Source organism: Lonchura striata, chromosome 17 (genome assembly GCF_050655825.1).
Source record: "Lonchura striata isolate lonStrDom1 chromosome 17, ASM5065582v1, whole genome shotgun sequence".
NCBI lineage: Eukaryota > Metazoa > Chordata > Aves > Passeriformes > Estrildidae > Lonchura > Lonchura striata.
Genome location: NC_140719.1, coordinates 11,179,052 through 11,235,694, shown reverse-complemented (window position 1 = coordinate 11,235,694; position 56,643 = coordinate 11,179,052). Strand labels below are relative to the sequence as shown.

Sequence of the window (56,643 nt, the reverse complement as noted above, 5' to 3'; positions counted from 1 at the left end):
CTCGGATTACTGCCAGGGCCATATTTTACTCTGCTGATGTCAGGTTGTGGCATCTCATCCCCCTGGGGCTGTCTGGGGAGGGCAGAGGGTCCCTGCAGAGCCCGGGCTGCTGCGGAGGCTGTGTGTGCTGGGAGGGTGGTGCTGGTGCTTGCTCTGAGAACAGGAGCAGGAGGGCAAAAAGCAGCAAGAGGGGGCTCAGGGGAGTGCTGCCACTCTGGGTGTGAAATCTGGACCGTGGCAAAGGGTCCTCAGCTGGAATAAATCAGCACAGCCCTGCAAAAACAATGCAGCCACGCCGAGTTGGGGTCACTGGGCTTCCCAAGGGGGGTTCTGGCACTCAGAAAAGGAGTGAAGCATCTGAATCCTGTTCCTTTCCCTTCCTGGCCTTCCACACCCAGAGCCTGCCCAGCCAGGGGTCTGCTGGAGGACTGGAACAGCAGCAGGAGGGTGGATAAAGGCACCTGGAACCTTCCATGTACACCAGTGTTTACCTGGGCTGAGCTGGGAGAGCTGGGAGAGCTGGGGGTGACACCTCTGACCCCAAGGGATTTGCTTTTTGGCCACCACTCACCTCAAAAGGCTCCTCAGGGCACAGCACAGGGGTTGGAGGGTGCTGAGGGACCCCTGGCCACAAAAACCAGCCTCACATCTGAGTTAAAAATGTCCTTCCATCACTTCCAAAGCAGCAAAGGACACTGCTGGTTGCCAGCCTGCCTTGATCTCCCCAGCTCTGTCCCTGGGGCAAAAATAGAGGGGAAAACTCCTTAAATTCATGATAAACCACTGGCTTAAATTACACCAGTCCCTGGATTTTCCCCATGAGCAGAACCAAAGGAGGGTGACACTTGCCAGGGTGGGCAGCCCAGCTCAGGGTTCCTTGGATGCTGGTCTCACCCAGCAGGGTTTGGGAAGGATTCACACCCAGAAATGATGTCTGGTGTCCATCCAGGGAGCTGCTTTGAAAGGGAGCCTCTAGCAGGGATGAGGTGTTGCTCAGATGAGTTAACTCAGGAAACTGCCCCCATCAAGGGGCAAGAGCAGCCTGGGAGGCAGATATTGGGATGCTGGTTCCATCCTTCCACATCACAGGGAATAAATCAAGGCAGTGATATGTGCTCCAAACACAGCAGAGCTCAGGGCGAAGCATTGATCAGCTCCCTGGTGTGTAGCCTTAAAAAATAAATTAATTAGAGTTCTGTTAGCAGGGCTTTGCAGAGGGCCCCACGTGTGCTGGCACTAACGAGGGCTATGGGGCTGCAGGCTGACCTCTCCCACCCCTCTCCAAAGGGATTTCATTCCCCAGGATTACATTTCAGTATTTTAAAGCTAGCAGGATGCCCACATTTCAGTTTAATCCAAAGCACCAGGCTCTTGGTGGACAGGGCTGGCACCAAGGAGGAGCTTGTGGACAAATGGGTGAAATTGGGGTGAGGAAGGGTTGCTGATTTTCCCCAAAATAGTAGAGGGGAACAGCAACCCACCCTCCATCAACCACATGTCCAGCCCTCCCTTCCAGATGATCTCTTCCCATGGTGTTTTAACTTTGACAATACAGAACATTTTATAAAAGAAAGCAAAAGTCTTTCGGGAAGTTGAGTCCAGTGTCATTTTCTCCATCATTTGCATTGCAAGGGATCTGATCTTCCTCTTCCCCACCCCGGTGTGAGCCAGGCATTGCTCCAGGGAAAACCATGGGCCTACTCCTGCTGTCATTTCCACAAACATAAATCAGGAATTTACTCAGTTGAAATAAGTGGAGCTGCACCAGTGTAAAAACCAGTGTGAGCTCAGAGTTACAGTGCTATAAAAGCAGTGTGAGGCTAGAATCAGCCTCGGTATTTATGGAGATGGTTTGAGGAAAGCCTGGGGAAATTAGTAAAATCAGGAACAAACAGAGAGAGGGAAAAAAAAAAAAAAAAAAAAAAGCATGTGATTTCCTGATGATTTGGCAAATCAAATCCTCAAGGCCAGCACTCATATTCCTTCCTCTGCTGTGGTGCCTGTTCTGGTGAGCACTTCTGCCAGAAGAGCCTTTCTGTATTATTCCTCTCCTGGCTGACGCAGCTGCGAGATGCTCGCTATGGAAATGCCGTATAAAAATAAATTGAATCGAATTAGGGAAACAACTCAAGTAATTTCTTCTCTGTCCTCACATTAATCCATTTAGGTTGATTCTCCGGGTGCTCCAAAGGGGATTTGCATTACTATCCTGTCAGCAGCCACAGTCCCTTCCTCTCTGCTCAAACAAGCCTCGGCACCTCCTAATTCGATGTCTTTTTATTATTCTCCCCCTCTGCCTGCCCCTGCATGGAGACTTCAAGGAGATTTTTTCCAGGGTGATTGGCTTCCCTGGCAGGTTGGATTAAGGCACAATTTGCTCTCAATTGCGAGGTTTTAATGAGATTCATTTTTTGAGCAGGGCGGGGCGGGGGGGGGGGGGGGGGAACACATGAATTAAGAGAAGGGAAAACAAAAAGCATCTTGTAAATGAAATCATGATGTGTGAGGCCTGAGATCTAATGAGAAGCGTATCAGTGGCAATCAGAGCTGCTAATGGAGCCTGTGCATCGATATCTGCTCCGAGGCAGCCACGGCAGAGGCTGGGCCCACATCCCCATCCAGCAGCACGGATTTCTGCTGCCCTAAAAATTGTGTTTCCGAGAGGATGAATTGCAGAAAGTCCCAGGGCCCGGGCTGTAAGTAGGTCAGGCGAGATGTTCATCGCCAGGGTCTCATATGGCCTCGCAGATCCGTGCCCTGAGGCCAGGATGCAGAGATGCAGAGCAAGCAGTAAACAGCACAGGGCAGGGGGAAAAGGGCTCCATCCCCCTGCCAGGCTGGGCACAGGGACCTGGCCACGGCTCTGGGGACAGCCCAGGGCTCCTCCTCGTGCTGTCCCACACGCTGGTGTGGCACCTGCTTCACTGCTCCACCCCTGCTTCCTTCCCGCTGAGTCTGTCAAGGTGGGCTTGGGGATTCCCATAAGTGAAAAAAGGAGCTGCCTCTGCAAAATATTCCCTGTGTTATCCCAGGAAAATCACTGCCAGCGGGTGTAGGAAATTCAGCCCTTGGTGCTGGTGAGGAGCCCTGCTCGTCTGAGCTCAGGGACAGCACAGCCACCTCTCACATCAGCTGCAGGGAGAGGCTGGGGGAAATGCTGATTTTTTTGTCCTCAGTTAGTAAAAAATCCCAGGATTTGCCATGAAATCCTCAGAATCACCCTCAAACATGGATGGTCCCCAAGGTAGGAGGTCTTGAACTTGGCTCTCTCCCACTGCCCCAAGCCCTGACCTCTGCACTGCACAGTCCCCCATTTCCTCCTCCTCCAGAGCCCAGGAGGGTTTCTCTGCTCTGGTGTTCCAGCCCTTTGGAATTTCCCTGCAAAAATGAAAGTCCACCAGAAAAATTCCCTCTTGGCTGTGTCACACACCCAGAGGGGCAGACACGGGGGGCTGTGCTTGCCCAGGATGCTGCGGGTGGATCTGGGGCTCCAACCCCTGCTCCCTTCTCCTCTCATCCTGCCCGGACATCCCAAATCCTGTGACACCTCCCAGAGTGCTTTGGAAAAGCAATGCCTGGGTCATTCCCCTCTGCAGCTCTCCTGCCTCCTCTCCCAGCACTGTAATTTCCAGGATGCATCCCAGAATCCTGACTGTCAGCTGCTGACACTGCATATTTCAGGGAGAGAGAGGCAGCACAGGGATTTTCAGTGTAAATCATGGGACAATCCAACACAAATATTTCGAAAGAGATGGTGGGAGGGGGGATGAAGAGCAGCTTTGTGTGTGGGGGAGTTGATTCTGCTTCCATTTGCACGAGGGGAAGTTGGACATCACTTCCCAGCCTGGAGTGAACTTGGCTGATTCTCCCAGTTTTACTCAGATTTTGTGGCAGCGTCACCGAGAGCTGGGTCTGACCCCTGAGGTCTTGCTTAGAAAGCAAGGTTGGAATTCCAAGTCTTTTCCTGAAATTTCTTGAAATTTCTGGGTTTCCTCCCCCAGCACTGACCTCAGGTCCCAGGGCTTTGTACCCCTGGCACAACTCTGCTCTACAAACACAAGAAATCCCAGCTCAGCCTCAGAGTTTTTGGCACAGCCTGACACTGAAATGCCCTGGCCGTGGATGGGCAAGGCAGGTAACCATTCCCATGGCTCTTTGGGAACATCTGGGTTTGTGGCAGCTCCAAGCAGTTTTTGATCCTGCTATTGGGTTCATCACTGAACCACAGTTTGTGGTCCACCTTGTTGTAGGAAATATTATCATCCTAAAGAAATTCCAAAAATACATCCCAGAGGTGAATAGGCAGAACAGGAATCCTCCACTTCCAGAGCCCAATCCAGCATCAGCCAGAGGAAATGTGCCCAAGGACAGGGGTGATTGGCCTCTCCTCACTTCCTCTGCTGAAGTTTTTTCAGCATTGATGGGGAACATGGAAGGCAAGGACCAGGACAGTTTTATTTCCCATGTCTGCTTTTTCTCAAGGATCAATGATTCCAGGGTTTTCTGCCAGATGAACCCTGGTTGAGTGAGTGTATCTTGGCTCACTCAAGGCTGAGGACTGGCTCTCGCTCAGCATCTCAGCAGGCACTGAGTTTGAAGCTGGGTTACATGTGGCCTTTGTATCCCTCTGGAGTGGGCTGGGCTTAAAAACTTCATTTTGGCCTTCTGAGTGTGTGACCATTCCCTAATTCAGCCTAAACACCTTCCCTGTGTGGAAAGCAAGGCTCAGCAGGGTGCCAGCCCCAGGGACACCTGTCCCCTGGGTGCCATCCCTGCTCTGGGCAGGGATCCATCCCCTGGCACTGCCAGGTGTGCTGCCTTTGGTGCCAGGCAAGCTCAGCCCTGCTGCTCCAGGCTGCTCCCAAATAATCCCTGCTTCTGCAGCCACAACTCAGTTTTACCCAGAGTTTTGGTGGTGGTCAGGTTTCTCCATCGGGTGCTGCAGCATCAGCAGGGACATGGCAAAAACCATCAAAGGAGGAGAAAAATGGGGAGAAAGGTGTCCAAGCCTGTGTGGACAAAGCTGTCATGTCCCTGTCCCTGTTCCTGTCCTGCTGTCTCCACCAGCAGCCCTTCCAGACCCTCCCCAGGTAATTAACAGAGCTCAGATCACCTCATTACACCAGTGGGTACCCACCCCATTATCACCATGGCTCCACAACATTCAAACCTCATTAGTTTTCAGTCCTGACAGGGTTTTTAATAACCTGATGAGGGTGCAGCTGGACTTTGACGTGTCCAAGGGAGGGTAATCAGAGATTCTGGGTCTGCCAGGGAAGCAGAATGCAAAATAAAACATTGTCAGAAATAATATTAAGAGTGTTTGTGACTGCACAATGCGGGAGCTCAGTGTTGGGGTTGTTGCTTCATTCCAGAGTGCTCCACTGCTAAATCTTTTCTGATATTAAAGCTGGCTCGATAGGGTCCTGCTCCCTGGTTGAAACATCAATATTACTAATAAATAGAAATAACAAGTGAGGTAAAGGGCTAGACCAGCCTGACCTGCTTTATGAATTAATGTAGTGAAAACTGGCCCTTTTCCTCCAGCCTTTATAGACTGCAGGCACATGTATGGACATTGTACACATTTATTGGACATCAGAGCTTTGGAATACAGCTGGAGCCATGCTGTAACCTCATTGCTGTGCCAGGGAAAAAGAGGGAAAGGCCCATTGCACAGCCCCCTTTGGCTTTCAGCACTGCTGAGAATGAAATCACCTCTCCCAGCCAGGATGTTTTGTCCAGGGTGGATCCCCTCCCGCGCCAGAGCTGAGGGGTTTCGGTGGGATCCAGGGATTCTGGGTTCCAGGGATTTTAGCTGGACTCTGCTGGTCTTGTGGCAAGGCCATGTTTGGTTTGGAGCTGGGGCATTTGGGGGATAGCTGCCAACAGGAGCTGGGAAACCTGACCCCTCCACCCTGTGAGTGTGGCTATATATATCCATATATCCTGCTATATGTCCATATATCCCTGGCTATATATATCCATATATCCATATATCCATATATCCTGGCTATATAACCATATATCCCTGGCTATATATATCCATATATCCCTGACTATATATCTATATATCCATATATCCCTGGCTATATATATCCATATATCCATATATCCGTATATCCCTATATCCCTGGCTATAGATCCATATATCTCTGGCCATATATATTCATATATCCCTGGCTACATATATATATCCATATATCCATAAATCCCTGGCTATATATATATCAATATATCCATATATCCTTGACTATATATCCATATATCCACATATCCCTGGCTATATATCCATATATCCCTTGCTATATGTATCCATATATCCCTGGCTATATATATCCATATATCCCTGGCTATACATATATCCATATATCCTTGGCTATATATCCATATATCCCTGGTTATATATATCCATATATCCGTGGCTATATATCCATATATCCCTGGCTACATATCCATGGCTATATATATATATATATATATATATATATATATATATATATATCTCCATATATCCATATCTCCATATATCCATATATCCACATATCCCTGCTCTGCTGCCCTGCAGCTCTGCCCCGTGTCTCCTGCCTGCTGGGGGATGATTTCTGGGAGGTGTGAGCAGACGTGGCCGAGCTGTGGCTGTGAGCTGATCCCGGTGCTGTTCTCTCCCAGCTCCTGTTCCCGGGAATGCCAGCAGGGCTTTACACCACGGGGCAGCAATCTGGGGCCAGCCCTGGCTCCCAGGCACAGCCACCGTGTGCTGTCCATAATTTATAAGCTATTCAAAATTTATCGCCGAGAACAAACTCCGGCTGCGGAAGGGTTTTAAAGCCTTGTTAAGTATTAAAGTGGAAATATCCGTGCTGGTGAGGATGGCCACGAGGATGAGGAGCATCCTCCCTTCCTCCCAGGATTAACTTTGTCACAGTGAGCTCATGGGCACTCTAATTCCCCTTCCCCATTCCCTGTGACTCTGATCAGATAACCCTGGACCCTCCTTCCTGCCCCGACGGGGTTGGTGGAGAGCCAGGGAAGCCCACCCTGTCCAAAGTCTGTATAGACCCCCAACATTACCTGTTCGTGCTCTTTGCCCCGCTCTCCACATGGACATCACAGAACAAAGAGAGCAGAACCAACATATATTGGGGTAAGAGCCTCTTCTGGAAATCTTTGCCATCTCCTGATATTCCTCCTCCCATAGCCTAGGACCTCTGGGCTAGCCTGATATTCAGGGGGCTGTGCGAGGTGGGGAACGTCACAACTTGTCCCGTGCAGACCTGGCAGGGCTCAGATCATCTCTCTACCCCCTTATTTTTCCTTTTTTTCCCCTTTGTGCTGCCTTTCTGCAGCCGCAGCAGCCCCCGGGTCAGGGGTAGGTCGGGGCTGGCCGTGCTCCCCCCCAGTGCCCCCAGCCCCTTCCCTGGGGGAGCCTTGGCTTTGCTGCGGGGGGCCCAGGCCACGCTGCCAGAGCCATACAAGCACTTGTCACCCCGGCGGTGACGAATCGGCCTCGGCTGACAAGAATGGATGGAGCTGTTCCTCCAGGCTGATGAGGGGCAAGATCAGGGCTGGGGATGCTCTGGGGGGGGATGCAGGAGAGGTGCTGGAGGTGGGAGGTGAGGTGGGACTCAGGTGGCTGAGCTGGGGCAGCTCCACGCTGGGGATGGGGTTTGGGGTCTGGGCTGGGGCAAATTTAATAAGTCCTAGGGCGGCCTCCTCGCAGAGCTCGGCTTAATGGGATGCCAGAGACGACAGGGTAGCCTCGATCTGCTCATTCCCTGGGCCTGGGGAACCATCCATCTTCTTCTAACCCTATTTTAAAAAAATATAAAAGGAAAGAAAAGGAGGGGGTGGGGGAGAAAGAAAAATGATAAATCTGTTCAGGGCTTTTGTTTGCCTGCGATTCCTGTAAAGGACAAAAAAATGAAATAAAAGCCAGGCCCATTTTTTCCCTGCTTGGTGTTGCCATGGGATAGAAAACCCCCTGTTCTCAAGAGTGCAGTGCCTCTGGGGAGGGGAAAACCCCTCGTTAACATTATGAGTTGCATCTGTTCCCTGGGTCCGGGTCACTTCCAGCTCTGCAGCTCTCCCTTGCTGCCTCCCCCACCCCCTCACATTCCCATTGCTAATTTATTTGGCCATCCGAAACCAAAGGGGAGATCCTGGCTCCCAGCTTGGGCTCTGAAACAATGACCAGCATGCTGAGAGAACATCCCAGACCTGGGAGCATCCTGGCTCTGGGAGCATCCCAGCTCGGGGAGCTCTCAGCCAGGTGCAGGAGACAGAGTAGAGAGCAAGGTCTTGGAGTGCAGTGCCTCCTCACCCCTCTGGAAAACAGAAATAATAATCCTGGCTCACCACTGCAACAGGCAGGAGAGGGAATTCCCCCTCAGACAACGCTGTGGGCAGGAAGGGTTTGGGGCAGCACGGCAGGATATTGATCCTCCACTCTTCCTTCTGCTGGAACCTGCCAGGCCTGAGCCCTTGAGGAGCAGAATGAGCAAACCTCCCTCCTCTGCTCCTGCTTGGCTCTCCAGCTCTCCCCCTGCTCAGGGAATGCATGTGATCAGGACCCAGCGCTATTTACCACATCTAGGAGGGTGAGGAGGCGTAAAAAGAGATCTTTGATGTAACACACTGCCATAAAAACGTGTCTGTACAGTGGAGCAGAGGCTCTCCGGGAGTTTGCAGGATGAAGGAATCGGCTGGGTATTTCCAATGGCATGTGACAGGGAAGGGACCAGCCACTGCCCATACTGGAGCTCCCGGGTGAAGCTCAGGAGCTGGAGCAGGGCTGGGAGCCATAAAGCAAAGAGCTTCTCAGTGAGAGACAAAACAGACCCAGCACAGGCAGAGGAGGATTCTCTTACCCAGCCTATCTGCTCGGATCCCATTTCCAGGCTATTTATAACCCAGGTGGCAGCAGAAGGCTGGTGGCTGGGAGCACTGAGCCCCCAGCACCCCGTGGTTGCCTGCACCACGTTGCCAATGTGCCTGGTTCTCTGGAGATCTGGCTCCAAGAGCAGAGGGATCAGCAGCCACCTGGGTCTGCTCTGCAGCAGGGAGCACCCACGGGGAGTTTGGGTGGGTGCAGGCAGCAGGATGGGGCTGCAGAGAGGGAGGAGTGGTGATTTCAGCTGGTGTGAAACAGAGCTTTGCTGCCTGATGTGCCACTGGGGTCCAAAACACGGCTGTGCAGGGGGATCCAGGAGGGAGCAGGTCCTGAATGGGATGAGCAGCAGGGCTCTGCTAAAATATGCCATGAGGAGCTATGCCAAGCCTTGCTGTGCCAACTGCACCATGCCATGCCATGCCACCTGGGCTGGGGACACGCTCATGGAGCCCGGGCTGGCATCACGGCTTGGCAGAGGCTCACAACCAGGCAGAGTCATCCTCCCAGCACTGCTGGCCAAAGCCTGGCAGCACTGCCTGGAAGGAAACGTGGCAGCTGTGCCTGGAAGCCAAGGAGAAGCACAGAATCTGTCTGCACACTCCCAGGATCCCTGGGCAACTCGCAGGTATGGGTGTGCTGGATTGTGTGTAAAAGGCTTCACAGCCCTTATTATAAACACTATAAATAGGTTTGTGGTTCTTCTTTGAGCTTAAGAACAAAAGGCTGTTTCATTATCATTAAACTTGCAGTTTGAGTTGCTCTGTGACTGAGTGTCTGGCCTTTTATTGCAAGCCAGGGCTTTCAAAAGCTCCTTAAATGTTAATGTCACCTTTAAAACAACAGTGGCGAGGCCTTTGATCAGCAGCGCCGGTCACTTGGTGCAGCTGAAGTAAGAAGCAGCCACCGACTGATCTTGGGGTTTTAATATTTCCCTCTTCTTCCCCCAGAGGATGCCTGGCACCAGGAGAGCAGCCAGGCTCTGATCAGACCTGGGCTTTTGGCCATCTCAGAGACCTCCTGCTCAAAGGAGATGTCCAGCACTGCGTTCCCATGGCTCGGTGCAATGGGGCAGAGCAGGGAATGAATGGCCAGGTTGATCCTGCAAGAGTGACCCAGCCACGCTGCTCCTGCCTGGCTTTGGGGACAGGAGAGAGGTCCTTCCCCACTGCTTTGCCACGGACCTACGGGTGTGCCCAGGTTTTGGGGCCACCAGCTGCACCCCAGTGTCTTTGCCATGGTGCATCCCCGCAATTTGGAGGCTGGAAGGGAACAGGGTCATCTCCAAGCCTTTCTCTTCTCATGGCTCTAGCTCTGCCCTTCACCAAAACCTCCCAGCAAGGCCATATTCCCCAGTTTCTGTCCGTGCCCAGCCCCTGTGCATCCCACACATGCCCAAGCACACGGTCAGCAGCACAGGGACAGGGTGACACCCGCCCTCCCTGAGCTGGCAGCTGCCAAACGCCCCAGGAAAGCACATTTCAGGTCCAATTAATGCCATCCACGGCTGTGCTGGTGCTGGTCTGGGTACAAGGATATGTTTGCAGAGATAAGTGTGAGTGTAACCTGATGACACAAGTTGCCTGCTTCCAAATGTCAGGCAAAGTTCACCCAACCCATGTGAAACGAGTTAAAATTTAACAGAAATCTGCAAAGTGTTGCATTGTAATTGAATCCATGATGTGGACGGGAAGCATGTTCAGACACATCCCAAATTTGCCTGAACCATAATATTCTTCTGGAGGAAAAAAAAAAAAAAAAGAAGGAAAAAAAAAGGTCGATTTTAAGGAGGCGGCTGCTGCTAAATATGCACGCGCCCCCTCCTTCCCCTGCTGCAAGGAGAAAGTTCTGTCTGAAAACTTCTGAGTCATCCTGCATCGGTTTTGATGTGTCAAAATTGGTTTAAAAATTCACAGCTGAAGCAGCAGCAGCAGGGAGAGCTGAGCCCGGGCACAGGCAGATGAATGCAAAGTGCTGCAGAGCTGAACCGCATCGGCTCCGCATCCACAGCCCGGGCATCAAGGAGGAAAAAGCCTTTTTGCCTTCTTGACACTGGGATGTGGCTTTGTGTTGTTTTTCTCTTTGCTGGCTGCTAATTCTCCCTTTGTCCTGGCATGGCAGGGTGCAAACCCCTTCAAGCTTTAGAAATGGAAAGTTGTTTTGTTGGTTTTGTGCTCCCTTTCTATAGCCAGCTCAGCCCCCAAGGCCTCCCTGCCGTGGTCCTTGGGCAGCGGTGGCCAGATGTGGCCAGCACAGCCCATCACAGCCCCACGTGGGTACAGAGCCACCCCAGTGCCCTTTTTCCTCCTCTTTCCACCTTCTCCTGGCCAAATCCTGCCCAGGTCCTTCATCCCAAGCCTCAGCTGCCAAAAGAGCCGTGTCACAGTAAGGAGGAGGCAGCAGGAGAAATGAGCTCTGTGCTCTGGCTCACTCTGAGGGTTTTGTCTCTATCTTTTCCATTTAGGGAATTTATTACACTAAGTGATGGATGGAATGGATTAAAAAAAGAAGAGGATGGCCATGGCAGTTTGGAGTAATTGAAGACAGCCCCGTGCCTGGGCCAGCTCTGCACACAGCATCCCCATGGATGGATCTGGGGCTTGGCTCTGCTTGATCCCCTGCTCCTTGCCAGCAGATTAAACCTGTGATCCTAAAGGTGCTGCTGGCTGCTGCAGAGCCAGGCTCTCCCCTGGACACAGCAGGAGTGGAGGAAAACTGCGAGGGATGACTGAGACCCTTGTGTGCTTTTACTCTGCAAGGGCTTTTTCATAGGGGAGCTAAAAACAAATTTAGCACTTAATGCTCTGAAGAGTAAACACTTAAATACCCTATCATCTGCCCAAGTGCTTTGTTTATTATTCAGAGGAGCCAAACTGAAGCAGTTTTCCATGGAGATGTAGTACCTCCTTCAGATTAGGCAGCTTAATTAGCTCCTGGCGCACTGCTGATGAGGGAAAGTCAAACAGCCACTTCCAGGAGCCAAGGCTGCAGCTCCACCAGGCACAGGGCAGGATTTTGACAGGAGAGTGCCAAATCTGGACATCCCAAGCCCTGGTTCAAGGCTGATCAGCACAGGTGACAGGGCCAAACCCAGTACTGGTGCTGGATGTGGAGAGGAGCCACCACCTGCTCCCAGCCATGCCAGTCTGGCCCAGCTTCCATCTCCAAACCCCATCTCTGGTGGGGATTGACAACTTTAAGCAAGCTATTTTCCCTTTTTTTTTTTTTTTTTGAAAGAAAGTTGGATGAATGTTGTTATAGGATATGAAAAGTATAATACGAGCCACTGTGATGGCGAGGTAAAAGAAGAAGGAAGTTTATTATTTTGACTTTAATTTTTATATTTTTTTAAAGGTGATAGTGGATTGGAGAGTGAATGGGCCACCTCTCCAAAGATATTGGACAAATTATTAGTATATTAATTTCTTTCACCTTCATGAAGGAATGTAAAATAATATTTTGTTTATAGAAAATGTGTAAAAAAGTTTTCTAACAAAATGTAAACTTAGAAGGCTTTAGAAAATTTTAAGAATTTGGGTAACAGATGAAAATGCCAGTTTAGGTACTAAACACTGGCAAAGGCAACTCCTGAATAGTAGCTGCCATGGCTGGTACTCCTTGAAGCATAAAATCCCCAATCTCCCATTTACAAGCTATTAAAGCTGTTACATCCCATAATGGAGTTCCTCAGGTGAAGAAGACAAACAAGGGAAAATGCTGAAACACCACCGCAAGGCCTGACACAATAACAGACACGGCACAAGAAGGATGTGACACGGGGAGACAAACAGGAGCGAAATTTATGTCACTGGAGATTACAAGGGCATCGTATATCAGCCATGGGCTCTGAACAGGGCTGGCCCAACCTTTCAGGGAAAAATCTCACAGCAACAGCCCCAGCCAAGAGAAGAAGCAGAGTTGTGGCTCTCTGTGCTTGGCGAGAGCCGGGGAGTTTGGTGGGGAGGAGAGGGAGAGACCAAAAAATGACACAGTGGCCTGATGTGGCAGCTGAAGGTGCTGCTCCAGTTATTAGTGATACAAGGCTGGAAGATGTGTGCAGAGAGAAGATACCTGTGCCGTGGTGTGAGGGGTTTGTCCTGGGCCCAGTGGCATCACTTTGGGCATCACTTTGGGCATTAGATACTTTGAGTGTCTAATTCTGCTGTTTGAGCTGGTGGGGCTGCTCTGATCCCCTCCTGAGCCCTGCCCATCACACCTCCCAGAGCAGCTCTTTGATAAAGCTGTGGGGAAGAGGAAACCAAAAGCTGAGAAGAGCCCAAACTCCAACATCCCACAGTGTGGAGGGGAAGTATGTCCTTGCTGATGGCAGAGATCAGGAGCAACCTTCTATCATGGGGAAGCCCCGTTGTGAGTGGCTTTATTAACATCACTGAACCAGTCTGCAGGGGAAGGTTTTACCCACGGCTTATGGGATTTGGCCATTCCTATATCAACTTTCTCAAGTCCATCCAAAAACCCGTAAATAGCCATGAAAACTCAGGAACAGGAGGAGGGTGTTGCCCTTGGGTTGGATTTGGTGTAATATGAGTACTTTGCACTTTGTTTAGCACTCAGATGAATTATTTGGCTCCTCGTCCTTCAGCTCAGAACCTTCTTTTCTTGCTTTAAGTGACTATTTGCAAACCTGTGGTGTCTGCCCTGTCAGAGCGCAGTCCCCACTCTGCACCTTGCACTCTGCACTCTTGGAATTGTCAGAAATTATTAGGCTGGATTTGGGCACTGCTGTTTCACAGAGCATCTCAGGTTGGAAGGGATCCATAAGGACCATCAAGTCCAACTCCAGGACTAATCTACATGACCAAGGGAATCATCTGGCTGCTCACTGAACTGTGCTGTGAGCACTTCCCTGTTCCAGTGGCACATCACATGCTGGGAAAGGGAGAAATCCAAAGCCATTTTTCCCATGGTCACGAAATTAATCTATGACCACAGCGTGACCTGAATATTGGGAATATCTGTGTCATTTCCAGCTGGTTTTGGTGTTGGAAATGCCTTTAGCAACCTGCCCCAGTGCCAGGGTGCAGAGCAGAGATGCCTCCTGCTGCCCTGTGCCTGCCAGGGAGGACGAGTCCAAGGTAGAGAAGAATCCACCCATGGGTGATGCTGCAGAAAGAGAGGGTCCTACAAGACCTGGCTGCTCAGCTGTGAGTCTCCTGCAACTCCCAGCCCTCATTATTTCACTCCAAGTCAGTGCAGCAGCAGTCAGACTTCAGAGTAAAACCTGTCCTACTTTCCAGTGACTGAACGCAGCCCGTGCCTCCGACTCCTGCTGCCGCGAACACACGCTTCCAGCGGCGTGGGCCTCCCAGCTCTGGATGGTTCCCTTCCATCCTTGGCTGAAATTGGGGTTGATCTGTCTGGCCCCAGCACAATAAATTGCCCAAAATGGGGGAAGATTGCTCCAGTGCCGGGCGAACTCATCGCAGACATTGGCTCAGCGCGAGCGTGTCTGTCGCGGGCTCCGCGGGGATCAGCCTCCACCTGGCAGATAAAAAATGCCTTTTCTTCTCCAGCCTCACAGAGCAGCGGCTCTGCCTGGAGCCCGGAGGCAGCAGCAGAGCCTCCTTCCCTTCTCTTCCTCCTTCCTTCCCCCTCGCAGGCGGAGATATTGAGTTCATTCATCTGGGGGGGAGGCTGAGCCGGCGGCCTGACAATGCATTATGGTGATGTAGGTCTTCATTTCGTGCTGTCAGGGCACAACAACTGGATCCATAACCCACAACAGGGCGCTTCCCCCAGCTCCTCCACTCTGGGGATGTCCCCTGGCCGTGTCCCAGCCCCGAGGCTCCTGGAAGGAGGGCAGTGCCCGGTGCTCCGGGTGTGGGATGGGGAAAGGGGGAGCCAGGAGGAGATGGATGGCCCCGAGTGCCACGGACACAATGAGGTAATTCCACCCAGCAGAGCCTCATCAATCCCCCGGCTCGGCGCGGCGTCCCCACGGCCAGGGATTGCCAGGGCCATAGCCCAGGTGTGTGGCTGTCAGGGAGATAAAAGAGGCTTAATTAAGACCCAATAAGCTAAGTGATTTGTTATCTCGGCACAATATATTACTCCAGCCTATCGATCCCGGGGAAGCACGAGTGTCTGAGAGCCACAAACCAGGTTGGATCCTTCCCTGGTGAATATCTGTGATGGAATTCCCACTGGAGCACCAGTTCCTGCTGCTGGCTGCTGGCAGAGGTCGGGAACCAGCCCGTGAGATCTCCCCACCGCTGGACATAGCCACAAAAACATCAGGATTTGCTTCACCAAGGGAAGAACACAGTGAAATCTGGGAAAAGGCAGTTTCCATAAACCAGCATGAGCTCAGCTGTGGAATGGGAAGCCCCAAGGCCTGTCCCTGTCCCAGGCAGAGCTGGATGTCCCCAAGCAGGGAGCCAGGTCCTGGACACACACGCCATGACCTTGGTGCTCCAGCCCAGCCAGCGCCACACATCCCCGGAGCTGCTGAAACATTCCCTTCCCAGCTAAGATCAAACCACTTATTTTTCAAAATGAAGGAGGGGTGAAGGGGAGAGGGAGGGGAACCCAATTCCTTTAACATTCGAAATGTTAAACTGTTCATGGAGTTCTTTGATCTTTTGAGGTTTTGCTGCAAAGGGAACACCCTTTCCCCATTGGTTTACTGAGTCACGCTTATTACTTCAATGCAGAAATATCCTTTATGTCAAGTGTATAAATATCCAGCTCTAAGCTTCAGAAGCCTTTTCCTTTTTTTTTTTTTTTTCTGTCTGCCTTTTCTTAATTTTTTTTTTTCAGAGGAGCGTGTTTCACGCTCTCCCGGAGCCGTCTGCATTCCCCCTCACAGCCACCGTGGCTTCCCAGCAGGAAAACTGGGTGCTCTGCATGGCTGCCTTGCAGGGAGCACCCCTCTCTGCACCCTCCCCACATTTCTTGTGGGGAATTCGACAAAACAACAGGAGGGAGGAAGAGAGCAGAACACCCAGCCTGGACCTGCAGCTGTGTGAAGATCCCGGGATGCCCCCTTTGCGAGGAGGCGCATCTCCCGTGGGATGCGCACAAAAAGCGCGGGCTGGGGAGCGGCTCACGGCTCTCCCACGTTTCCTCCCGCATCTCTGGCATCTCCAGGCCGAGGCCCAGGTTCAAAGTGGCCGCAGGTGTGGAGGAAAAGCCCCGGACTGGCAGAGCCCGGCTGGCAGAGCCCGGCTGGCACGCGATGCCGGCGGCACCCACGCGCCCGCCCGGGCCTCCCGCAGCCCCGGCTGGAGCCGGGCCGGGCCGGGCTGCTCCGTGCTGCCTGCCCCATGACTTGGCCCCGAGCTACGTCTGCCACTGGGCTTGTTTGAACAGTATTGATGGCAGGCAAGCTGGAGCTTGAGCAGCGGGAGCCCCGGCAGTGTTCGCTTCCATGGGGAAGGAGGTGTGATCCCCCCGCGCCCCGTCTCGGCTGCGGGATGCAGGGTGCAGCACCTCCCTGCTTTGGTTCAGCTTCCGAGCAGGATTTCGCCTCCAGGACAGGCCATCTGAGTGCCACGGGTGTGCCAGGTAATGCAAGGCATGTTTTAAACCATGGCGCAGCTCGACAGCTCTGGATTTCCTTCTTCTTCAAGGAAAGACCCCACAGCGTTGATTCAACTCAGACCTTAGCCAGGCAAATGGAGGCATTCCTGACAGCCTCCCCAGAGTGGGACAGCATTCCCACTCCAGCCAGCCTTGGCTGAGAGGAGTCAAGGCTTTTCAGAGCCACATTCCCTGTCCAATTCTTGCTGCAAGCTGAGATGGATGCCCTGACCTAGCTCGAGTCACCACCTCTGAGGACCACGGAGCAGAATCCTGACCAGCTGTGTGTCCTGTGTCCCCAAACCAGGAGCTACATCAGGAATGACAACCTGGCGAGCTGGGGCAACAACCAGGGCCCTCACCTGCCAGAGGGATCAGGGCTGGTGCTGTGTCAGAGCCCGCTCAGGGATGTGTGTCTGCCCTCGTGTCACCTGGGCTCCCAGATGTTTTTGCTGGAAGTGGCACATCCAGGAATGCTGGGTGGACCCAGATCCATCCCTGGCCATCCCAGGAGCTCAGTGTGGCAGCTGCTCTGACCCCTGCAAGCCCAGCTGTGCCCAGGCTGATCAGGCTCCAGGCTGGCACCTATCCCTGTGCCCCCTCTTCATCCCAGCGTGGAAGTGGGTCCGTGCTTTCCTTTGTCTTCCCTTTTTCCCCCCCTTCTTGGAGGTCACACCCCCCCATTACATAACCAGGAGCCAGCTCTGGGCAGAGCAAGGAAACTTGACATTCACATAACCTGCCAGGCTCTCTCCAACAGGGATTATTAAGTCATTAGAGTCTGTTAGCAAATTTTCCCAAATACTTTTTGCTTCTTCCCAGGGGCACCTTGATGGTTAATGATCCCAAACTATGAGCTGGGCTTAAATTCACCCACTCTGGTCAAACAACCTCCAGGGTGTGGTAGAGCTGCAGAGGGAGGGGTGAGGAGGGATCCTTAAGAAAATTCCCTCAGAAGGATGCTCCTGTTGAACGGCAGAAGGAGGGAAGGGTTGGCAGAGGGGAAGGGGAGAGGTGCCCACCCCAGGCAGGGTGAGGAGGTGATGCCCATCCTCCCTGGCTAACACACACCCACTTTTCTCCTCGGCTGAGCTGGCAGCCCAGGGCAATATTTCTAACAGGCAACTGTATTGCCTAACTGGAGACAGAATAAAAAATAATCATAAAAAACCAGTCAGGCAGGCCAGTTGAGTAGAGAGGAGATAGGTTGCACCCAAGTGCAGCTGGCTTGTCCTCACGTTCTCAGGCTGAGCAGTGTGCACATCACCACATGGGGAGCTGAGGCTGGTGACAGGGGACATCCCCTGGCCCCAAACCCCCACCCAGGAGCAGCATCTGTTCAAAATCCACCCTTTTATCAGGGTACCCCTCATATTTCTGTGCTTGTTGAGAAGTAAATTCTGGAGGAAGGGTTATAACTTCGACCCAAGGCGTAGGTAAAGGGGAAACCCCACACAGCCTTCTCTTATTTTAGACCCATGGCTTTTAAAAATAATATTATACACTTAAAAGGATTTCTGATACATTTGGCATTTAGAAAAGCCTTTCATAATTTTTATGAATATCAGTAAAACTAGCAATAATAATTAACTGATGGCTACCAAAGTGTGCCTCCAGGTAACTCTGAATCATTTCCACTCAGATAAGCAGTGCAGCTCTCTGACCCCCATGACCCCACAGCTTCAAAAACCCTTGGAAAGACCAGAGGAGGCCATGATTTCCATCCCAAAACATTTTTTGGTTAATATCTGTGAGGAAGCCACCTGGGTATATCCAATATGAGGTTCAGCATTGGCACGGGGCTGCAGAAATCTCTGATTTTCCAGGCAAGTGCAAGCACCTGGAGCCCCCTGAGCATCCATCCCACAGCTCCCAAGGCAGGGGATGGAGCCTTGCAATGGATCCCCTGTCAAGGACCAGAGATCCCGAGCAGGCAACCAGCGAGTCAAGAATTCACCTTCTCTGCAAAGTTGCTTGTGGAAGGAGATTTGTCACGTGAGCCTGTTTGCTCCAGAAATAAATCTCCCTTTAAGGCAGGTAAATCTCAGGCAGAATCTGTAAGATACCCTAATGTGGCATTAAGCTGAAGTTAAGGTTATATTCCTCCAGGGATGCCAGATGGGATTTGCTTTCCTTGAAGACAGGACACATATTTTAACTTTAATGGGTTGATGGAGCCCCTTTTATCTTGTAAATATGAATGAGGAAGGGGGAAGCTGTTAAATAAATGGAGGGGTTTTACCTGAACCTTTTTCCCTGTCATTGGCTTGGACTGTGCTAAAGACCTTTGTTTTCTCAGCGGAAAACTCGCTCAATCATTCAGAAAGGGAACTAAATGCCTTTTGAGAACATAACCTTTATTTTCCAGATAAATGGTTCACTCAGAGCAATTTGCATGTGGGAAGCTGGTATATGGCAGAGAGGAAAAAAAAAAATTATATTTAAAACCCAATAGCAATGTAGGTCATGATACAAACATCTCCTGCTGAGATGACTTCTCTGGGGTTGGAGAGTTAGGGAGCTCAAGGCAATGTAAAAGGATGGGGAGGGTTTGCAGCAGCTCTGCTCGGGGCTGAGTGGGGAGATGAAGGAGTGAACTGATCCACAGTGTCCAGATAAAAGGGGCTGGGCCCTGGGAAGATGCAGTCAACCAGATGGAAACGGTTCCCACCACCCCACGCCGGCTCTGCAGCCTTGTCCCCACGGCTGGCTTTGCAAACCCATCCCAGCCCCTCTCTCCTTCCAGAACTGATCCCATCAGACGTGTCCCATTCCCTGGAGCTGCCCAAGCACAATTCCCACAGCAAAGCCAACCAAGGGAGCCGCTGCTGCCACACCAACAGGGAGGCACTAACCACCATTCAAACCTGCTGGCTCATCTTCCTCCAGCAGCAAGTTCCCCCTAAAGTTCTCCGAATCAGCACACCCTAAAACTTCTCATCCCCTTGTCCTAGGTGCTATGAACAGACCCACTGATCCAAGTCACCTAATCCAGCCCAGAAACAGCTCCCAGCCTTGCAGACCTCGGGCTGGGAGCTACAACCCTGCCCTCCAAAGCCTCCAAAGGACCCTGCGAGGTGCTGACCCCGCTGCAGGCTGTGCTGGAGGAGGCAGAGCCTGGGAAAGGCGCCGGGAGCAGCTGCAGCAGAGCCCGGTGCCAAGCCCAGCTGCTCGTTAATTAGGGTAACATGTTGTCTCTTGTACACACCTCCAAAGACGCTGCATTAGCTTGATAAGTATTTAACACTTGGCACAGGGGGAAATTTCCACTTAGCATCCAGCAGCGCTGGGCAGCGGGGAGGGAAAGGTGGCACAGCCCTGGGCATCCAGCCGTGCCCTGCTGGGACAACATCAGGCAGCAGCTGAGGGGGTTCGTGGGCTCTGCCATCACACTGGGAGCTTGCAGCCCTGGGACAAAGCCCTGCCTCTGTTCTGGGGTTAATCCAGCCCTCTCCTGGGGGTTGTGGCTGCTCGTGCCTTTCTTTGAGAGGCTTTTGGAGCGTGCTGGCCGTGACGGGCACACATTGTGCCGGGGTGCAGGTACCGTGCAGACACGCTGCCAGGGCCAGCGTGCTGCTGCCTGCCAGACATCTTCATCCCCACAGCTGCCTTCCTGGAAAAAGGGCCAGGCTCATCTCCTGGAACAGAGGGATTTCCCCAGAGCTGAGGGAAACTGAGCTAGGACCGAGAAAAATGGTCCTTGCTGCAAAACTCACCTTTTGCAAGCCAAATTCTCTTCAGATTAGGCAGGGATGAGGGTGATCAGACTCTCTCCAGCTCTGGGCTCTCATCCCAGCCACACATAAAGCAGGGTGGGGAAGCTGGTCCCAGTCCATCGGGCACTGCCCAAGCCTTGCACAGGGCCAGGCAGCAGCCCAGCCTCCTCTTCCCACTACCAGGTGACATTAGCATTTTCCATATGTTTCAGTGCAGATAAATCTTTTGTCTGAATCGAAATCAGTAATTATGAGTCAGTGTTAGCACACAGCGGGTGAGTCAGGCACAGAGGCATTTTTGCCTCGTACCCTCAAGGTCTAAGACACATCGCTCTCCTGAGCCTCCCGTGTGTGGTCTTTGCTCAGGGCTTTCACAAACTTCATGGGCAATCCACCAGCAACCCCCAGCCAGAGCTGCCACCTCCTCCTCAAATCCTCAGGGTGGGGAAGCACCCTCAGCACCTGGGAAATGCTCAGGTGCTCCCTGCTCACTCCATGCCCTGCTCACTGTTCTCCAGCTCTGGGGGATGTGGTTGTTAGAGGGGATGTTTTATTGATGGGTGTGGCTGGTTGGAGGTTTGTCTCCCCACTCATCTCCTCACACCCCCGTGGAGTTCAGCCCCATCTTCCCCTCCTCTGTGGCACTTCATCCTCCCACACAGCAGGCCTGGCCTATGGAAAAATGATCCAACCCCGAGAGGTGTCACGGGCTGTGGGTTGGTTTGGTCACCCAGGTGCACGGAAGGAGCTCCAAACCCTGGAGAGCCCATCCCAGCTGCTGAGCCAAGCTTTGAAGATGTGTGGGCAGAGCAGTACACGGCCTAAATCCTCAATCTCTGCAAGGGCCACACTGTTATTGTCACCAGGGTGAGGCTCACTCGTGGCTCTTCTGCTCCCTCAGAGTGGAATTTTTTAGGGGCTTTGTCCTAAAAAGACAGGAAGCTCATGGCTCCAAAAGTTATTAGGAGATAGAACAAAGTCCAAGATATCCCCACATCCAGCACGATCATCTAAATTTAATTTATTTTAGAGGTGCCACAACAGACTAAGCACACCCTGACGAGCACCACGAGCCAGCACCACAGGCAGGGGAGGGAGAACATCCCCACGCTCCTTGTTTGAGCCACAGCAGAGATAAAAATCCCACTGGCATGACCCAGGAAGGAGCTGCCAGCCCAGCTCTGCGCAGAGGAGATTAGCCCAGCGAGCCTGTGTTTGCTTTCTTTGCCTTAAAGCACGCAAACCCCAACAAAACAGACTTTGTTTACTGCCCGTCCTAAACCGCTTAGGCAGGGGGAGATGAGCTGAAAGCTCAGGCTCTGCAGAGCTCCAGCCAGATGTGCTTCCCAATGGCTGAGTTGGGCACCTCTGAAACCCGAGGTTTATTAATGAAGGCGCCTGCTGAACCATAACGAGCTGCTGTAATTACCTCGGCCGGACAGCACCGCCACGAGCGCCCGGCCGAGTGACCACAGCATCTTGGGGAGGTGAGGAAATAGGTGAAGGTCATTGCCCACGCTGACAGGCTCTGGTGGATGGCTGGGGAGAGATAACAAACCACCAGGGTCACCCCGATAAGGGATGGAAAAAGCTCCAGAGGTGAGGAATTGGGGTGGTGTTCCCCTCCCAGTGACAAGCTCCTCATCAGAGCCCTCCAGAGCTGAGGGTGCTCCCCTGAGGGACCAACCACTGAGTTGTGTCTCTGTGGGGTGAGCATTGGGCAGGAGAATCCTTCCCAGATGGTCCTTTCCCAGTTCAAACCAGTGCAAGGAGCAGAACCAAGGGGTGCTCTCCTTATGGCAATTCCATAGGTCGATCCCAACCCCGCTGGACTCCTGTGGATGAGCTCTTGGATGCTCAGGAAATGATGCTGGGCTGGGCTTAGGTAGGAACAGCTTAAATGCAGTCGGCACAGAGCCCCCAGCAGAGGGAATGGAAAAGCCACCCTGGCTGAGGACCAGAGAAGCACCTACACCAAACCACCACGTTGATGGAGACCAGGAAGATCGAGGAAGACAAATCCCAGCATCCAGGAGGGGGTGACAAAGCAGGGGGACCAGGTGACCCTCCCCAGCGGGGGCACAGAGCTGTCCTCCTGCCCTGCTCCCCGAAGCACAGCCCTGCTGATGGCAGTCAGCAAACACTCGCTGGGAGCTTTTCACACTGGCTTAGCCTCTTGAGGTTTCACACCAGTGAAGAGCTGTGACCTCAGGAGGGGAGGGTATCAGTAATATTTCCCAAATATCAGCAAATTGTGTGAGAGAAAGAGATATGCTAAGGGGGCAGGCTGCTCAAACCATTACCATCCTTCTTAGTACCACTTAGCTGAACCGTTAAAAAGATCCAGGGCTCCCAAAGACAATTAAGCTCAAGGGAAGCCATAAATCTCAATAAACATCAAGCCAAGTTTTCTTCACTGCTTGAAACAACAGATATAATTTCATTGGTTACTGAGCTCATGCTCCCAAAGGGATTTCAGATAAAAAGCCACTTATTCAAAACACCAAACCCAGGCTTCTCCTGTCTCTCAGGCTACCGAGGGGTCAGATTTCCCAGCATGGGAACATGTGCCCCGCGGTCTGCAGAGGTGGAGCCTGGCTGCAGCGAACCTTTGCAGATTTATGGTGTCTGTGGCACGGCGCTGTGACCTGCCACCAAGGTCAGGCACCTGCCTGGGGAGCTGGCTGATCCCAGCGGGAGGCAGGAGGGATCCTGGATGCTGGACACAGCCCTCCATCCTCTGCTGAGCTCGGCAGGACACGGAGCTGGTGGAGCTGGACACTCCACCAGGACGCCAGGGACCGAGGTCACGCACGGCCAAGGTTGTTGGGAGCATTTTCTGTATCTCCAAGCTGGCTTCCACCCCTGCCTCCTTATCTCTGAGGTGCTTGAGGAGCCCAGAGGGGCAGCACAGAGCACGGCAGCTCTCCCAGCTGCCCCAGGAGCCTCCTGGCACTTTGCCCTTGTGCCACTCACAACAAGCCTCTCTCACCCATGTGCTTTCCACTGCGGAGATCAGAGTGAGAGCCGTGCCAAGGCAGCACATGCCAGCCTCAAGTCCTCACTCCAGGGTTTTTTCCTGGCAGGTTCTGTGCTGAGCAGGGCTGGGGCCGCAGTTTTGACAGCTCTCTGCAAGGTCATTCCATCCGCCAAGCGCCGCTTCCTCGTGCTTTGATTTAAGTTCTGGCATGCCTCTTGCATTGATTTCTCTCAGATGTATTTTATGGGGAATAAGCACTCAAACCAGGAGGCCAAGACCTCCTGCATTGTGCAGGGCATGGTAATGGATGAGCTCCTTCTCACACTCCCTCCCTCCCCTTGTCCCCAATTCTCTCACCTTTTATTTAATCCACTTGCAAACGCAGTGGGGTGAAGGATGACAAAGTCACAAACACATGAGATGTCCCTGCTTTGGAGGCTTCCCTGGGAGAGCCAAGCAGGGAATGGCTTTGGGTTGAGAGCAGAAAAACTTCTCCCAGCTTTTATCAGGAGTTCCAGCTGCAAAAGCATTTCCCTGGTTGAGACTGTCTGTGGGATCTCCTTGACCACTGGGTAGTGGTCAAGAGCCTCAGGAAGCCTAAAGAATTCAGCCTTGCCATTATTTAGCACCTAAAAGATGCAGGTGGTAGAACCAACTCAAACCTCAACTTTTCACCCCAAGAGAAACCATCTTTACCACCAGAAACGCCCTGATGGGATGGCAGGGAGCGTGTCTTCATCTGTTCTGCTGTCTGTGCAGAATATCCAGGGCCAAACACATCCAAACATTCTAGGGAAAGTTTTTCTGCCAGCTGAAAAATCTCCTGACCTCAGCAGAGGTGGAGACACGCAGGGTCCTGGGGGACAGCCTGAGCGCTCCAGGTTTCCAGCCCAGTGGTTTATCAGCATCCAAGATGTGCACTTTGGGTTTGCTGCATCCAGCACTGCTGGAGGTGACCTTGGCAGTGTTGGTGTCCTGGTTAAACCCCAGCCCTAGGTGTGAGACCTAAAAATCACCACCAGAAGCAGCAGGACGTTTCAAGGAACAAACCCTCAGCAGACCCAAGGGATGGGTTTCTCTCTAATTAGTAAACAAACTACCTGAGGTCCCTATTGCCAGCATCAGTTTTCCCAAACTCCTGAATCCAGGCTGCTGAAATGACAACATTGCTGTAAAAATGAGGACTCCAAAACTGCCATTCAATAGATTTTCCTCTGATGACATAAGCCCAAGGAGTCAGGATTTGGAAGGCAGCCCTCCTTCTGTCCACGGGAGGAATAAAAACATGGTTATTGTTTTTCTCAGTGAACTGCAAAGCCTGTTTTTAGGTGAAACCTGAGCTTCCCATCTCATCACGTGCTTCCAGGAGCTCGAGCTTTAGGAAAACCAAATACTTTCAAACTCTGGATAAGACCATTAGAGTTGCTTAATTTCCTTTACGTCCATCTGTTTCAGTTCAGCTCAGTTGCTTCTGTCCCAGACAAGACATTTGGCTCTCCTAAATAAATCTTATAGCCCATTTGGATTAAAGACTTTGTGATGCAGCCTCTGAATATAATCCCTCTGATTTGCATCTCAAAGAAATCGAGTTAAAACCGAGTAAGAACCACACACGGGAGTGCTCGGGATCGCTGGAGTATGCGAAGCACTCACGAGGTCCCGCATGGATAATGGTGCTTTTGTTTGGAATTTCTCAGGAGCTCCTGCTCTCCCTTTGGCTGCGGTCGCACCAGGCACACTCCGGGGCTTTCAAGGCAGACAGGGTGCAAACAGAATTGCCTGGATTTGCTGTTGTCCGAGCCTCGAAGTCTTACACCCCGAGAAGAAGCCGAGAAGGCTGAGGGGGAAGTGTGAGACGCACTTGGAGCCTCCGGGGCGGATGAAGGAACAAATCGCGCTCCATCAGCTCCGGAATTATTCCGTTTTTTAGCTCCAATAGGTGCTTTTCACACCGAGGGAGAGCTGAGAGCCTTTTCCCCGTGCTGGAGCATTGCTTCTAGGCTGCTCAGCCGCGGTGTTATCTCATTTTTGAGCGGCAGCAGCAGCGCTGGGTCACGGGATGCCGGGGTGCTGTCCGTGCTATTCGTGGCACTGACGCAGCCGCCTTCCTGCCCAGGCAAATGCTTTTTCCCTTTCCGTGTCCCAGGGTACCTGTCTGTGACACATGCCTTGCGAAACGGCTGCAGCGAGCTCCGAGATCGCCCCGATAAGAGGCTCCGCTCGAGGCGCGCTGCCGGCGGAATTTTGGCAGCATCCCAAGCGCTCCCTCGCTGCTTGTCCCACTGATTCCTCTCAGGAGCGTTTGGAGGCTCGAGGTGTTTGTGCTGCTTCCCTCTTTTTAACCTTCAGAGCGGTGAAATCCTTGTAGGGGGGGAAATAAAAAGGAAAACTTACATAACCCTAAAAAAAAAAAAAGTAAAGCCTTGCTGCACCACCAGTGATGCCCATGGCAGAGCTGTGCTCTAAATGGATTCAAGGGAGCAATTCAAAACCCTGTCACAGGCTCCTTCAGTGGCATAATTATAAGAGGAACGGACATGGTTGCATTGACAAATTCTAAACCTCCTCCCAAAGATCCCAAGATTATCGGCTCCTCATATGGTGGGGAACTGAGTCACGGAGCAGGGAGGTGGTTTGGGTATCAGCCCTGCAGGGTGAGTGCAGAGGATCAGATCCACAGCGGGACACAGGCAGGAATCCCTTCACTAGGGCAAAGCAGACACCCACGCTGCTAATAATGATAATAATTAATTACAAGGACAGAGCAGAACTGCCCCAGCCTGAACCTTTACCCAGAAAAACCTCATTTTCTCTGGGTGAGGAGAGCCTGGGTTGTTTACCACCGAGGAACAGGAGGGGGAGCCGAGCTGGACGCAGCTCAGACCATCACCCCCTCCCCTCTGCCACAGCCCCAGAGCCATCACAGGGCCATTAAAAGCCAAATTCATTTCCACAGCTGAAACCAACTGCCCGTAATACAGAATCTGCTGCAGCTGTGGTTCAGTGTGGCACCTGAGAGCTGGGAGGTTAATGACACAGGGCTGTCAGCAGCCTTAATTATATTCTCATTTTTCCAGCCCCTGATTAGCTTTAGAGCTCATCTGGTGCCAGAAATTTGGTGCCTAAGCTTTGACAAAAGTGTTTCATTATTACTTAATAAACGGGCAGAGAGGGAGGGCACGTCTTTAAGCTCTGGCTTGTAAAAGCTTCCTCTTTTTTCAGCCTTTCTTTTTTTAATTTAACCTCCCAAAGGCTCCCTTACCTCACCCTTTTGGGCTGACCCCATTCTCAGTGCCCAGCCAAGAACCCTCCACATTTCTGGGACCCCCAAACCTGTCTCAAATTCCCCCATAAATGTGCTCCGTTCAGCTGGGAGCCTGCTGCTTTCTGGCTGCTGATGGCAAATTAATAAGAATCATTTATTACTCTTCTATCACCCCTAAAATGAGCCAGGTGTTTGCAGGGGAAAATAATAAAATAAAAGGAGATTTTAAAACAATAATAATAAAAGCACAAGCTTCGAATCAAAAGGTCCAAACAGCTTAAAATCTAAAGCAGAGCTTAGGTTCTTCTTGAGATTCAATTTCCTCCAGCTCTCAGTGAAGCTAATTAGCTTGAATATTAATAGAAGTAGTGAGAAGGAGCCTGGTATCTTTTAGCTCCTTCTCTAAAAATACAGTGAGCTCCACCACACACCTCACTGGGTGAGGCCCCCCAGGAGATCCCTGTCCTTGCTCAGACCCCCAAAGGTACCCAATTCCCAGTGAATTCCCCAAAAATTTTGTCACCCCTCAACCTTTGTCTTTTTTATCCTTTTGCAGGAAATTCCTGCAGTGGAAATTTGAGCAAATAATCACAAAATACTCCAGTCACCACCAACAATCTCAGTCCTGAGCACAAGGCCTTGTGCTCAGGACTGAGATTGTTGGTGGTGACTGGAGGAGGTTTTTTAAAGCCCAGGGTGGCTCTTCAGCACCATGAGCTGGATGTTCCCTCCCACCTGGCCTGGCACTCAATCCCCTAAATCCCCCCAGTGTTTGTGGACATCGCTAACAACATTTTCCCTGTTTCTGTGAGGATGAGAGGGGCCTGCCCAGAGGAGCACCCATGTGGGGTACGGTTCATGGTGCTGGTCTCTCTCTGGGCCTGGCCACGTTGATGGCAGTTCCCTGAGATGAAGGACGCTCTCAATGACTTTATCCTTGACCTCTGATCAGTCAGAAAGCACGGAAGTTTCCAACCATTTAATGTTTAACTTCTGCCGTAGCTTCTGGAGACTGGTAAAATTTTGGCTTTGCGAAGGCAACTGGGGCTGGAAGGAGCTGACTGCAAATCATTAGCAGGACTGTTCTCACCCTGGCTCTTAATTACCAGGCACAGTGACATGAGACATTCACTGCAAAAAGCTGCAACCACATGAAATTTGCCTTGTTTGAGGTTTGGTTCCAGTGGAACAGTGAGTGATAGAAAATAGGTTGATTTTAACAGAGCCACTTCCATTCTCCAGTGGTGACAGCACTGGAGTTTGGCTCAGATTTCCCAAAGCTGGAGATGGGCAGGAGCAACAACAGCATTTAGTGAATGGCCTCAGTTCAGCACAAAGCAGGTGTGGGGTGTTTTTGGCACTGTGTCTGATGTTCCTGTTGCTTGAGTGATTAAAGCAAGCCCCACCAAAAAGGGACCATGGGGAGGTTGGTGACTTCGGCATGTCCAGCTTGTAAATTATTCCCATGTCCCGGAATACCTGAAACTATTGGAAAGAATCCACCTCCTTCCCTTTCCCCCCTCCATGTGAAAAAAAAAAAATAATCGTTTGGGAGGGAAAATCAGCTGGAACAGGAATGGTTTTCCATCAGTGAGGAGAGCTGAGGTGGTGTCCGTGATGGCTGAGGTGGACATTCCCTCTGAATGGAGAAGGACTTTGGCCCAGCAAGGCACCAGTAACACCAGTAACACCAGTAACACCAGCCCTGCAACCTGTCCCCACACCATTTCCAGGGCTAGCAAACGAAGGGCAAACACCAAACGTTCATTGTATGGAACCCACCCAGGCTAATAACAGTATTAATTACAGCAAACAGCCCCTTCTTCCCACTGTAAATCTCTATTAGCAATAAACTGGAAGGGTCATAAAAGGGAGTTTACAATGAACCCACCAGGCAATATGTGCCTGAATCCTTGGCTTTGTTGCAGCTGGCAATAAAGCCATCTTTTATTAGAGCACATTCCCTGCCCTGGAGATAACGTAGAGGGCCCAGGACTCCTGGAAGAAATGATGCAAAGCTGTTTTGTTGCACTTTGATTTGCTGCAGAGCCGTGTGGAGGTGGGAAAAGCTGAGGGAGCCGGGTAACAGGCTCTGCTTCCCTCGCTCCCAGCCTGACACTGAATCACCAGAGCGGGAACAGCCTCGGTAATTCTACATCGTAAATGTTCCCCTGCCCTAAGGGGGGGAAATTTGAGGAAAAAGGAGGAAAAAAAAAAAACCAAACCAAAAATAAACAAAAAAACACCAAAAAACCAAAGAAAAAAAACCCCAAAACCCCACAAAAACAACAACAAAAAATTTAAAAAAACCCACAAAAAACCAAAACAATAACAACAAAATATAAACAAAACCAAGCAAACAAACAAACAAAAAAAAAAGGGCAAAATAAGTTGGAGGTAAATTAAGAAACACAAGGAAATCTCTGGTGTGAGAAAGGAGTAGAATATGGTTGTGGTGGTGTCATGGGCAGAGGTTAATGTTTCAGTTTCTGGTTTTGTTCATAAAAGTCAGGAGCAGATAGTGCTGAATATCTCAGAAATAGGCACAGATCCATCCAGGGGAATGAGGGCCAGGCCTGGAAGAGATTTGTTGGCTTCAAAGTCCTGGGCAGGATGGTTGCAAAAGAGGAAAAATATTGAAAAAAAAATTTAAAAACCCCAAAAAAGCAAAAGTTGATATCTGCAACTTGTGGGACATGAGGGAAGCACCCAGACCAGCGCACAGGTGCCAGAAAAGATCTCCCTCTTTTTGCTTGCCTCCCCAGCAACCACAAAACTGGACTTTGATGCTCCTTGCAGGTCCCTTCCAACTCAGGCTGTTCTGTGATTTGGGAAAGTTGCTTTGCTGCAGGACAAACACCACCACGGGCAGGATCACCAGCAGCATCGCTGGACAGCCCAGGCTGCCCCTCTTCCCCCTCCTGTCCCAGCACAGGCTCCCTTCAAGCCCTAAAAACGAGGACCTGGATCCTCTGGGCTCGCAAGACCCTTTAAGAGGCAGCAGCTCTCATTAATTGAAGCTCAGTGGAAGGTGCTGCAGACACAGGTGTGAAATCACCAGTTTTATTCAGCTCGCTGCTCAGGTAGGATTGTTCTGAAGTGCAGAGCAGCCCTGTTCTCTTATATATCTTACAGACTTAAAAGTAACAATTCTGTCACCTCTGGAGCCATTTCTCTGCTGTTTGCAGCCTTGTTGGAGCTTCAGTGTTTAGCTGGAGGGCTTCATCTCCTTCAGACAGCCACCTGCCAATTATCCATCCCCTCCATAAATAAAATAAACAGCTGGTGGCTTTTGCTGTATCCATAAAAAGTCATTCTCCCTCTGTGTTTGCAGTAAAGCTGGTGGCACCGTGCTAGGAGAAGGCAAACAGATTTTTCCAGGGAGTTTAATGCCTGGCTCCAGCACTGTGGTTTGGACTTTCTTTCAAGCTGAAATTCAACCACAGCCCTTCACACTGCTGCCTTTATGCTGCTCTGAGGTGTGCTTCCATTCCTGTAAACACTCACAGTTTTGGGGTTGCTCTTGGAGAAGTTACTGCCCAGAGAAGCTCTGGCTGCCCCTGGCAGTGTCCCAGGCCAGGCTGGACAGGGCTTGGAGCAACTTGGGACAGTGGGAGGGGTGGAATGGGATGAGCTTTAAGGTCTCTTCCAACCCAAACTATTCTGGGATTTTATGTCTGCTGTCCTGGACAATGGTGAGACCCCACTGTGGTTGTCAGATGAACAGGACGAGTGTTCTCCTCTGTGTGGCCTTTTTAAAATTATCTTCTCCTTCTTCCACCCTCTCCAGACCTGGCATCGTCAGGGAAAACTCTCATCCCACTTCTCCTGCACTCTTCCCTTCCCAGGTTAGAGCTTTTCCCAGCTGGGTTTGCAGGCCAGACACAATCTCAAAGTCAAGGGGAGAAAAAACCACGCTGGAAGCGCTGGAGCCCTGGGCCTGGCTTTTTAAAGATGAATATTCCGCAGAGAAATTACTCATTGTTTTTTGTGGCTCTTTTACAGAGACAGAGAAAGAAAAGAAACTGATGTAATAGGAGATATTAGCCAAGCCATGTGACTAAGGCACCTCACTCCCCATCCACCACATCCAGCCTGCTTGGAACTGCTCTGCCAGCCCCAGCCTGGGCTCTGCTCCTGCTGCCTGATGGGGCACGGACGGGGCTGGACCCCAATCTTTGGGTGGATCTGCAAGAGCCACCCCAAAATCAGCCTCTGAACCCATCCCACAGGGGCAGCAGAGGAAGCTGGGGAGCACCACCAGCCTGCAGCCAGGCTTGGAAGGGACCTTGGCTCTCTGCTGGGCCCTTTGCCACCAGCCTGTCCTTTCCTGTGCTACCGGGCAGCAGCAAGGCCACAGCTCCTGAATCATCCCCAGCTCCAGCTCCCATCCGTCCCTGTGCCAGGCACATTCTTCTCTCTCAGGATTTTTCATAGAAGAACACAGAGACAAGAAAGAGAAAACAATTACAATTTCTGCTCCTTGTTTTCCCCATGTAGAATGTGTTTGGAGAATTGTTTCCCTGGGGTGAGTTCTTGGTTGGATTCTGGTGAGGATTGTTTGAGCCTGATGGCAAATCCAACCCACCTGGGGCTGGACTCCCAGAGATGGTCACGAGTTGTGTTAGAGATAAAGTTAAAGAAAGTATTATGTAGTTTTAGTCTCTTCCTTTCTATATAGTATATTAATGTATTATAGCATAGTTATAATAAAGAAATCATTCAACCTTCTGAATTAAGTCAAACATCATCATTTCTTCCCATTAAGTTCACCTACATTTACAACAGCACAGCAGACATTGCCTTCTCCAAGGAGAAATTAGGGTCGAGCATAGTTTGAACACCATGAGCAGCCACATGGTCCTTATATATGAAAAGAGCTCCTGCTCTTCAGGCACAGCAATTCAAATAAATCAAAATCTGCTTGCTTTTCCTATGTAGAATGTGTTTAGAAAATTGTTTACCTGAAGTGAGTGCTTGATTAAATTCTGGTGAGGATTGTTTGAGCCTGATGGCCAATCCAACCCACCTGGGGCTGGACTCTCAGAAAGGGTCACGAGTTAATAGTAAATTAGATACAGTAGTTACAAAAGTAGGTATGTAGTTTTAATATCTCCTTTAAATAGTATATTAATGTATTATAGCATGGTTATAATAAAGAAATCATTCAGCCTTCTGAACTAGAGTCAGACATCATCATTTCTTCCCACTGAGTTCACCTACATTTACAATACATCCCCATGATGCACATGTCATGGCAAGGGACATTTTGTATATCTATATATATGTATATATATGTCTATTTTTTATATATATGTATAAATATATGTATTTTTACTGCAGGCAGTAGCCCTGTTGCTGAGGACAGAGGAATGATTACCTGCTGCTTTCACAGTATAATAAAGAGCGTGTGTTGTACCCTGCATAAATTTAGCTCCTGAGCTGATAAGCGAGGAGATTTTTCCCCTTTTCTGCCCCAGACTGTGCAGATGAGTGCTCACATTTATCCAGCAGAGGAGTGGGAAGGGATGGCTGGGTGAGAAGGGGGAGCAAGGCACACATGTGCACGCACAGGGACACATGGCCCCGTGCAGACTGAGACAGAAAAACGCTGCAGCTCTAAATCTACCCAGCAATCCCGCACTAATCTGCTCAGTCGCAGCCCCAAATAGAACTCGGGGACAATAAATAAACGAACAGGAGTTAAGTAAGTTCAGCTTCTTAACCTTTGCACGGATCAATCCCCTTGTTATTTCATTTTTCCCTTGTTTCTCTCTGTCCCCGTGTCTTGTTCCCTGCTTCTCCTGGCTCCAGGGACAGCAGGGCACAGCAGCCGGATGAGCAGGTAGCTAGAAGCAGAGGAGGAAAACCCAGATCTGTGAGAAAAATAAATCACCAACCACTTCCTTTCTGAAACCTGGGGTTGTTGCTTCCTGCTCTGCATCCCAGATCTCAGCAGGTTCCATCTGTAGGAGGATTGACACCCTCATGGTGCAGGAGTTTAAAAATCCCGGGTTAAAAAGCTCTGGCTGTGGCTCCTCCTTGTAAATCCCACTCTGACAGTCAGGAGTGAGATGGTCCATGGGTTTGAGATCTGTAAAATACCTGGTCCAGCGTGTGCTGGAAGACAGTTTTCAGTGTCTTTCATCATGACTCATGTGCTGCTGTGCCACACACTCATGGGGAAAGTATGATGCTGGTACCCAGCAGATGCCATGCTGGAAGGGGACAGTCCCAGCTGCACTGCTCAGCACAGCCTCCTGCTTTATTACCCATCCCAGCAGGAATAAGTCTTTCCTCCCAGCTGGACTTGCTGTTCCCTCAAAAATAATGAACCTCCAGCCTTGCTGCTGCTGCCATCTGCACAGGCCACCATTTTTTAGGTCTTTTGTGAGGTGGTCAGTACAGCCACCATCCTGCTTTGCCAAAATCCCAGGAGGGTTTTTTACTCTGAGCTGGGGAAAAGAAGATGTTTTCCAGACTCCCTCCCTCAGAGGATGAGTCGGAGGAAATCAGCAATGATGCACCAGTGAAAAAAAAAAAATCAAATTGTTCGAGCAAGTTCAAAGCTGAGCCAGTCTGGAGACATCTGCACACCACATGCCAGGAGCAGTGAAACACCAATAAATCCTTGCAGGATGGCACTGAGGGGAGGAAGCTTGAGCTGCTCAACCCAACAGGGGAAGCTCCCAGTGATTCTGTTCTGAGATACCTGAAGGGACTCACTGGAAAAGAGAGAGAGTTGAGGGAACTGAGAGAAGAATAAATATTTTTGGGGAAAATGTTGAGCTACCCACGTTCATAGAATCCCAGACTGGTTTGGGTTGGAAGAGACCTGAAAATGTCATTCCAACCCCCTGCCAGGAGCAGGGACACTTCCCACTATCCCAGGTTGTTCCAAGCCCTATCCAACCTGGCCTTGGACATTTCCAGGCATCCAGGGGCAGCCACAGCTGTTCTGGACAACCACAAGGCCTCCCCACATTTACCTTCATTTTGGATGTGGTTATTGCTCCAGTTTCCAGAACGAGGTGACCACTGAGGTCTATTTTCTGATTCAAACTCAAAATCATTAGGCCAAACCTAAAGAAAAACCTTTCTAAAATTGGAATGCAACCACGAACTGAAACAGCAGAGAAAAATGGAGGTGAGAGTCCAATTTTATTTCTGGAGAAAAGGCTGGTTTTTAAATAAAACCAAAAGAGCCTTGCCAGGTGAAAATTGTCCATCCCCTTCACCAGAGATCAATAACTCCACAGGATCAGGTGCTCAGGCCAGCTGACCTGTGGCTGTTTGCAAAAGGCTTTCACTCTGCCCATGGAGCTCAGAGCAGAAAACTTTACAGTGTTCAAAGAAAAATGAGTAAACAACCCCAAATCAAAGCTCCAGGAGCTTCTAGCCCAAATGGCCTCAAGATCATGCAGGGTGGAGGAGGAGGTGCCAGCCCAAGTGGGAAAATCCCACTGTACCTGAGCAACACGGGAGCTCTGCCATCACCTCCAACAGAGGCAGGAATTATTCACTGTGTTTTTCTGAACTTCTGTGTCATCCTCAACCCCATCCCTCTGGATTTTGTGGTTGAGGTAATGCCAGGCAGTTGTAGGAAAACTTTAGGCCCAAATTCTGTACGCACAAATATCTCCTTGTGAAAATCCGTGTCAGTGTGATGGGTGGATTCCTCCACCTTCATGACTGGGATGGATTCTTCCATCTTCTCCAGGCTGGGATGACAGGGATGCTGTGGATGGGTCATTCCCACCCTGACACTCCATCCTCAGTGCCCACAGCCTGGGTGAAGCCTCATCTCCCCACCCAGCTCCAGCCATTCCACAGCCCCACAGTGTGGCAGCACATTTCTCTCCCTCTCAGGATTTTTCATAGAAGTGCACAGAGAAAAATGAAAGAGAAAACAATTTCTATTTCCTTGTTTTTCCCATGTAGAATGTGTTTGGAGAATTGTTTACCTGGAGTGAGTGCTTGATTAAATTCTGGTGAGGATTGTTTGATCCTGATGGTCAATCCAACCCACCTGGGGCTGGACTCCCAGAGATGGTCACGAGTTGTGTTAAAGAAAGTATTATGTAGTTTTAGTCTCTTCCTTTCTGTATAGTATATTAATGTATTATAGCATAGTTATAATAAAGAAATCATTCAACCTTCTGAATTAAGTCAAACATCATCATTTCTTCCCATTAAGTTCACCTACATTTACAACAGCACGGCAGACATTGCCTTCTCCAAGGAGAAATTAGGGTCAAGCATAGTTTGAACACCATGAGCAGCCACATGGTCCTTATATATGAAAAGAGCTCCTGCTCTTCAGGCACAGCAATTCAAATAAATCAAAATCAGCACCTGAAATATCCATCAGTTGTAGAGAAAGGAGCCAGGGGGAAGGAGCAGGGTTAGGGCTGACCCAGAGCAGGGGAAGAGATGTGAGAATAGAGCCTGGTGCCTGCTCTTCCTCTGAGAGAGGAGTTTCACACAGACCTGAAACCAGATTGTCAGAGTGGGGAGTTTGCAGAAGTGCTCCAGCACGGGGGGACTCCCATGGGGATGCTGGAGACCAGACTTTCCTGAAGTGCTCACCTGATCTGCTGTGCTTTTTGGAAAGTCTGACACGCAGAGCAGATCGCTCTAGACTGCTGTCTCATATAGGTATGGCTGACTCAGATAAATATATAAATATATGTGTGAGTGGCTCCACACACTTCCCTTTCTTCCTCCTCTCTCCCCCCAAGTTTTGCATGTCTGAAGCTGTTTCAGATAAAAGATACTCAAAAATGAAAACGCATTTGGGATGTCTGGGAACTGAAGAAGGCAGACTCAGAGAAAACCAGACGGGGTTAGAGCCCAAAAATCTCTGTCTCCTGCCAGGAATCTCAACCCACTGCAGACTGCAGGTCGAGGCTCCTTGTGCTTGGCAGCAGCCAGGGTTTTTTCCAAAGTGTATTCCATCAGCAGTAATGGCTCTTTCCTCATAAGCTCTGTTTTCATAGTAAATCTTCAGTCTTACATTGCATTACAGAGTTCAGCTGCCGCTAATCCTTAAAAACAATTCATTTCCAACTGCAAAGTGCAATAAAGAAAGGATAATCACTATTAATATTAGTTATTGTTATTGATTTCAGCTTTAAAGAATTGATTTTCAGTCCTGGCTGCATTTATGAGTCTCTTTGCTGAAGATGCATATACGGAGCCCACCACTATTTTTAGATCCTTGCCCCAGCTCCAGGAGGAAGAGGATGGGGAAGGCAAGGGAGAAGGCACATGAGGAAGATCCTGATGGGTGAGGGAGAGCATCTCCGTGTGGCTTCACTTGCACACATGGAGGAAAACATGGAGATTAAAATGAAAATTATCAGTGCTTTCTTCCAGCGAGGCCCTGCAATACCAGTGAGTCCTCCCAGTCCTTCATGAGCTGTAAATTCAATTTTATTCCCTGCCAGAGAGTCTTGCTTTGCCTGGAGTTCTCCTGCCTGACATTTCTCCCCACTCCGCCCACAGTTTGATTGCTAAATATAACATCAAAATATGAATAAAATGGTTTTAGTGGAGGTGACCCTTTCCTGTGGGGAGCTGGACCCTCTGGGGATGCTCAGCATCCTCCACTGAGCAAATCTGAGTGAGACAAACCAGGCAATGATCCAGGCTGGGATTCCTGGGAGGATAATCTGGCAGGAGCTCAGGAATGGCATGAGGATGGGCAGGTAGGAAATATTTTGCCACTTGTGGTCGAAGCAGATACCCAGGAAGGGATGCTGAGAACAGAGAATAAAGTTTCAGTTCCTTGTTTTTAAGGCAAGAAGGGGGTTGGGTTTTTTGAATCAACATCTTGCTTCAAAAAGTCACTAAAGTTCTGTCTCAAGGGCATAAAAATATTGAGAACCTCAAAAGCAGAAGGAAGGGGGTTGTTTTTTTTAGGCCACCAAAATGTTTCAGTGGGCTTGGACTGAAAAAGTTTCCAACATATTGCTTGGGAAGAAATTTTGGAAATTTTTGGCAATTCCAGTCACCCTGCAGCAAATGCTTCTTTTCCCCAGTTGTTTGGAAATGGCAGTATATATTAAAAAATTCCATATATAGCTCTATTTTCTGTGAGCTTTAAAAGCTCTCCCTCTAGATAGTTTGAATAGAATCTGGTGAGGATGTGGGAATGAAACACGGATAAAAACCCTTAGCCAAGCCTGCAAAATAATTAAATGAGCGTTTAACCAAGATCATTATTTTCCACAGTTTTATTTATATGCAAGATTGGATACAATGGTCTGGAATATTGTTCCACACTATTACTGTGCTATAAATTATTCGAGCAAAGCACAGCAAGGCATCATAATGCAATATATTTTTATAGTGCCATAAAGTAATTACGCACCAGACAACAAAATCCTACAGAAGTGACATATTTTATGCTTAAATTATAATTACATTAAAAGCGTCTCTTCCATTTGATGTTTATGGAGCACACACAACGGCTGTCGGGAGGCCTGGGAACAAAGGGGATCTCTCACAGGAAGCTGGGCTGGGCCAGGGAGGTGCAGCTGGGGAATATTCCTTGGATTTTGGTGTTTTCTGAGTATTTCTGACAATTTTGGCTGTGTCTCAGCAGCCAAGATCATATTAACACGACTGTTCCTTGGGTTAGGCCTACGGATACAGGCCCAGCAAGGAAAAACAATGCAATCTAATGCTGTTCCAAGAATTGGGCTGGGTTTATTCACTTTGTTTCGCCTCCCCTGGACATGAGAGATGAGGGATTACCCAAATTAACATTTTTGCCCCCACAGATCTCAGCTACAAGGGAATACAACAACATCCTCAAGAGTGGCCTCAAACCCTCTTCTTCCAACACCATTTTTCTACAAATCTTGTGATGTTCTGTGGATAAATTCAGTCCAGAAGTGGGAGTAACACCCCAAAAGTTGCACTTAGAGCAATGGGTGGGAAGAACGTGGAAAAAAGAAAGAATTCTTTGGTGGGAAGAGCCTGGAGCCATGGATTTTTCACCTCAGAGAGGTTTCAGCCTGCAGGAAACCTCCCCAGATGCGACCTGGAGATTTTTCCTAGCAGATGGTGCCTGGTTTGGGTTAAAACCAACTAAAAAAATCAGATCAGTGATACAGAGAGGGGTTGTTAATGCAGGCAGGAGGCAGGAGGAGATGAGCCATGAGGCAGAGATGGTTGCATGGTTGTCCTCAAGCCAGGAGCTCCTTCTGGGAGCAGCCCAGAGGGTGGGAAAGGAGCAGCTCTGCAGAGGGGACGTGATGGAGCAAATCCCCACCTCAGGAGGGCTCGGCTCGTGCAAAGCAGTTCTTTGTGGCAGGGGGAAAATGGCTCGAGCCTGCAAGGAAATGGCTTCTGTGGTTGCAACCCAGCTTTTCCTGGAAAGTGCCCAGCTCCCACCTCGCAGCTCTTCCTGCGTGACTCACGCCACGCAGGCTCCCCAGGGTGGGCGTCTGACGCCCTTGAGAGGTGATGGCATCTTCCTAGAAGTGTGACAGAGACCACGACTGGCAAGGCAGCAAGGGGCAGCAGCCAGGGGAGACGATGGAGGGCTGGGCCCCTGCCTCTGCCAGGCCTGCCTTTGCTCCACACCTCTCCAGAAGGTGCTTTGCTGCTGCGTGCCTCAGTTTCCCCATCCGCGTGGGAGCTGTGTGGGAAGGGAAGGAGGCCAGGAGCAGTCGTGAGCCAATAACACTGTGCAAACACTGCCACACTCAGGAGCGGGGTGAAGATACACGGAGTCCCCTTCCAGAAGCACCTAAACCTACAAAATCTGTGCTGTGAGCGAGGCCGGCTAAAGGCTGCACTGGTCTGTCTCTGTCTCTGTACTTCTCACATTAACTAACCAACTAACTAACCAACCAGCTAACCTGTTTATCTGGGTACTCTCTATTTATCTATCCACCCCCTGCGTGTGGAATGGCCCCGCTCTTCCAGAGCTGACACCCTTCAGAACAAATCCATCCTGCAAGAGTTGGTGTTTTGCTAGAGAAAGGTCACTTTGGCTGTTTGTGTGGGAGCTGAGGCCAACTCAATATCCTTCCTGTCCTGACATCCTTTTCCAGGCCAAAGCCCTTTCTGGAAGCACGCAGAGGAAAAGCTCAGAACAATATCTGCCTTTACTTCCCCCTCCTGGGCTATATCCTTCAGTGTCCCACTATCCAGGGGTTCTGCTGCAGGCTGGAAGAAGGAATGGCTCTTAAAGCATGGCTGCTCCCCTGGTTTACCCAACAAACAGCGAGGTCTCCTGGTGTGTGGGAGCAGCCCTTAAATTCAGCGACCCAGAGAGCTCAGAGCAGGGCAGGGATGGTTTGAAAGCCTTTCCTGGCTCCTGTGGTTTCTCTTCCCTTGGAGCTCTGTCGTGACATGCCTGGACAACGTGACAAAACCTGCACAAACTCTGTCAGCCTCACTGTGCTCCCTCCAGCATGGAGCTCTTCCTGAGAGCTCACTCCAACAGAAAGAGCAGCAGAGATGCTGCAGGCTGTGCTGGGAGAGGAGAGGGCAGGGGTTAAATTCAGACCTTGGAGAGCTGAAATATTCCAAACATAAGGCGGATGTGGCACTTCCCATACTGCATGTAAATCAGAGACACATGCTCCCTCCGCTATGGCAGCACATGTGCGCTGTTTATTTGGAGGACCCACATTGCCATTTTTTATTTTTGTTTCCACCCAGTCAGGACTGGAAGAAGTTTGCTCCAGCTCTCCATGGCAAAATAACACAGGACTGAGGGCATGAGAGCTACCTTCAATTTCTTGATCAAAAGAACTCGGTGTTGCCCTTTTGAGATGAGCTCCAGATCTCCCACCAACCTTGGAGCTTTCTCTCCCTCTGAACCCAGCCAGGAGCAACTCAACATCAGGAAACAATTCCAGGGACTGTTCCACATTAGCCACAATCCAATTATTTCCCACTGCCTGGTGATGTGCTCCCACACCCCTTCCCTGGCCTTGGCGATGCCATGGATGGTGTTGGGCAGGTTGGGGTGAGCAGCCCAGGGACAGCCTGGGCAGGGGCAGCACAGGAAGGGACATGGCAAGGTCTGTGCCTCTGGCTGTTTGCACAAGCCCAGGTTTGTCCCTGTGCTGGCAGCAGCATCCTGGGGGTGAAGTCCAGTGCTACGCTGTCAGTGCGCAAAGGACACGGGCACTGTGGAGACCTTTAAGCAGCCAGAAGATCAAAAGGAACAAATGTCCACCAAGGACGGAATTACAAAGCCAGGGTGAGAAAGGATTTCACGTGCTGGGCATGGGCAGTGCCCTGAGAAACTCCCCAGTGCAGCAGTGCTCAGGGCTGGCTGCAAGGCTGCTCCAACTTCCCTCTTGGGTGTCTCTGCTGGGTATTTTGCAAGCAGAAACTCTTTTCTGGCTCACACCAGCTCTGGCTTCAAGCCAGGACCTGTGGCTGTGGTCAAGGCAGGGCTGAGGCACCACCACCAAGCCCAGCTTGCTGTGCATCAGCCCCCACACAGCCCTGACTGCTCAGCGTGACTTTCGAGGCTTCCCACCCACCACAAGCTCTTCATCTCCTCCTCCATGACACCCTGGCTCCTTTTGTGCCCAATTTCAATTTATTTCTTGCTTGAATGTGCTCCTTTGCTCAGCACTCAGCCCAGGCCGGGCCAGGCTCCCCGCAGGGATCACAACACGGATTGCAGCGATCTGCAAACGGGATTTGGGGTCCTGGGAAGGTCCTCCCTGCCATCCCTCCTGTCCTCTTCACTCTGAGCTCTGCACTGGTGCAGCAGTTCCTGCAGGGTGATTGCTCTGCTCGGCTGGTTGGAGTCGCTTACCCTCGGAACCCCCGGCGCCACGGCAGCACCGCAGGCGGGCAGCAACCCCTCAGGAGCACAGCATCTGCTGGATGCCCCCTGCAAGGGTGTATTTCTGTGTATTTCTGTCTGGCAGCTCCTGTAAAACTGGAGCAGAGAGCGAGGGCTGGCCCAGCTCTGCTGCGAGTGGCCTCGTGTCACCCAGGAGAGGCTGGGCCCCCGCTGTCCCCATCAGCCAGATGTGACTTGTCCAGTGATGCGTGGGCTTGAGCTTTCTTGGTTTTCCTTCCTTCCCAGTGCCCCCAGCTGATGGCAGGGACTGGAGGAGGCAGCTGAGATGCCAGGGATGAAAGCTGCTGTCCCCTGGCACGCAAATCCTGTGTCCCCAGTGATAAATTCACCCTGACCACCCTGTCCCCTGTGACACCAGGAGCTGCCGGCTTGCCAGAGCTCTCGGTGGTTTTGGTACCCAGCCATGGTTCCTTCCTCCTCTGGTGGAAGGAGAAAGGCACAGAAGACAGAAAATGAACCTGGATCCAACATCTGGTCCCCTCCAGTCCCAAAGGGGCGGAGGAACTGGTGTAACTGGGAGGCTCACACTAGGCAGGTACAGGCAGCAAAAGCCACTCTGGAGAGAATGTAGAAAGGCTCTTTGCAGCTTGGTTTTCCCTGCTGTATTCAGACTGAGGTGCTGATCTCTGATAAGAAAGGACCCACCTGGAGCAGCCCCCACTGCATTTTTTGGCTCTGTGATGCCCATACCCACCCCGCAGCCAAAGCTCCCAGACACATCAGGAGTTTGGAGCTGCTGGGGCTTGCCCAGCTGGAGGAGATGTTTGTGAACCCACTTACACCACCACAGTGCGGGGAAAACAGCCAAGGGGGGCTGGGGGAGTCAAAACATCCAAAACACAAACAGAGCTAGGAGGGAGGGAGGGAGGGGTCCTTGCTTTTCATGCCCAGGTGAGGCAAGGCAAGGCAGGGAGGAGGAATGTTTTCCTCTGGATCCACCAGGCCCTGATCCCCTGGGGGGGACTGGCCTCACCCCTGAGAGCGCTCCCTCACCCTGATCCCCCTTGCAAGGCAGCAGCTTTGGGGAGAGGAGAGCAGAGCTCCTCTCTGTGCAGCCTCCTCCATCCCAGGGAGCTCTGGAAACTTCCCTGCCCAGCCAGGAGCGGTACCACAAAACCTGGCAAGGGCACAGGCGATGCATCCCTGCCACTCCACACAAATCAGCTTTTATCTCCTGGCTAAGTGGGCAAGAGGTGCCTCTTCCCAGGCTGATGAGAGCCGGGAGTGTGAGGCTTGGGACGGGCAGTGCCCACAGTGGCTCTTTGGAATGGGGCTGAGGAAGGCTGGGCAAGCAGAACAGGTTTGCTTCACAACGACCAAAATCCTCCCAGGAGCAATAAGCAGGGGATCTGAGGGAAAGAAAACCCCCAGCTCCCTGTAATTTGGATTTGAGGACAGGCTGACCCGTGAGGACACAGGTAACGGGGTGAGAAGCGTTCCTGGGGATGCTGCTGGAGCTGGAACTGCAAAAATTCTGCACGGCCAGGCAGCTCCCTATGGAAACAAGACGTGGGGAAGGACGAACTTCAGCTCAATTTGGAGCTGGAAAAGATCACACTCCCTTAGATGGCTTGGAAGCATATTGATCTGACTGTCGTGGTCCCAGGCTGCTGTGCTGTGTCAAAACAAGACATTTTGATCAGATTGAAGCAAAGGAAATGTTGAATTTTTCCCTTCAGGGAAAGAATTCCCAGGACTGTGAATTTCATCGTGGCTTGAGATTTCCCTGCTTCAGCATTTCCCATGGGACAGAGAGGTTTTATTCTTTTTTCCAAGCTCTTGTCCTCAAGACCTTCTCCTGAAATTCTGGACTTAGTCTTCCCAGCGGGTCAGGTTTATTCATAACTGAGGAGGCCAGAAGGCCTTTTAAGCAGTACTGTAATTATAACTGAAATGTCCAGAGACTCCAGAGAGAGCAGAGGCTGAAGATGAGCACAGAATGCCTCAAGACCCTTGAGGAAATGAGGAGATCTGGGTTTGGACAGCCATGGATATGACATGAAAGCCCTCATTAGTGTTATTTTTCATTATGTTCATGGCCAAAATACCAAGACAGAGCTCCCACAGGGAGACTGTACAGGAGCATCACAACAAACGGTGGTGAATGGAGAAACACCTCCCACCTGCTGCTGTCAGAGGCTTTTTCTCCTCTAAATGCAGCAACACAGACTCAGAGACTGAGCCCAGGCACTGCAGCTTGGCAGCTTTAGCCCACAGACACATCCTGAGTCACGGGATGGGTTTCTATTCCTGTTTTCCGTGCCTTTGCAGGCCAGTTTGGTGCAAGATTGTGTCCTCCTCGCTCACAGAGTCTGTGTTGAGGCCCTTCTCCCCTGCCATCTCCATCTCCTGCTGTGCAGATTTCCACCTGCACCTCCCTGCACGGAGCAGGGGCACCTGCACAGCCACATCCAAGGCTGGCTCAGGTCAGTGCCAGCCTGCAGGAACACGCTCCAAAGCGTGGCATCTCTTCATGGGAACCCAGAGCAGACAATTTCCAGAGCACACCCTCCTGCTTTCGGCATCAGTTCCCAAATTTCGGTCTTTCAACCACCCACATCTGTGAAACACATCCCTAAGTCCCCTTCCCACCTGCTGTACCTGAGACTGACATGACCTCAGGACTAAAGCAGTGGGTTGGGATTCTGCTTGCTGTTAATGCCAGCCCAGAAATGGGATCAGCTTTCAGATCCACCACCGGTTCCCAAGAATTTTGTGGCCTCTTCAATTCAATGTTCAGACCTACAACCCAAAATGCAGGGTTGAGCTAAGTGGTCATGAAAGGCTAAGAGATATTTGGACACGAGTAAGACCCCACCCCAGCAATGCCAAGAACCAGCTGCACTCTGAAACCTGCTAAACCTTCTTGTCTGCCACGACCATTCCAGGTGACCTTTTGCAGCTCATTTTCCCCTCCCACAAAAAGTCTGCATCAATGCTTAAGTCTTTGCAAAGTGCTTGGAGCTCTACAAACTGCCCAGTGCTGGTGCAAAGGCTCATGTCAAAAGCAGGGCTTGGGCTCTGCTTTGGCCCCAAAACTGCAGCTGAATGTTTGGATTTTGATTTGGCCACACATGCAACAATCAGTTAAAGTTTAAGCGATGTCCAGAAGTCCCGTTGGCTCCTGTCAGGTCAAAGGACACATCTGAAGTGAGGTGTGGGGTCAAATCAGGTTTTCCAGTGGAGTCTAATTGAGTTAAGCATTCAGCCCCCAGGATATGCCTCAATCCCTTTTTCAAAAATGAGACATAAAGATGAGGTTACTTCACCTGAATAAAGACTTGGAGGGTTTTATGCCCAGCTTGTCTTTCCCAAAACATCGTGTTTTCCTTCAAAGGGAGCCATTCAGGAAATGAATGACTCCAAACCTCCACAAATGTTAAAGCCATGTAAAAAGGGTCAGTGCCCAGCAGTGCCACCCCATCCCTGACAATGATGGAACAGCTCCTGGTGCCACGGTGACATCAGAGGCTCCTCGTGATTTTGCAGAGCTTTTGAGAACTCCAGTTCTCTTCTGCTTAAACAATCCTCACCTTAAAATTGAGGCTGTGGAGAATTCACTGCAAATCCCTTTGCATTTCCTTAGCGCTGAGGAAACGAGTGAGATCAACTCCAAACTTGCAGCGAGCTTGCCCTGCCAGAAATATTTGTGCTTGGACCAGCAAAGCCAACTCTCCCAGGCTGGCTTGGGAAAGCAGACACTTTTTTAGTTCCAGAGGGAAAATGCTGCCAGCATTTAAACCAGCAGTGCTGCTGCTGAGCACAAAATCAGCCAGGCTGTGATGGGGAGACAGAAGGGAAGGAAGCAGAGCGTGGACTCGGTGCAGAAACCACCGTGCTGAGAAACCCAGCTGTGACACAGAGCTGGGGCGTGCCTGTGGTGAAACCAGATTAAATCAGGAAATTGGGATTATTATTGCTGCCATCCTTCACCCATTTGTGCTAGGGAGCTTCTAAAATCCTACTGGTGCCATTTCTGGGCACTGCCTGACCCTGCCCCTGGTCTGACAGCCCTGATCCATGGGGTGACCATGGATATTGCCCTGGGAGGATGACTCAGGCTCACTGAGGATAAACTTGAATTACTTTGAGAGCTGATCATGTTTTTTCATGGGGTCCATAGCTGAGATTGCTCCCACATCACACCCTCATTCTCCCAGCCTTTTCCCCACTCTCCTCAGCACTTCCAGAAGAAGCAGCAGGATGAAAGCAGATGTTGGCAGTCCTCAAGGTTTCTCTTTCTGAGCCAGGCAAAAGTGACTTTTGTTTTCCATGCTGCTCTAGCAGAATGTTCTGACTGAGTGCACGACTGGGTATGGATTTATGGGGAATTTACCCAATGAGATGGAAGCTGTAGAGTCATATATATACATATATATATACATAAATTCTGTTTCAAATCAGTATCCCAGGACTGTTCTCCATAAAACCAAGAATTTACACAAGCAAAAAAGAATTAACTACAGTGTGTTCCCCACAAATAGAAAGTTTCACAGAGTTTGGGTTTTGTGGGCGTACATTTCAAAATCTGCCCACAAATGTTTTCTGTCTTAAACACCTCAAAAAACTTCCCAGCAAAAAGTGACAGAATGTATCTCTCTGCAGTCAAAAATGAGATTGCATCATATACAGACACAGTCGGGCTGGTTTTCAGCTGATCCAAACTGCATCACTGCTTGAACAAAGCTGTAAGAGACCCAGAGCAAGTTTCATGGTCAGGAGGTCCATGGGGGTTAGAATAAGATGATCTTTTAGGTCTCTTTCAGCCCAAATAATTTTGTTCTTTATTATGAATCCATGCCAGAGGGGCTGGAGTTCCCTGGAAGGCCATGTTGATGCCACTTTGAACATTTTCATGTACTCCAGGGAAAATTCTTCGAGGTCCTCAAATGTTAAAATATGAGTTGGGAAAATATTCCGAATTCCTTTGCAATAGTGGGGGAAAAAAATTTCGAGTTAAATCTGGAGTGCTTTCCTACATTTAAAATAAGAGCTTTAAACTGCATTTTATTTTAAGGCATGTTTCAATTTTATATTTATTTACGTTATATGGTGACATGAGAGGCAAGAGTGGTTCCTGCAGCTGGAGGATGATGAAGTTTATAGGATTTGTGCTGGACTGGGATTTGGGACCAGTGCAGCAGCAGCCTCCCAGTGCTTCCATGCCCAGCTCATATGAAGGGAAAGCTCCCACTGGCTCCAGCCGATTGTAATTCAATTGTGTAAAAAATAAAAAAAAATTAGCTCCAGGTGGCAATTTGGCATCTGGCTCCATTTCCCCCTGCAGTGAGGGATTGCAGGCACAGCTGACGAGGGGCTAATTTTGCACACAGTGGGCCTGATGCTGGGCTCCTGCAAAGCCCAGGGAGCACGGTGGAGTGGGCAGCAGCTCCTTCCAGCCCAGGGGAGAAGCCCCAGGAGTCTGTCCTTCCACTGCTGGTTGCGACAGCAGCTCGAAGCTGTGAGTTTTGGGCTGCAGCCTGGGGTTGCAGTTTGCATCCGCAGCCTTTTTAAACATTCTCGTGCCGTGTTATCGCTCTGGAATTCCAGAGCGCTGAGTCCCGGCCTCAAGCAGCCAGAGGAATTTGCTCCCCAAGCATTAATGCCTTCTCCTTCCCCAGAAGGATCCCCTGGGATGGCTCCTGTTGTGCAATGAGGGTGGGCTGGTGTCCTGCCAAGCCCCAAATCCAGGGTTTGGCCTTGGTCATCTCATCCAGCTCTGGCATGTGAGCGGGGTGGTGGGACCATCGTGGTCTGTGGTGGGACTGGGACAAGCCCAGGGTGAAGGACTGGGAATTGCTGAAGGACAGAAGCCTCCTCCACCCCTTCCACTCCAGGGGTAGCCAGGTTTGCATCAACCCATCCCAAGGCAGGGTTTGGAGCTGCTCTGGGGGACATGCCCCACATCCTGGATCCTCACTGCTAGTACTCCCTCTATTCTGAGGACAGCTCAGGAGGTTTCTCCACTCAGCTGCAGGATCCCTCACTGCAGCAGAATTCCTGCCTGGACCGAGCTCACAAAGAATAATTTGGAGTCATACGCACGCAAGAGCAGCAATAGTTTAAAAAACAGGGGAAGAGATAGAAAAGCTTCTGGATGAAAACCAGGCAAATTCCTTGAGTTTGGAGGAGGCTCGTCCACATCTGCTTCCTGCAGGGGTTCCTGTCACTGCTGCTGTTAGTGCAGAAAGGCCATGGGAGGAATGGGGCTGGCGAATCCTCCCGGGCCAGCTCTGAAGGGATGGTTAGAACCCATCTTTTGCAAGCTTTTGCAGAGCCTTTTTGATGACAGGAGCGTTGTGCTGACAAAACAGCCCCGATTTCCCTGCTCTAACCCCCTCGTTATCAGCCCTTCATTGCAGCAGTGTTGGCTGACACTGCGGCGAGGATTATTAAGTTGTTGACAGAGAGCTCATCCACTCCGAGCAGTTATCGTGGCAGGGAGCATCCAGCACGCAGGCAGCTCCTGACAGGCTCTCTCATCAGCCAGATGTTGTGTGTGGGGGAGCCTCCTCCAGCCTCACACCCTGTTTTCCCCCTCTTATTGTATATAAATGAGTCTCTCAGCAGCGTTATGGTTGATTAGCCCCGCAGAGAAATTAATGGGGACGTGGTCGTAAAGAGTCCTGGAAATGGTTCTTAGCTGTCCCTCCAGGTGAGTCCATCTCTGTAAGGAGGTAGGAAAGAGATATTTTTGGGAGAATGCTGCTGTGATTGCTCCAGGGAGGAGAATGGGACCTTCATGGATGGGGAAAACCAGACCAAGGCCAGAACTCCACCTTGCCAAGAGCTCCATTGCTTTACTGATTTTGGTATAAGGCTCCTGACTGCACCAAGTGGCTAAAAGCCATGCCAAAAGCCAGGATTAGAAAGCCAAAGCACTGTTCAGTGCTTTATTCCTGAGCTCGATAAATGTATCCCCTCCTGGAAATGCTGCTCAATGTTAACAGGGTTAGTGGGCTTGCTCATCCATCCGGGCAACCTCTCAGAGCAGGGTAGGAAGGAAGGATAGGAAAAAAGGAGGATGGAGGCTGGTGAAATGTCCTTAATCCTGCTCCTCTGCCCACTGGGACACGGCACTCCCTCCCTGCTGCTCTGCCATCCTGACAGCTCCAGAATCACAAGGAAGCAGCAAGAGCAGCCCAAACCCACGGTGCAGCGCTGCAAAACTCAAGGTTTCACTTTGATCTCTGCCTGGAAGATGAAAAGTCTTAATCAAGGCTGAGAGCACGTTAAACAGCAGACTCTCAAATAATTGGGCACTCCGGCCTCCTTAGGTAAGTGCAAGAAGAGGGGATTATTGTGGCTTGGGTAGTCAAACATGTCCAGGCTTTGTCCTGGCTGGAATAGGGTACAGGCAGAGGGAGCAGGGCAGTGCAGGCTGAGCACAGGGACTGCCAGACAATCCAGTGCTCTCTCTGCTCCCAGGATCATGCTGTTCCCTGCTCTCCCCCTGAGCTGGCTTCATTAAAGCTGGCTGGGGCAGGGCTGCCAGGTTTGGCCAGCACTTGCCTTGCCAGCCCCAGGAGCAGCTGCTTTTCCAGAGGGGATTTGTCTTCCCGGAGAGTCCAAATATTTTAGTTCATTTCCCTCAAAAAAGCCTCTGCCTGCGAGGCTGAAGGAGACTTTAAAAAGATTTTAAACTTGTCATTGCAAGTGGGATGGGCTCCACGAAAGAATTGTTTTCCCAATGCTCTTAGGATGATGTGCAGGGAAAAAGGGACAACCACGGCATCCAGATGAACCAGACAGCAAAAAGCTGCAGAAAGCAGGAGGGATGGAGAGGAGAGGGATGGACTTGCTCCTGTGGGCTCAGTGCTTGACGAGAGAACAGCAGAGCCAACATAGTAGGAGGTATCCTGTACTTCCAGCTCAGACGATGCCACTGGATGCTGGAGCAGGTCCCAAATGTGCTCATTTCTCCTTGCAGGTTTGTATCACATTGGCTCCCAGCACTTCACAACCAACTCCATGAGCAACAACAATACCTGAGAGTGAGCAGGGAGGTTTGTGCCATGGAAAAAGTGCTTTGCCCCTGATTGGAAAACATAATTAGGAATTAGAGAGGAAAGAGCATCCCATCAAGTATATATGCAGGTTCTTTTCCAGCCCATCAGGTTTGCAGAGAGCGAGGGAGCAGCTTCTGGAGCAGCACAGAGGAGAGGGGCATGGACAGACCAGAGGCTCGTCTTTAAGAATGGAAAGGACATGAGACAAAATGTTCTTGCTCAACGTTGTAAACAAGCCTAAAGTGTTTTGAAAGACTCTGTCAATATAAATTACTGACAAACAAGGCACTGGAATTGCAAAAGAGGAGCCCAGCTGGAGGAAGGCTGCTCGCAGAGTGGTGCTGCCCACCTCAGACACTCCATGCGGCAGCACCACTCTGCTGCCCTCCCACATTCCTCTCTATTCTTCCCCTCTCGAGTGGAGAAGAGGCATCAAGTGCTCTGTGTGAGATGAGTGCATTAAAGCATCCTCCAGCCCAGCTACTGCGGCCCTGACAGCCGAGGGAATTTGCCAGCAGAGCTCTCTGCGCAGCATTTCACCGTAACTCCCTGTGCAAGCCCTCCCTGTGCCGTGGGGTTGGGATATTCTCTCAGCACTGTGTTCCTGTTCCTCCCCGCTGGCAGCTCATTCCCATCCCCACAGGATGGATCAGGAGCTCCTGGCATCCTCTGTGGGGTAAGTGTGTGCTCAAAGCATGGGCAGGGAGCAGCTGCTGTGCTGTAAATTCACAGCCTCGCTTACCTGGTGTTAACTCTCTCATCCTGTCCTGGGACAGCAGCCAGAGCTGTGCCAGGAATAACTGTGGCAGTGCCAGTCTCAGCTCGGCTGTGGACAGCCCAGGCAGCAACCTTGGCAAAAAAAAAATAAAGCCCAAAATAGAGTAATGCTGATCTCTTCCCCATGGCCTGGAGGGATTCCAGCTGCAGGCAGAGGGGTGAACGCTCCCTGTGTGCTTTGGGGACAGGTGAGGACAAGAGCTCACACCCATGCTGGGCATGCTTCAGAATCATAGAATCCATAAAGGTGGAAAAGATCTCTAAGATCTTCAAGTCCCACCAGTACAGATAGAGGCCAAAAGTCTCTATTTTTAGGGGTGTTAGCCCTTTCCCAAAGAGATAAATTGAGAAAAAGTCCTTGCAGGGTTTGTTGGTATGGTCAGCTCCCAGTTCAGCACCAGCCTCTTCCCAGTAGGGCTCTGGTGGCAAATCTCAGGAGGATTTTTATTTATAACAGTGAGAGTTGGATCTTCAAAACCTCTCTGCCTCTGAGCTTAAATTGCTAAAACAGCCTGGAGAAGAGGAAGGGGAGACTTTAGAGCACCTTCCAGTGCTTAAAGGGGTTCCAGGAGAGCTGAAGAGGGACTTTTGACAAGACGCTGGAGTGACAGGATGAGGGAGAATGGCTTCAGACTGCCAGAGGGCAGGGATGGATTTTGGGGAGAAATTCTTTCCTGTGAGGAATGGGGAGGCCCTGCCCAGAGCAGCTCTGGCTGCCCCTGGATCCCTGGAATTGTCCAAGGCCAGGCTGGATGGGGTTTGGAACACTCAGGGATAGCAGAAATGAGATGAGCTTTGAGGTCCCTTCCCACCCAAACTGTTCTGTGATTCTCCAAAAACAAAGGCTCCAAAACCCACTGCAGCCCCTTGACATCTCTGTTTGCACCTCTGGCATTTCAACCTGGTACCTTCTGAGTAAACTGGATAAAAAACAGATGAGAAACAGGAATTTCTGCACCCAAAGACTTCCTACCAGTTCCCAATGGCAGCCTGTGAATGGCATAAATCAGAGTTTTGCACTTTTCCCCCTGCTGTTTAAAGCACAGATGTCTGAGCAGAGCCCCAGGAAGAGAGCTGTGCCTGGTGCAGAGCCATGCCTTGCACATGGGGATGCTTTAAAGCCATCTGGGATTTCCAGCAGGCCCTACTGTACTTGGGCCTCGAGTTCAGAGCAAGGGGAGTGCTGGAGGGGTGGCTTTACCAGCTACATAAATAAACTGGAGTGGGTTCATCCACCCCTGAAACACAAACACGGCTGGGGTGGCAGCGAGCCAAGCAGAGAGATAATATTTCTCTTAGGTATTAGCCCACTATGAAATCAGAGCAGAAGAATACTCAAAGAAAGCCTTGACAGGGAATAATGAGAATTTTTCAGGTGGGTTTTTAAAATTTAACTAGAAAGCTGAGAAAATAATGAATTCTAACCATCCTCCCTATGATTAAAGAGTTTCAGTGCTACCCCTCCAGAGCAGCACGGGCAGGAAATGCTTTTCAAAAGGATTTAGTGGTTATTTCTGCTTCTTTCTGTATTATGGGAGGCTCCAGGAGATCCAGAGCTCATCCATCCTTTAGCAGAGGTGAGGTGGGCTGTGCCCATGGCATCAGTGCCCACCAAGCCCTGCCCTGGCACAGGGGTCACCGTGGGGCTGCCCTTGGACCAGGATTTTGGGGCACATCCCCCTGTCCAAGGAGGAGAAATCAAATCCAGCCCAGGATGCAAGGGAGGATCAGACAGAAGATGTTCTCCACGTGCTCATTGCTGGGGCTGAGTTAGCTCTGCCTCCCCTTGGGGCTAAAAATTCCCTCCTGGGTCACTTGACAGTGGTGCCAGAGCAGAGCTGGGGTGACAGCCTGGCTTGGGGACAGGGGAGTGAGGCAGGAAAGGAAAAACAGGGGCAAACATCTCATTTTTGTTTCCACTGAAATCACAGAATGCTTTGGGCTGGATGGGACCTTCAAGAGCATCTCATGCCAACCTTCCCAGCGTGGGACACCTTCCTCTGGACCAGGCTGCTCCGAGGTGACACGGGCAGCGCTGCGTGCAGGGGCTGGCTCCCAAAGGAGCGTTTTGGCTGCTGCCTGTCCTTGTCAGCCGGGATGGGGAAACCTGAGCCCACGGACGGCTCGCAGGAGCAGAAGTAACAAGCCAACAAATCAGGGCGCTGCCATCTCCTCCGCCCCTCTCTGTCCGGTTCAAAAACAGCCGATGGGGGAGGCTCCCAGAACTGCTGAATGGCTCGATAACCAGGAGCCAAAAAACATTCAAAACCGCACGTCTGAATGAATTCATCCCAAAGCATCCGCAGACAGAGGAGGGGAGGGGGGTGGTGGTGAAGGAGGAGGTGGAGGAAAAGAAACAGAAGAAGGAGAAACGACTTGGCTCCTTCTCAAGCCCTTTCTAAAAATGCTGAAAGAGTTTGGCAATACTAATAAAAACCCAGCGCAGCAGTTGCCCTAATTTTTCTGAGCAACATCGCCGAGAGGCAGGCGACAGGATGGCTGTGGCATGTGAAATAAGGGATGAAAAGGAGGAGGAAAGGGTTTGAGTGTCAGAGTGATGGTGGCAGGATGGAGCCTGGCAGGATGGACAGAGACACCCGGGATGGCTGAGCTGCTGGAACCCCACTCACATCCCTCCCTGCTCCATCCCTGGCCTTGCCAAGCTCATCCCAGACCCCCTCCCAGGGCTGGGGGTCTCTGTGCTCGTGGCTCAGCTGATTCCAGAGCAGCAGAGATGGATTTGAACGTGGTCTGCAGGCAGCCAATGTCAGCCTGTCTGCTGGGATGAAACTCAGCGGGGCTCCAGCCAGAGGAGAGGAGCAGAAAAGCCACACGTTGGTATTGGAGTGAAGCAGCCCAGCAGCCAGGCAGGAGGGAGCTCCAGACAGCAGATTTTTCATCAAACAGTGTGAAATCCAATCACAAATTGTTTGTGACCACAATCACAAAAAGTTTGTGACCAACTCAGCCTGGGAACACCCTCCCAGCGAGGTGAGGGCTGAGGGAGCACTGAGGTTCCTGCAGTGTGGTCAAGGTTTTCTGCAGCAGCATCAAAGCTCCGTTTTGGGCTTGGTTTCTAATGTCTGTCACTCTGGAGGAACACTGGCAGCATGTGGGGTGGTCATTCCCAGTTCCTCACACACTCAGAGGGATGCTCTGGGCTGCCTTTGAAGTTGATTCATCAATTAGTGGCTTTCAACTGGAAAATAATGCATTTGGATTGAAAGAAAGTAGGGTTAGATGGGATATTGGGAAAAAATTCTTCCCTGTGAGGGTGCTGAGGCCCTGGCACAGGATGCCCAGAGAAGCTGTGGCTGCTCCATCCCTGGAAATGTCCTAGGCCAGGTTGGGCAGGGCTTGGAGCAACCTGGGATAGGGGAAGGTGAAACTGGATAAACTTTAAGGTCCCTCCCAACCTAAACCATTCTGTGGCTCTATAATTCCACAATTAATGAAAACATCCCTCAAGAATGTCAATCTCAATCCCTTAGATTTTGGGTTTTAAACACCATCAGGAGCTCAGAGGGCTCCATTCCACCTGTGGCTGGTTTTCCCCACCCTTCAACAATGACATTTTCGGGGCAGTGGCAGACCCGGGTCCATGTTAGGGGTTGCTAAATCGAAAGTCCAACACTTCTCTCAGAAACACAACATTTAAGGACTGCAGCCCATCAAACCACCAGCACCACCAAGGTCAAAGCCATCCTTGAGTCATCCCACGGAGTTTTACGGGGATCTGTATAAATAACTGGAGAGGCTGAGTGCAAACACTCCCAGTGCTGCAGGACTTGGTGACATTCAGCCAAAAGGTCACATCTCTCACCATGCTATTTGCATTCTCCATCTCCACGCAGCAGGAGGAGAGCAGAGGAGCTGCAGGAGGCAGATGAACGAGCTGGAAATGCTGCCCAGCCTCTGGTTTGGCCAGGACCTTGCATTTCCTGTCTTTAATTTAACGATGAAGGTTTCAGAACAAAGCACCTCGTGGGGTGTTGGGTCTGCTACTCCCTCTGACCAAGAGTGAGGACAACAAAGTGTGTGGGGACACGCCAGCACACCAAGCTGGGACGTTGTGGCTGCCACCTGAGACCATTCCCTGCTCCAGCTGGCACTTGTGGGTGCTTTGTAAGGACCACTAAAGAATGGGGCTGCTCTACCAGGGCTGCTTCAACCCAACAGAGGAGTTGAAGAAAGAAAACCGTTCTTGGAAGAAGAAAACCGAGCGCTCAAGCACTATTAGGATGTGCAGAATTTTTAGGGCGCCCCTCATCCCAGTGATAGTTTAAGGTAATTAAATTTCCCTCATCCCAGTCATAGTTGAGGGTAATTAAATTTCCCTCATCCCAGTGATAGTTGAGGGTAATTAAACTTGCAGAAATGAACTTGCAGCCCTTGGGAAGGGAACCACTGGAGCTCCATGTGACTCCAGGCTGGCCAACTCCAGTTGGGATGAGTGAGAACAGTGTTTCTCTGTCTCCCAGAGCTGGTGTTTGCTATCTGGGGAGGGAAGAGGTGTTAGGAAATCTCTCTGACTCAGCCTCAGAAGTTGCTCAACTCACTGCAAAGCAGGGTGCTACAGCTGAGGGATTTCTTCCCCAGTTGCAGAAGAAGGAATGGCTTGAAAAGTTTCGACCTCCAGCTAATTTTAGATGGACTGCCCTATTATTCTCCAAGCTTACATCAGTTAAACCTTGTTTTTCTGTCACACAGGACATGGGACATATCTGCACCGCTGAAGATTGGCTTAGTCAGAGCCTTTCTGAAGCCTGGGGCTTGCTGGATTGAATCACAGAATCATTTAGGTTAGAAAAGACCTTGAAGATTATCAAGTCCAACCCTATTTATGTACCTATGTAATGTTTAACTTCATGGCACTATAATGCAGTTAAAGAGAAAAAAGGAAAACTCTGCTGTTCTTAATGCAGTTTCTGCTGATGTCTGAGGCACCTCAGACAGCAAAATGCATCTTTTTAATCAAGAAGAAAGAGGCTGCAGTGTGCACAGACCTGGTGAACCATGTCCTCAAAGTGCCAGGAAGGATCAAAGTTGGAAGACCTCCTCCTGCTCCCCAGAACATGCTGGGTTGTTGCACCAACTTGTACATGAATTTAAGTCCTCCCAGGTAGGGTTTTAACCACAGCAGATGGTTGGGAAGAAAGCAAAGGCTCTCCAGAGCAGCCCCACCTGCAATGTGGGCTGTGCTGTAATGATGATGGGGTCTGGCTTGTTCCTCTCACAGGTACCAGAGGCTTTGAAGCATCTCCCCAAGATTCTTAAGGATAATGTGGGCATGGGGAAGCCACCCTGCCTGGCTTGGGGAGGTGGCTGCTCAGCCCTCAGCCAAGGGAAACCATCCATAAAGGCTCCAAATAGGAAATGCCTTCAAAAAATTTAGGGGGGAAAAAACCAGTCCTTGCAGATCTTATCTCAGGGGAAATGGGAATCAGGCTTTTGGGAGGAGGCATTTCCCACCCCTGCAGGCTGCCAAGCCCCCCCGTGCTGCTGCAGCTCCCTGGCAGTGGCCTTTGCAGGATGCAGGAGAAGGCCTCTGAGACATTTCTTTCACAAATAGAGCAGGGGTTACCCTTTCTTTCCAAACTCCTCCCGGGAAGGAGCCGCCCTCTCCCAGCGCCTCTCCGTCCCCTGGCTCTGTGCACATTAACCCCAAGCCATGATGGCCCAGCCTCGCTCTTCCCTGGCCTCTGTGATCTCTTTTCATTCCTGGGGAGCAGCTCCCACCTCTCCTGCCGGTGGCTTCCCACATGGTCCCAAAAAGTTCAAGGGAACACCAGGAAAAGGTGGAAAAGTGTTGGAACTTGATGGTCTTTAAGGTTCCTTCCAAGCCGAAGCATTCTGTGATTTCTGTGATTCTCTGGTTTGATGTCAGGGCCCTCCCCTGCACCCCAGCCTGCAGCAGGGCTCCAAGCCAGCCAAGCAGGAGAGGCTTTCCAGAGCTTATGGCAGGAGAGGAGCTAGAGCAGAAATTTTAGGAGAAACGCCAGATCCCCGCAAGTCTTCAGCGTGAGACAGCCCCAGGTCTCTCAAGACAGATATTTCCAGATGTGGCTAGGCAGCTGAACTACCTTACAGGCAAAATGATGACCTGGCCAGAGGTTTGGTGCCCAGAGGGTCACAGGCCAGTTCAGCAGGGGGTGAAGGGTGGTGATTTGGCTGATTGCAGGTGGCAAAGCCCCCCAGGTCCCCTTTGACAGGCTGAGGATCATCCCATGGATCCAGGCCATCTCTGCTCCTGGGATTGTGCCTATTTAAAAATCAATCAAACAACCCTGGGCTTCTGGGACGTGGTGTGACACTCTCTGGATGTGGCTGGAGTGTTTTTAAGTCCCTTCTCTGGAGAGAGCTCTGCAAGTGTCAATGGAACTGACACTTAACCAGGTAGCTTTACTTCAGGTGGCTTCAGCACCCAGGGCATTCAAGCCAGAAGCAAAAGTCTCTTCTGCAAGGTGATAAAACACAGTCAAGGGCCATGTTCAGATGGATTTGTCACCCAAACGAAAAGGAAACTGGAGATTGCTCATCCTGGAGAGGAGAAAACTTTGTGGAGCACCTAGAGGGGGCTTGCAAGAAGTCTGGAGAGAGATTTTGACCAGAGGGGCAGGGTTAGATGGGATATTGGGAAGGAATTCTTCCCTTTAAGGGTGCTGAGGCTGTGGCACAGGGTGCCCAGAGAAGCTGTGGCTGCTCCTGGATCCCAAGGCCAGCTTGGACAGGGCTTAGAGCAGCCTGGGACAGTGGAAGGTTCCCATGGCAGGGGGTGGGACTGGATGAGCTTTAAACTCTCTCCAACTCAAACCAGCCTGGAATTCTGTGAAACGCAAGGAGAAGAAACCCTGATCATCCCTGCTGAACGGGTGAAGGGATGGGGGGAAGCAAAACATCAGCCAGCCGAGGAGCTGAGCTGTTCCCTCTGCTCTCCTGAGCATCCATCCCGCTCCTGCAGCTGCTCCTGGAGCCGTGGGAGGGATGGGAGCTCCTGCAGCTGCATTACCTGCAGGGCATGAGGGCTAATTACCAACCACGCAGCCAGCAAATGGCTCTGCCACGGCAAAGTGTTATTGACTGAAGCAGAGTGCAGGAAAACAGCCCCATCCCAGCTAAGGTAACCTCCTCCTCCGAAATGGTTAATCTCCAGCATTAGAGCTGGTGTGTTAAAGGAGGTTTAGGGCAATTTAATAGCTCATAAAACTTTATGGTCCCAGTTGAAATTGGAGTGATAACTCTGGAGTGTAAAGCTATACTTTGCTAAATGTCTCCCTTAGATTTTTTATTTTATTTTATTATTGGAAACTTAACATCTGCTACAGCAAAATAAAACGGAACCATTTGCACTGTTGAGAGACGTGAGCATTCTGCTTCTCTTCATTCTGTTTATATGTTTATTGCTTAAAACTTTGGCGTCGATATTATCCTTGATTATTAAGATTTCAATCATTCCGAGGAAGGGAGAGATAAAATAAGCCAAAATAGAGCCGTGATCAGTTTAACTTGTGGGCAAAATGGAAACCAACAGGATGCCAAATCATAGACATTGATATTGTTTGGAGTCTTCTGAAATTTCCATTAATGATTCCTTCGCTGATTTCTGTCTGTAGCA

At 50.7% G+C, this 56,643-nt stretch overlaps 2 long non-coding RNA genes across 2 annotated transcripts; one reads left to right on the top strand and one right to left on the bottom strand.

The window, feature by feature from the left end:
- Positions 1-20,598: 20,598 nt before the first annotated feature.
- LOC146765892 (uncharacterized) lies at positions 20,599-27,012 on the bottom strand. Its single transcript, XR_014958861.1, has 2 exons — positions 25,884-27,012; positions 20,599-25,489 (listed from the first exon to the last, which is right to left on the bottom strand). It is a non-coding gene; the product is annotated as an uncharacterized LOC146765892 (long non-coding RNA).
- Positions 27,013-49,106: 22,094 nt separating this feature from the next.
- LOC110477728 (uncharacterized) lies at positions 49,107-56,388 on the top strand. Its single transcript, XR_002466624.3, has 2 exons — positions 49,107-50,403; positions 50,960-56,388. It is a non-coding gene; the product is annotated as an uncharacterized LOC110477728 (long non-coding RNA).
- The last annotated feature ends 255 nt before the right edge of the window (positions 56,389-56,643 follow it).